General features: G+C 47.8%; 2 protein-coding genes across 6 annotated transcripts; both read right to left on the bottom strand.

The window, feature by feature from the left end:
* Nucleotides 1–2,662: 2,662 nt before the first annotated feature.
* On the bottom strand, nucleotides 2,663–17,011 carry LOC114686804 (pyridoxal phosphate binding protein). Its single transcript, XM_028861476.2, has 8 exons — nucleotides 16,861–17,011; nucleotides 14,890–14,997; nucleotides 14,760–14,795; nucleotides 14,143–14,218; nucleotides 7,326–7,460; nucleotides 5,627–5,769; nucleotides 4,695–4,793; nucleotides 2,663–4,029 (listed from the first exon to the last, which is right to left on the bottom strand). Exons 1-8 carry the CDS (start codon nucleotides 16,957–16,959, stop codon nucleotides 3,898–3,900), a joined length of 828 nt encoding a protein of 275 aa, XP_028717309.1. The 5' UTR covers nucleotides 16,960–17,011; the 3' UTR covers nucleotides 2,663–3,897.
* Nucleotides 17,012–22,815: 5,804 nt separating this feature from the next.
* Erlin2 (ER lipid raft associated 2) lies at nucleotides 22,816–60,287 on the bottom strand. Of its 5 annotated transcripts, none has more exons than XM_037211670.1 (12): nucleotides 60,173–60,287; nucleotides 41,055–41,176; nucleotides 37,714–37,795; nucleotides 36,619–36,665; nucleotides 36,201–36,262; nucleotides 35,940–36,065; nucleotides 31,427–31,500; nucleotides 31,243–31,301; nucleotides 30,612–30,703; nucleotides 29,374–29,463; nucleotides 26,377–26,456; nucleotides 22,816–25,844 (listed from the first exon to the last, which is right to left on the bottom strand). In XM_037211670.1, exons 2-12 carry the CDS (start codon nucleotides 41,159–41,161, stop codon nucleotides 25,644–25,646), a joined length of 1,020 nt encoding a protein of 339 aa, XP_037067565.1. In that variant the 5' UTR covers nucleotides 41,162–41,176; nucleotides 60,173–60,287; the 3' UTR covers nucleotides 22,816–25,643. The 5 variants fall into 5 exon arrangements, with proteins under 5 accessions (XP_037067565.1, XP_037067566.1, XP_028717305.1 ...); XM_037211671.1 differs by lacking the exon at nucleotides 60,173–60,287 and adding an exon at nucleotides 42,582–42,857; XM_028861472.2 differs by lacking the exon at nucleotides 60,173–60,287 and adding an exon at nucleotides 42,309–42,415.
* Nucleotides 60,288–70,602: the final 10,315 nt, after the last annotated feature.

Raw genomic sequence — 70,602 nt, 5'->3', positions numbered from 1 at the left:
CCACACATGTGCAGTGGCAAGGGCATGCCCCCACTCACTCACATGAATGTGTACGTACACACACACACAGAGACAGAGACAGAGACAGAGACAGAGAGACAGAGCAAAAAGAAGGAGAGCTGGTTTAGCAGTTAAGAACATTGGCTGTTCTTGCAGAGGACCTGGGTTTGGGTCTCAGCACCCACATGGTCGCTAACATAACTCCAGTTGCAGGGGATCTGACGCCCTCTCCTGGCCTATGTGGGAACTACAAATGCAGCACACAGACACACGTGCGGGCAAGACACCCATACTCATAAACTATTTTGAAAAGGGGAGCCGGGCGGTGGTGGCGCACGCCTTTAATCCAGCACTCGGGAGGCAGAGCAGCGGATCTCTGTGATTCGAGGCCAGCCTGGGCTACCAAGTGAGTTCAGAAAAGCACAAAGCTACACAGAGAAACCCTGTCTCGAAAAAAAAAAAAAAAAAAAAAAAAAAAAAAAAAAAAAAAAAAAAAAAAAGGGGTTGGGCTGGAGAGAAGAGATGTGTAGCAGTTAACAGCGTTTGTTGCTCTTCCAGAGGACCCGGGTTCACTTCCCAGCACCCACACGGTGGCTCCCAACCACCCATCGACCCGACACCCTCTTGTGATCTCCATGAACATCGGGCACACATAGAGCACATACACATATTCAAGCAAACCACCCATACCCATAAAACAACAACGAGCTGAAATGTTTTAGAGAGAAAGAACACAGGGAGAGGACTTACAGACCATGAAGGTTTAAAAAAAAAAAAGGAGTGGGGTGGGGTCCAGACTTTTCAATAATATATGTGGTAAGGGAACAAAAAGCCATGACTGCAGAAGGGACTGGTTAGGAAGCATAAGGGGACCAGCAGGAGTGGGAGGGAGCCCACGAGAGAGTGATGGCTGGTGAATATGATCAAAATACATTCTACACATACATGAGACTGTCAAAGTGAAGTCCGTGATTGTGTATAATTAGTGCATATGAACGTGACGGAACGCGGGGAAGGTCAGGGTGCAGCCTCATGGCGCTGCCCTTCTCTGCCTGGGCTCCATCACCAGTCCCATAGGTATGTGTCTGTGTGTATGGTCTCTTCCCAAGAGACCAAATCCTTGATAGGTTACCGGTGCCTCCTGAGCCTCTCTAACCTGATGCTGCCTTCCAGAGACAGGCGATGGCTAATCTGGGCGGTCAACGTGACAGCATTTGGAAGTGACTGGAACCCAAGCAGCTGGACACACTGGTGACGGATTTTTCTTGGTTGGCTATTTGAAGTGGGGAGAACCGCTTAAGTCCAGATCTTTTGAGGTCAGAAGACCCACCCTAAATCTGGGCCACACCTTTTGGTGGCCGCCCACATAAAAAAGACAATGCAGAAGGAAACTCGTGCTTTCTCTCTGCTTGCCCCTGCGCTCACTGGCAAGCTCTTCTGTCCTGAGCCATTCCTTCGCCATGTTCAAAACCTTCCTTCTGGGATTACAATGTGGACTGGAAACTGGCAGCTCCCTAGGACCGCCTTGGGACTCCAGTGCCTGGACTGGTGCGATAGTCAGTCTTGTGGACGGAGCAACTGCCGGATCCTTGGCCTTTCGAAGGAGGTGTGTGTGTGTGTGTGTGTGTGTGTGTGTGTTATCTATTCTGTTCCTTAGAGAATTCTAACACACACACACACACACACACACACACACACAATTATCTGTTCTGTTCTTTAGAGAACTCTAATACAGGGGAGGGAGAGATGGATAATACTGCATGGGTGGGTCGGACTCTAAACCTGCCATGATCCTGTCACAGCTGCTATAAAAACATGGGAGTAACCCGACCAGCTGCCTCCCATGAGACACAGCCATCCTGCTGTGGGTGCACTGGATAGTCTGGCTTCCTTCGTCTGGACTAAAGCCTCTCCTGATATTGCTTAACCACTCCACTTTTCCGAAGCTTCCAGAGTCACCTTCAGGTCCTTTAACCAAGTCAGCTTCGCAGTGAGATTTTCAAAAGCACCCCGAGTGTGTCACCTGGGAGAACATGCCCTCTCTGGCCTCCATTTCTTCTCATAAAGCAAGTAAAACTGAATCATCCCCGTAGATAAACCGCTCACGGAGCCACGTATGTGTGCTCTCCAGGCTAGCCGATGTCGGAGTTTGCATGCTCCCCCGGCCAGCCAATGTCGCCATCTAGAGGCAATCCAAAGAGCTTCATGCAGTTGGAGGCAGGCTCCTTTCTAATTCCCATGCCAACCAACGCTTCATTTTCTTTTTGAGACAGGGTCTCAATATACCGCCTAGGCGGCATGAAACTTACTATGAAGGCCTGGATGGTCTAGAACTTGCCACCATCGTGTGTTGTGTCTGCAGGCACGTCACTAGGCTCTATCATGTATTGTGTCTGCAGGCACGTCACTAGGCTCCATCGTGTGTTGTCTGCACGTCACTAGGCTCCATCGTGTGTTGTTTGCATGTCACTAAGCACTACATAGACATTTTTTTGCTCGTGAAGTCCAGAACTCTTCTTGTACATACGGCATGGCCTTGGTGGCATCTCTGACTCAAGGGCAGGCTTCTACAGAGCCAGGCTGGCATGATACCCGACAAGGACCACAGCCGCTTCCCATCAGCCCCAATGCCCCCTGTGTTACACTCACTCATTACAGCAGATCATAAAAATAAACCTTTAATTGCTCTGGAGTTGGCACAGATGGTATAATTCAAGCTCACATTTGTATTATCAGACTCTGAGATGCCGCGCTAGCTTTGCTTGAAACACAACAGTAACCACAGTGGTTTAAGTTTAGGAAATTACATTCAGCAGCAGCAGGTTCTGAAGTTATTGGGTAAACAAAGGACAAGGGCTGGAGTAGACAAGAGGAAAAGCTATCAGGAAGTCAACGGCCCACACCGAAGCTCTTCTGTGGTTACTGGAGAATTGTGCTTCCTAGTTTATTTGTTTGTTTGCTTGTTTAAGATAGGGTCTCATTTCACCTTGTCTGGCATCCAGCTCCTGTTCTTTCTGCCCATACCTCACCAAAAGCCGGAGTTACAGGCAGGTGTTCCTGTACTCTTGCTACATCATGAACCATCAAGAGCTGCAAAATTCTGGCTTGTAAATACGCTGTGTGTATTGGGGGTGGCTGTAAGTACACCTGGGAAATACTGCCCCAGAAAAGAGAAAGCAAGTGAGGCCTTGTTGAAACCCTGCACCTGAAATAGTTCTGAAGGGCTTCTGTCCCCAAGTGGGGGACAGTCTTTGCTAAAGCCAGGAAATGGTTGGGATCAAGAAGAAATCCTGACACCCACTTTCCATCACTATGGTCCCCAAGGAGAAATCTCCACACCCCACCTTTTCAGCAAGGTGTCAGAAAAGCCCAAGCACTGTTTACAAGTTTCCCTGGAATTTCAGTGCCACAGAGGAGCTGTGACTAGAGACATCTACGGGCCAGGGTAGAAACGGGGGCAAAAGTCACCCCGTTGCCGAGTAGTGAGTGTTCACGGGGACTTGTAGGAACAACTGTGGGGCGTTCTATTAGAGTAGGATGGCAAATGGGAATCCCTCTGATTTTCTCCATTATAGACACCAGCGACCCAGAAGATGCCAGGGGAAAGGCATTCATGGAGGGTTGGGTGCTCCTGGCCGGGTTCAGTTGATCTCAGTTCCTGGCTACTGATTGGGTGTCAGTTCTGGAGTCTCCGAACTCCTCCAATTCAAGTCTAAGCCACCGCTTGGATGGAGCGTCCTAGGCCGAGGTGAAGCACAGGTGGTCTCCATCAGCACAGGTACTCCTCGGCGCTCTGTACAGGCCATGGCAGAGTGTGCTTGGGAACATGCGGAACACCGAAATGAAAACCTGAAAACCTAGGCTGGTGCACAGTTGATCTCTGTAGCCGTCCTGGCCTCACTGTTCTTGCGCCAGTGGCACTGAGGCCTTCAGGTCTGCTGCAGTCTTGTCTAGGGTGGCTTTCTTGGAGTAATCTCGCTCTCCAAAAATGGTGCTTCCTACCCGGATGTTCGTAGATCCTACTTCAATCTGTGGGAAAGAGGAGGGCACGGAGGGGAGAGTTGCGCACACTTGAAACTTAACAGCAGTCCTCTTGACTCTGATTTCCAAGTGTCGGGACTCGGGGGAGTGTGCCACGGCACCCAGGTGTTATTTACTATCTTAGAAACTCATGTATGTGAGTTGCTAAGCCAGAACTTGGCTTCAGTTCATAATTACTGCCACACAGCAAAGGCCCTAGGACTTATGTATGAAATGCCTTTAAAGATCAGTTTTTAAATTCTTTTTTGGTTCTGGGAGAGCAAATGTTATAACATTTATAACACACCCATGTTATAACACACTCATTAAGCTCTAAATTACACCTCAGCCTTTTCCCAGATTACATGGAGTGGATTATGGAGTTTCAAGTATTCAGTTGTATTTTTTTTTTTTTTTTCAAGACAAGGTTTCTCTGTGTAGCTTAGTGCCTTTCCTGGAACTCACTCTGTACTCCAGGCCGGCCTTGAACTCAGAGATCTGCCTGCTTCTGCCTCCCGAGTGCTGGGATTAAAGGCATGCACTGCCGCCACCACCCGGCATAATTTTTAATCAATGTTAAAATAGTTGAATCACTGTGACTGCTCTGTTACTAGGATGAGGCATTTAAAAGACACCCCCGTCCCCCCACAACCTCTTCCAGCCCCGCCACTTACAGCATGCTGGAAGTCCCCGGACATGCCCATGCTCAGCTCCACCTGGTCCACAGGAATGCTCAGCTTTTCACACAGCTCCTGGCGCAGGGACAGTAACATCTGACCAAAACATAAGCGTTACCAGTTTATTCTGGTTGTTTCCTATGATGTCCAAAGATGACCAAATCTGCTGGGCATAGTGGTGCTTGCCTATAATTCTTGGGAATAGGCAGGAGAATCCTGAGTTCCAGACTAGCCTGGGCTACACAGGGTAGTGAATTTGTCTCGAAAACAAAGCAAGCCAAGCCAAACTAAACCAAAACAAAACAGAAGAAAAGTGAAACCCATCAAAATGAAAACAAAAGGAAAGTCATCAAACCAAATTATTTCTGATGATTCTATTCTTCATGATTTTGAGGTGTGTCATACTTATCGGAAGTTCCTATAAGTATGTTAGCCACAGTCCCTACTTTCAAGAAAACTACCAGGGCCAGGGGTGTGTCTCGGTGGTAGAATTGCTTTCATAGCATGTTCCAGACTCTCCAGGTTCTACCCCAAACAGTGGAGAAACAAAACAAACCAACAACAACAAAAAATGTAAACCACCAGTCCCTAGAAAGGAAGAAAAGCTTGCTCTAAAAATTGTTTTAGCCAAGTGAAAACTGAGTTAAGGAAGGTGTGTGTGTGTGTGTGTGTGTGTGTGTGTGTGTGTGTGTGTGTGTCTGGGAGCCCAAGCTTCCCTTCCCTTCTCCGAAGATTTCAGAAGAGGCAGGCTATGTTCTGAGAGGTCCCTGAAGTACCACGTGGCCAGCCCTGCAGCTGCTGGGATGCTCCTGCAGCCCACCGGTGCTGGGTCTAACACAGGTGCTGCACATACACTCTCCGGGTGGGCCACACACACAACCCCACGATGCTTCTTTGGCCCAAGAGCATCACCCCGACGACCCCAGTACCTGGAAGTCTGGGTTTGGTCCTTGACTAAGATCATGTCCAAAGCTTCCTATGGTCATGAGCCCCACGAACTCCAGGCTGGGACAACTGGCCTTTATGTGTTCCACCACGGCTATGGTCTCTGAAGGCGGGAGGCCATGTTTACCTTCACAAAAAGAAACAGAAGATGGGTATGCCCACATGTCTTAGCAGCCAGAAGAAGGCTACACTTCCATCCCTTCCTTACAATAGAGGTTTTAAAGAGTGACTGCGTATGCGAGGCCCTTCATGCCTGCCCCCTTTCCACTCAGGGTCTACATTTAGACCAGATTCTCTTTACTCCTTCCCCGGACTCCACTTTTTATTTTCCGTGGCAGAGACTTTGAAGCCACTGGTTTTTCACACACAGGCTCCTCCCACTAAGCCACACCCACAGGGTTTTAGCTGAGCCCGGCTGGGGAAACAGAACACAGGAAAAGTACGTGGGAGTTTGAACGCTTCGTCCCCAGTCACTGGCACTGCTTGGCTAGGTCTAGATGGGGCCCTGCGGGAAGGATGTGCTGGGTGTCAGCTGTGACGTTCCAAAGCCATGTGTCACATCCCCCTACTCCATGCTGAGGTTCAAGATGTGAACCCTCAGCTCCCTGTCCCAGCTGTCATGCTCCCCTGCCTCGGACCTTAAACCAAATAAACCCTGCCTTCTGCAAGTAGCCTTGGCCATGGTGCTTTATCACAGAAATAGAAACGGAACTAATAGATGTGTGTCTTTGTACAGTAGGGGGGTCACACTGAAAAGTCCTAGAAGAGTCTCAGGACTGTTTCCTAAACCTGGCATCTTTATGGTTTTAACAATTTGTTACTACACATGCAAAAAGTAAATTATATATACATAATAAATTTGAGGCTGTCTATTTGCCAAGTTTAACTTACTAGTTAAGAATGGTTGTGGGAACTGCCACAGACGGGTTATTTGTTATGTAGTTTAAGAACTATTAATAAGCTGGGCAGTGGTGGTGCACGCCTTTAATCCCAGCACTTGGGAGGCAGAGGCAGGCAGATTTCAGTGAGTTCAAGGCCAACCTGGTCTACCAAGTAAGTTCCAGGACAGCCAGGACTGTCACACAGAGAAACCGTGTCTCAAAAAACAAACAAAAACAAACAAACAAAGAACTATTAATATTGCTTTGCCTTTGCCCCCATTTATTAAATGGAGTCGGCAGGAATTTTCACTGTTATTACAACTGATTGTCAAGAAATGTAATAAAGACACTCTGGAGTCAATTTTGTATCTACTTATATGTAATGCAGCCAGCCAGGGAGCATTCATATAACATAATAATGGTAACCTCTAAAATCTATTAAACACTGTGCCAGCCCTAAGACTTTTCATTTCATACAGTAACTGTAAGTATTCCTACTAGTTATCAGTCTCCAGACGAGACTGAGGCAGGAAGGCTAAGTCCCTTTTAAGGTTACATGACTAGAACTGTGAACCTGAGGTCTGAACGCAGGCAGCCTGACTCTGGCACACATCTGGAAAACATGCCTTTGCTGAGCTCCTTCATGCCAAGATCTGCTACATGTGAGCACTTAGATGGCTGGAAGCAAATGTCTGGCATTCACTCTTAACAAAAAGCAAGCAAGCCAGATGTCCAGGGTTCTGCATCACTGCAATGAATCCTTACCACGCCCCTGACAGTGGGCTCAGGGCTGGTCACTTACTCTCCTCTCCGCTGGTGTTGATCTGGACCATAACCTTTAGTCGTTCAGGAGAACCTTTCTTCTGCCAGGAACTGTTCACCTTGTCTGCCAACTTCACAGAGTCTACCGTTTCCAGCATGAAGAGGTTGGGGACAGCTGTAATGGGAAAGAGGGAAAGTAGCAGACTCCATTCTCCCTGTTGCTGGAGGAAACACGTAATAAACTTTGATCTATAGAGGGAGAAGTACTCCAGGAAAAGAAAGGACTGTTAAATGTTATGATTGGCCAAGAAGACAGGCATGCGAGTTTATTAGATATGAAATTCAAAGGCAGACAAGCCTCATCTCACCGGCAAAGATGGATAAGGGAAACACTAACATGCCACAATCAGACTGCGGATGTGGTGGTGGTGGGGGGCATTGCAAGAAGCTGGTAACTGAGATTCTGAGTAGCAGGCCTGATCTAACTATGTCTCAGTTCAAACTGGGTGAAAGGGGCCAAATGCCAGAGAGAGGCTCCCCAAAGGCAAAATGCTACCTGGAAGGATAGCATCATGTTCTTAAACTTTCTGGGATGGCTCTTCTCATTTGACAAGGACACCAGAACAGCTCATGCTAGATGCTCAGTCAGACAGGGGGGCCATCAAAGCCATCTTCTATGAAGATGGACTAGGACTCTTGCCACAGATAAAGGACCGTGATGCAACCCACCAGCTTCCTTGTACTGAGCACAGAAATCTTCCTGGCATCAGCGGCTAACTACTTTCCCTGCCCTCTGTCCCTCCTTTCTTCCTCTTCCATGATGGATTCTATTTTCTATAACTACAAGCCAATATAAACTTTCTTCCTTAAATTGCTTTTGTTCTTTGCATTTTATCACAGAAACAGAAAAGTAATTAATACAGGGCCTCACTAGACTTTTTTTTGTACCAGTTTCCCCGAATAGCTGCAATTCTAACTCCAGGCATGGGCTACTATGCCTGAGCAACATAATTTTTTTTTTTAGACAGGGTTTCTCTGTATAGTGTTGGTGCTTGTCCTGGATCTCGCTCTGTAGACCAGGCTGGCCTCGAACTCTGAGATCTGCCTGGCTCTTCCTCCCGAGTGCTGGAAGTAAAGGCTGGAATTAAAGGCACACGCCACCACCGCCCAGCTAGGTCTTTGTAATTTTTAACCACAGTTGAAGAACACAATTATCTACAGAGAGGGAAAATTGAGTGCAGAACAACAAAAGGTTAACCAAGTTTACGAAATCAACAGTACTGAAGCTTGTGATGCGAACCAATACAAATGGACTTCATGTTCTCTTTATGAAATGAGCTGCTGGGGGGCTAACCTGGGCTTCTCACATGCTGGAGTGACACTCTGGCAGGACCCCACCACACAGGAATCCTTGTGAAAACCTGAGAGTGCTGATCTATTCATGGTCTGGAAACAGTGGATGTTAGCAATCTTCCATATTTTTTTCAAAAAACAAATCTGATTAGAAAGACGAATTTATTATTCTGTATATCTATGAGCATTATTCAGATTACGAACCTTTGTTTAGTTTCCTATTTGAAAATTCCTTGTTCTTAGTATTTGCCTTTTCTTACTAAAAAAGGGTGGAGGTGAGGGTGGGGCTGAGGATGTGGCCCAGTTGGTAAGAATGCCATCCCAGGCACCACATAACCCAGTGTGGTGGTGCTTCCAATTCCCAGCACTTAAGAAGCACAGGCAGGAGAATCAGAAAACCCAGGTCATCTTCAGTTATACAATGAGATTGGGGCCAAACAGGGCTAAACAAGACTCTCTACCAAAAACACATATTAGACTTCTCAGCCAGCCTTGGCAGTACAGGCTTGTAAAATTCCAGTTGCTTGTGAGGATGAAGGAAGAAGATCACAAGTTCAATGCCTACTTGGGCTACAAAATGAGTTCAAATCTAGCCTAAGTAACTTAGTGATACTTGGCCTAACTCAGAATTTAAAAAGGGACTGGGATATAGTTTAGTGGTGGAAAATTGACTAGCCTGAGAGAGGCCCTAAGTTCAGTCCCTAGCTCTGGGAGGAGAGAAAGTACAGGAATCAGATCCTATTTGTTACTGTCATTTTTGTATTATTATCCTATGCATATGATATATGTATGGCATGTGTGGAGGTCAGGAGACAGCTTGTGGGAGCTGGTTCTTCCCTGAGGAAACTGGAGGATCAAACGTAGGAATGTCAGGCTTGTTCAGAAGGTGCTTTCATTCGCTGAGCCATCTGGTCAACCTTCCTCTTCTTTAAAAATAGCCCAAGGCAGGAGGGGACTATACATCCCTCAAGCAACCATTTATAAGGATCAAATATCATGGAATAAAAGATCATGATCTCTGAGAGTGGGGAACAAATGATGTGAGCCCCACAACTGCCCCAGCTTCTACCTTGGAGATTTTCTCCAACAGGGCACTGGGAAGAGAGGTAGGATGTGGTGGACTTTGAGCTGTGAGGGTGGCAAGGACCCAAGAGTCCACTCTGCAGATGTGAGTGAGGACAGAGCTACACTCAGTGAACCGGTGATGTTAATGGGCCAGAGTGTTCTGCTGGGTACTGAAGCATGCACACATGTGAGGAAGTTACAGTTAGGAGAAACACGGCCTGAGGTTCACAAAGGACGTGGACTACAGGTTGGGATGGAGACACTAGCATGTAAATAAAGGACGGCTATGCCTTGGTAGTGCAAATATTTCTAAACTCAGCTTTGGCCTGGCTATAAACCAACTGATATTAAGAACAAGACCCAAAGCAAGGTATTGGTGGTACATAACTTTAATCCCAGTGCTGGGGGGGGGGCAGAGGCAGATCTTTGTGTTTGAGGCCAGCCTGGTCTACTGAGAGAGTTTCAGGACAGCCAGAGTTTCATAACAGAGTAACCCTGTCATGAAAAACCAACCAACCAAATAAAACCCCAAACCCTAAAAGGATCAAATTGTTCCAATAAAATGTAAACTATGCTCCAGAACAAAGCAGAATATTTATAGGAATACAAAAATAGCTAGAACTGAGCAAGATAAAATTCATGTCTGAAATCCAAACAAAATTGTCAGGCATCTTGCTGGGTGTGTTGGTGGCTCATGCCTGCAGTCCCAGCATTCAGGATGAGACAGGAGGATTACCACAGGGCCTACCTAGATCAAGCTGGGTTAGAATCAAACTCTGTCTCAAAACAAACAAAGACAACCAAACCAGCAATATGAAAAGCAATTTTTCTCAGGACAGGGTATAATGAGAAGTTACATTAGCTAAAACTGGTCCAAAACAGAAAATGAAAAAAAAAAAAGTAGGTCATTTCTCCCATGTATCTAAAATGACTCAAACTTGTAGCAAAACCAACACCCCTCCTCCAAACTACAGTGTATCAGATGCCAAACTGAGAGCTGACAAATTGGGCATGAGGTACAGCCAATGAAATTACTCAGCATGGCAAAGCCAGCTGTTGTTGCTGTTGGGTTTTCACACTAGCCTGTCCAACCACTCGGCACACAGAGCCAGCGGTCCATCTGGGAAAGCAACGAGAAACGTCAACTGAGAAAATGCCTCCATAAGACTGGCCTCTAGGCAAAAGTCCGTGGGTGTTTCTTGATGAATCACTGATGCAGGAAGGCACAGCTCACTGATGTGTGCCACCCCTGGGCAGGAGGTCCTGGGTTGTATAAGACAGTAGGCTTGAAAGACCCTAGCCCTTCAGGCTTATACCCCCAAGCCCCAGGAAAGGAGAAACTTCAAGCACCAGGAAATGAGAAACTAAAAAACTAGTTCCAAGGGCCACCTGACTCAGCCATTATTCAACCACCCCTACAATGTAACAATGTAAAAAGATTTCTGTTAAGAGATGTGTTCAACTGTGACTGGGATAGTTGTGGGTGTTCCTGGAAGGACCACTGTGACCTTTGTGTAAACTCCACTCCTGCCCTGATACCCCCCTTGAGGTTTCAGGAAGAATGTACCTGTTGACGTAACTGTACCCCCTCTGTGATCACTCTGTAATCAGACCATGATCTTGAGAAATGAAATTGTATGGGAATTGTAATCTTATGGCTTTTGTGGGTTTTTCCTTTAAAAGCCCTTATGGGGCTGCAGTAAGACTCGACTCTTGCTCTTAGGAGCAGAGTTTGCCCTTCTGTACAGATGCTTAATAAATCCTCCTGCTGTTGCATCAACTGGACTGCAGTCTGGGTTCTTGGGGCGCCCACTTGAGACCCTAAATTTTGGGGTCCAACAGGCTGAGGAAGCCATGGGGAGCAAGCCAGGATGCAACATTCCTCCATGGTATCTGCTTCGGTTCCTGCCTTGACTTCCCTCAGGGATGGACAGTGATGTGGAAGTGTAAGCCAAATAAACCCTTTCCTCCCCAAGTTGCTTTTGGTCATGGTCTTTATCACAGCAGCAAAAGCAAACAAGGACCCCAGTCCAAACATGCGCAGTGAGCTGGGGCCCTGATGGGTGTGGTGGGATTCTGGCTGCCAAAGCCTTACCACCTTTTAGTGCTTAATCTTGGGCAAGTTGTTTAACTTCTCTAGCCTTACTTTTCTTACTGTTTCTCTGCCTCTGGGACTAATTCTATTTTTTTTTTTTTTTTTTTTACTTTTTTTTTTTGTTTTTGTTTTTCGAGACAGGGTTTCTCTGTGTAGCTTTGTGCCTTTCCTGGATGGGACTAATTCTATAATGGCTCTCATTTTATGCTTTTATTAGCCATAACGCCTTGTTGTGTTACTTTTATGGTGGCCTTAGAATTTCTACTATAAAAACTGAAGATCCAAGATCTGAAACTTCTTGAGCATCAGGGTCAACACATATATTCCATGTTTAAACCTCAGACTACATGGTTATTATATTTAAACAATTAATTCAAGATTCTGGTGGCACATACCTAAAATCCCAGCATTTGGAAGGCATGGCAGGAAGGTGAGCTCAAGGACATCCTATCCCACACAGCCTGGTCTTGTCTCAACAAAATAAAACAATTCAAGGCCGGGTGGTGGTGGTGGTGGTGGTGGTGGTGGTGGTGGTGGCGCACACCTTTAATCCCAGCACTCGGGAGGCAGAGCCAGGAGGATCTCTGTGGTCTACAGAGCGAGATCCAGGACAGGCACCAAAAACTACACAGAGAAAGAGAAACCCTGTCTTGAAAAACCAAAACCAAAAAATCTCAAAATGAAACAATTTTTTTGTTTACTTAAATGTTTTAATTTAAAATTTTTTCTTTTATTTTAGGCACATGGATGTTTTGCCTACAGGAAGGTCTTTTCACCACATTTGGGCCTGGTGCCTGAGGAGGCCAGAAGAGGGTGTCGGATCCCCTGAAACTCGAGTTAGAGACTTTGTGAGCTGTTTGCCATGCGGATGCTGGGTAATCAAACCCAGGTCCTCTGGAAGAGCAGCAAGTGCTCTTAACCTTTGAGCCATCTCTCCATTCCCTTTAATTTATTTTATTGAGGCAGGCCAGCCTGAAACTCTCTATGTAGACCAGTGGCCTCTAACACAGATCTACCAGCCTCTGCAGGAGAAATGAAAACAGTGGACTCTGAAATAGTACAGTAAGTAACTGGAACGGATAAAGTGTGAAGAAACAATGGTTCCAAGTTTTCTTTCTTTCTTTCTTTTTTTTTGTTACATGTATTTATTAATCCTGAGTGCTGGGGATTCTGGCTTGTGCCATCACATCAGGCAGAGGAGCTTATTTGTAATACTTCAAAACTAGAAGTAAACTCAACATTCATCAATGTGAATGAATGGAGGAATTGTGATATGTTTATTGAGTAAGAAGAGGAAGGAGCCACATACACATGATACACAAGGTCAAATCCTTGATGAGGATTGATAGAAATCAGATACGTGTTTTTATAATTCCATTTACACAAAATCCTAAAATGTGGAATTGACAGGAGCAAAACAGACAAGGAACACTTGGGAAAGATGACAGGAAGGAGCCTCTGGGGGGAAGGATGCCCACTATTTTAATTCCTGTAATAGTTTCATGGTTGGTATCCTATGTCAAAATTTATCAAATCAGATACTTTTAATCTATGCAGTTTATTGTAGTTGGATATGCTTTTTTCAACTGTAGTCTGATAAAGCTGTTAAGAAAAACAAAAACAAAAAACCCCAAAAACAAACCAGAGGAGGCAACATGGTTTCGTGTAAAGGTGCCTGTCGCCAAGCCTGACAACCTGAGTTCAATCCCTGGGACCCACACAATGGAAAGAGAGAACCAATTCCTCCGTGATGTCCTCTGACCTCTATACACAATCAGCCTTGCCCTATCCCCCTCAAAAAAGGGGGGAAAATACAGATTTCTTAAGTTTTGACATCTTGAGAGAAGTAAGTTCTTTGAAATCTTTGCATGTCACATGGTTAAGTATTTCTGTAGTTAGTAATTATTTTTTATGGTGCTGAGGATTGACTTAGGGCCTTGTAAATGTTAGGAGCACTCTCTTGCTTAGCCACACCCACTAATCCTCTCCCCCCCACCTTCATTCTTATTCCCCCACCCCCATAGACGGGTTTCTCTGTGTAGCTTTGGAGCCTATCCTGAAACTCCTGTAGACCAGGATGGCCTTGAACTCAGAGATCCACCTGCCTCTGCCTCCGGAGTGCTGGGATTAAAGGTGTGCGCCATCACCGCCCGACTCATTCTTATTTTTAATTTACTATTTTTTTTTTTCAAAGAAATCCTTTTATTTTATTTTATTTTATTTGAAGAAATCCCACAACACAAATGGTGAGCTGGGGATGTTCTCAAAGCTGCTTACTCTGAAAGGGGTAGAAGCCATACAGTCACAGAGAAGGAGAAGGCATTACTTAAGAGTTTTGCCTTACCTATCAATTTGTTGACATTTTGTTTCTGTAAATGGCCAATGAAGTGCCATTTGATCTCAGGACATGAAGACAGAATCTGAAAAGAAAAAGGGAAACATCTGATACGGATGTCATGGAGGCCCTGCCAGCATTCTTTACTCCTCTGCTCTCCCCCGACAGAGGAAACACCATCACTTCTTCAGCCAGTCTCCCGATGAGACACAAGGAAACTCAGGGCATCATCTAAGCCTAACGCCGTTTCCCTTCCTCATTCCCATCAACTCACTGTATTTTTCAGCTATTACCCATTAGAGACAGAAATGGTTTGTTCTCATGGCAAGTACTCTACCACTGGACTGCAGCCTATATTATACCCTTTGATTTATGCTTTCAAATCTCCAAAGATTCAGCTAGCTCCAAACATCACTATTCACAAACAGCCACAAAAGAGAATATTAAAGTCTGAACAAAGACAGAAAAGGTAGTTGAGAATTATTTGGGGCTCAAGTGAAATGTGGGCAGTTCCCACCCCTAGCCCAGCTTTCCCGTTCTAAAAGTCCATCACCAGCGTGGGTCTAACTTTCAGCTAAGAGCTAAGACTTCTATGCAGGGAACCAACACTTCCCGTGTCTACGCACCTTAGGGTTTGATGCCTTTTCTAGTAGTTCCTGAACCTAAGGAGTTAAGAACAGAGTGCGTCAGAAGCCTGGTAGTCATAAATTCTCCCAAAGAGAATTTGTAAGAGGTTCTTTGTAAGAGGTAGCTTACATAGTTCTCTCCAAAAGTGCGCTGGCCATGACCATAGGCTTCAATCACCATGTCTGCGGGCTTAGTCTTGCTGACCGCTACTAGCCGGGGTTGGATGGCTGGGAGATCCTGCCAAGAAAGAAAGAAAGCCACATGAGTGAATGGGCGAAAATATTGCTCCAGTAAGATATATACCTTGTAGTACCGGGTGGTGGTGGAGGTGCACTCCTTTAATTCCAGGACTCAGGAGGCAGAGGCAGGAGGATCTCTGTGAGTTCGAGGCCAGTCTGGGATACAAAGCGAGTTCCAGGACAGCCAAGACTGTTACACAGAGAAACCCTGTCTGGAAAAAACAAACAAAAACAAAACGAAACACAAAGGTACACTTGGTAAGATCCATCCTCCCCATTCTTTTGTGTTATGATATTGGATATAGAACCCGGGATTCTGGGAACACCAAGCAAGTGTTTCACCACAGAGCTACAACCCCGCCTGCTGACTGCCTTAGGAACAAGTGTTCCAGAGGATTCTCACTGTGGCCGGAGGTTTAAGGATCTGAGGCAGAAAAGGTGGCTCAGTGGGTAACATGCTGGCCACAGGAGCATGAGTGCCTGAGTTTAGACCCCAACCTCCATCTAAAGGGTAGCTGTGGAGCTGAGTTGTATCTCCAGCCCCCAAAACATACAAACAAGAGAAAAAAACCAAACCCATCAGAATCAGTTCGTTTTTTTGTTTGTTTCGTTTCTCCGTGTAGTTTTGGTGCCTGTCCTGGATCTCACTCTGTAGATCAGGCTGGCCTCGATCGAACTCACAGAGATCCGCCTGGCTCTGCCTCCCAGTGCTGGGATTAAAGGCGTGCGCCTCCACCGCCCGGCCAGAATCAGTTCATTAAGGGAAGGCAGCATCCTATTGAGCAGGGAGGTCACTTCTGGGTTCTCACACCACAGGCAAACAGTTTAGAAACTCATTTCGGGCCTGATGTAATTATTAATAACGCTCCCATTCACTCTGAAAGGAGCTCGATTGGGATAAAGACAATGTATTGTTCAGTCTATGACTCAACCAACCAATGGCGGCGCTGACAACTGGCACACCGACAATTCTGTACTCAGCATTCGAGTCATCCACACTCTCCCCACATCTGTCACATAACATGCAGGGATTCCCTGCTTCCAGCTGCAGCCGGATCCTCCCGGAGCTGTCTGCGTGTACCCCACCATTCCTGGGGCTTTCACAGAACCACCACGTCAATTACCACACAGTGGCCTGTTGCTTCCTTCTGAGGGACTGCGTGATGAGTGTCTCACGGACTGTGTTTCCTAGCCTCACGTTGATGAACCGAGGGCCAGAGAAGTTAATGGGACTTGTTCAAGGTACCGTCTAGACATCAGTTTAAAAAAAGACTGTGTCTTCGGGCATCATTTTGAAATCTGAGACCATAAACACTAGACCAGAGAGGGCTTTTATTTTCTCTCCTGTCTCGCCACGCAGCATAGCTTAATTTGCATGGAGCAAAGCAGACACGGACCCTGGTCTAGTAAGTCCAAAATGGGATAAAACAACCAATACCAAAATCAAAAATGCTTGTGACTGGGCACCTGACAGCGCCCCGCTACTCTGTGGAGGTCAGAGCAAAACCTTGTCAGTCCTCTCGCATCTTGACCAAGGGCCGCCGCCGCCCCCACGCAATCGTGGGTGAATGTGGCCCTCTCTGGGGCTCTAGTACCGTGGCGACGGGAAACGGCACAAGGAAGAGACACCCGGACACGAGTCACTTTCCCTAAAGTGAGCACTTTCTTCTTTCCCTCCAACCCAGCCAACCTCCAGGAAGCCCGGAGCCCCAAGGCCAGGCCGCTGGGGAAACCTCGCCAGCCCCGCCGGCCCCAGCTCCTCCCGCAGGGAGCCCCCTTCTGCGTCACGGTGACACCTGATCCCACGCGGGTGTCTCCCCGTCTCTCCGCCCGCCCCAGCCCCCCGGCGTCCCGTCCTCACCCGCGGCCGCCGTGCCACGCTCTGCTGGACGCGCTCCTTCACGGCCCGCAGCGCCAACCCGACTCCCAGCTCCGTCGACATGCTGCCGGCTCTCCACATTCCCCGGAGGATGCCGCCGGGGAGAACCCGCGACCCGCGGAGAGCAACTTCCGGTCCCGCCCCCTCCCCGCCAGGCCCAATCACTGCTCAGCAGCCAGCCACCGCCCCCCTCCCAATGGAGGCTGGCGGCAGAGGCTGGAGCCATCTTGGGGAGGTCGGAGGCTATCCCGGCTGAGAGCCCGAGCGCCGAGCTAGTCCCGAGCCGTGTCCGGGATTATAAACAAACTTTTTTTTTTCCCAAATAGTCTTAATTTTTATTTTATGCGTATTGACTGTTTTGCCTTCATACGTATGTCCATCATACGAGAATATTGGAGTATCTCCTGGGCTTGGAGTTAAAGCTGTGAGCCATCATGAGTGTGGCTGGGAACTGAAGGCGGGTCCTTTGCAACAGGTGCTCTTAACCACTGATCCATCTCTCTAGCCCCCACTTTTTTTTTTTTTTTTTTTTGTTTTTTGAGACAGGGTTTCTCTGTGTAGCTTTCGCTTTCTGGAACTACTTGGTAGCCAGGCTGCCTCGAACTCACAGAGATCCACCTGCCTCTGCCTCCCGGATGCTGGGATTAAAGGCGTGCGCCACCACAGCCCGCACTTTTTTTTTGTTGTTGTTGTGTTTTGTTTTTTGAGACAGGGTTTCTCTGTGTAGCTTCGGAACCTGTCCTGGATCTCGCTCTGTAGCCCAGGCTGGCCTTGAATTCACAGAGATCCGCCTGGCTCTGCCTCCTGAGTGCTGGGATTAAAGGCATGCACCACCACGCGCAGCCAGCCTCCACTTTTTAATTTAAACATTTAAATATTTTTATGTTTGTGGGTGTTTTCCCTGCATGTAAGATAAAATTGATACTAATGCTGAAGCGTGATAGGAAAATGTTGTCTTTGTTTTCTGTAATAAAGCAATTATTTTTGTTTGTTTGTTTTGGGTTTTGGTTTTTCGAGACAGAGTAGCTTTGCTCCTTTCCTGGATCTCGCTCCATAGACCAAATTTCGCTTGCCTCTGCCTCCCTAGTGCTGGGATTAAAGGCGTGCACCACCACTGCCCGGCAGCAATTATGTTTTTTTTTTTTTTTTTTTTTTTTTTTTTTTTTTTTTTTTTTTTGTTTTTGTTTTTGGAGAAAGTTTCTCTGTGTAGCTTTGCTCCTTTCCTGGATCTCGCTCTGTAGACCAGGCTGGCCTCGAACTCTCGAGTGCTGGAATTAAAGGCGTGTACCACCACCGCCCCGCAGCAATTACGTTTTTAAGGGGAGAAAGTTCTGTATGTACAGTGAGAACACTGTAATTCATAACACACAACAGTCTTGAACCTGAGCAGACGTGGTTCAGGCAGCATTCACAGTGTATGGTGTGACTGCTATGTAGTACAAAGTGCATATTGTGCGTTCACAACCAGTGCTGCAGTGACGTTTCGAAGCACATGAACAAGCACCAATTAATCACAAATCTGACTTTGCATTAATTTTTGGTTATGTGTTTAGAGGCCTTACTGGCACCAGGGTGGTATGGCCATAGAACCTCACAAATGAGCCCTTGGGATTCTGGTGTCTCTACCTTTTTAGCAATGGGATTACAAGTGCACACTATCATGTCTTGTAGTTTTATATGGGTTCCGAGGCTTGAACTCAGGTCCTTGTCTTTGTGAGGCAAGTACTTTACTGAGCTCTCTCTAGCTTCAAAATAAGTTTCTTTTGAAGTTATAAATGCTAGGCACTGTGCTAAAAATAGTTCCTATGTATCTTACTTGGGGTTTCTATTGCTGTGAAGAGACACTATGCCCATGGCAACTCTTATAAAGGAAAACATTTGATTGGGTTTAGCTCACAGTTCAAAGGTTTAAGTCCATTGTCAATCATGTCAGGAAGCATGGCAGCATGCAGGCAGACATGGTGCTGGAGAGGAGCTGAAAGTCCTACATCTGGATCTGCAGGCAGCAGGGAGAAAGAATGACACTGGGCCTGGCTTGAGCTTCCAAAACTTCAAAGTCAGCCCCTGTTGGAGACATACTTCCTCCCACAAGGCCACTGAACCATTTTCATTCAAACCACCACACCATGCATCTCATATAGTTTACTCAATCCATTTTATACACAGATGCTGAGGCTTAGTGAGGTTAAAACACTAATTCAAGTTGAGCACAGTTGTGTGTACTGCGTGCATATTCTCCCCAGTACTTGGGAGAGGCAGAAAGTCTGTAGTTGAACTTTCTTTGGACTGCCAGCTCCCAAATAATGACATGGAGACTTTTTCTGTTTGTTTGTTTTTCGAGGCAGGGTTTCTGTGTGTAGCTTTGCGCCTTTCCTGGAACTCACTCTGTAGAGCAGGCTGGCCTTGAACTCAGAGAGATCTGCCTGGCTCTGCCTCCCAAGTGCTGGGATTAAAGGCGTGCCAGCACCCAGTGCAGAGACTTCTTATTATGAAAGCTTGGCCTATAACTTAGGCTTGTTCCCAACTAGCTCTTAAAACTTAACCTGTTTACATTAATCTGCATCTGCCACATGGCTCGTTACCTCTCCTCCATATTGTACATCCCACTTCCTGTGTCTGGCTGGTGAATTCCCTGTGCCTCAGATTCTCCCCAGCGTTCCTCTCTCTCCCCAGAAGTCCCACCAACCCACTTCTGCCTAGCTATTGGCCATTCAACTCTTTATTAAACCAATCAGAAAGTACCTTGGTAGAGCCACACCTTCTTTTTTTTTCTTTTCTTTTCCTTTTTTTAAGATTTATTTATTTATTATGTATAAGCATGTAGACTAAAAGGCCAGTTTGTCAGGGTTGCTAGCACCAGTGGAAGCAGTTGAAGAACATCAGCAATCTGAATCTACCAGATGAGAATTTAGTACAGCCTACAGAACCATGAATTTTTTTTTTGTTTCGAGACAGGGCTCTGAGTATTGTGCTTTCCTGAGCTCATTTTAGCCACTTCAAACTCACAGAGGCCTGGCTTGAGTGCTGGATTAAGCTCGCAACTGCCGGCTGAGACACATAAATTTTTTTAAAAATCTTAAATGGCTGAGCGCACTTGCCTAGCACGCACAAAGCTTTGGATAGAATCAGAAAGTAAGTTCAAAACCACATATCTACAGGTGATGAGGGCATGGATCTTGGCAATCCAATTCCAGTTAACTATATTCTTAAGTTGTAAATTCATATTACTTGTGTATCATGTTCTCAAATCAACACCAAGATTAGGGAACACCATTAAAAACCCCCCAAGAAAGCAGGGCTTTGGTGGCTCATGCTGTAATCCTACCACATGGGAAGGTGAGGCAGGATCACTCTGAGTTTGAGGTCAGTCTGGCCTAGAGTGAGACCCTGTCCCCAAACACTAAAAAACAAGACACAAATCCCTGAGCAAGCCTAACTGGTGTTGTCAAATGTAACAGAGACACTAAGCATGGGTGGATAATGCCGTTTAGGTTATTAAAAGAAAATCCCTGAGTGTGGGATAGCTCTTTAAAAGTTGTTGGTCAGGGAGACCAACAATCCAGGCTATTGCTGCTGTTCTTGGTTGCCAAACTCGATAAAGAGGCCCTGCTGCTTAAGACACCACACTCTTTGGTTACAGGACATAGAGAAATCAGGCTAGAACTGAGCTGGAAGCTTCCTCCTTGATGGTTAATTTTGGTAATGCCAGAAGGTGTTATGCAGGCTACTGAGGGAGAAAACTCGCCAGTAGCACTTAGCATTGAACCTCATGAGCTACAATATCAACCTGCTGGGCAAGATGTACAATAGTGCTATGACTATTATGGGAGCAACCAACTGCTCTTTGACTGGATTTGAGGCCCACTCTATAGGAGGGATTCATGCCTACTACTGTAAACGTGACCAAAAGCTCATGATGCCGAGGTCATAGGCCCTAATGAATAAGCTACTATTGTTTTGCTAGTGGACATGGTATCAAACTGCCTTCTAAGTAGTTATAGCCATAGATTAGTGCTGACTTCAGCCTTGGTCAGAGAAGCTGTTTTTCTTAGAATGAATAATGATTAACACTGTCACAACTTTGATCGGTTGCAACTGGTCAAAGTGCTCAAAATCAGTGACCATTGAACCCTAACAGAGCATCTAGCACATCCACCAAGGCTCAAAGAACATCTTGGAAGAGAGGGGTGGGAAAAGATGTAAGAGCCAGAGGCTAGGGAGGAGAGCTGTGAAATGCTCTCCTTCTGGGGATGTCATGGCTCTTGCATCCCTTAACAACAGCAATAGTGGTCACCTGGACAAGACTGGGTCCATCAACATTCCATTGTGGCCAAGGAAGGAGGCTGTGAGGCCCCACTGGTCTCTGGGGAGTTTAGGCAGTTGTGTTGCTGGGGGAGAGGGAGGGGTCATATTTCTCAGTGGTGTTGCCCTTGCTCAAGTAACTCCTCACTCAGGCTCATACAAGCAACCCAAAGTAGGAAGGGGACTTGGGGAGAAAAGGTTTGGGGGGCAGGAGAGACTAAGAGGATGATGTGGGGCGATATGATCAAAGTACAAATTGTGAATCTTTTTTTTTTTTTGTGTGTGTGTGTGTTGTTCTTTTGAGACAGGGTTTCTTTGTGTAGTCCTGCCTGTCCTGGAACTCACTCTGCAGACCAGGCTGGCCTTGAACTCAAAGAGATCTGCCTGCCTCTGCCTCCTGAGTGCAGGGATTAAAGTCATATGCCACCACTACCAGCAGAAACAATCATTTTCAAAAAGAAATAAGACTACTCCCAGAGGGCTGGAGAGATGGCTCAGAGGTTAAGAGCACTGGCTGCTCTTGAGGAGGACCCTGTTTGATTCCCAGGACCCACATGCAGCTCACAACTGCTTGAACTCTGGTCCAGGGACTCCACACCCTCTTCTGGCCTCCATAGGGGCCAGGTATGCATGGGTACACAGATATACATGCAGGCAAAACACCTTGCACTATACACATAAAAAAACTGAAACTTTGGGCGGTGGTGGTGCATGCCTTTAATCCCAGCACTTGGGAGACAGAGCCAGGAGGATTTTTCTGAGTTCGAGGCCAGCCTGGTTTACAGAGTGAATCCCAGGACAGGCTCCAAAGCTACCCAGAGAAACCCTGTCTTGAAAAACCAATTAATCCCAGCACTCGGGAAGCAAAGCCAGGCGGATCTCTGTGAGTTCGAGGCCAGCCTGGGCTACCAAGTGAGTTCCAGGAAAGGCGCAAAGCTACACAGAGAAACCCTGTCTCAAAAGACCAAAAAAAAAAAAAAAAAAAACCAAATAAAAAACTGAAACTTATTTAAAATGCCCAGTTAAATGTGAATTTCAGATAAAGAACAAATATCCTATAAAAGTAGATTTTGTGCACTATTTGGGATGAGACAAGAGTTGTAAAACTAACTGACATTCACATTTATCTGGCGACACTAGGCCAGGCAGTTTGCCAGAGCCCAGTCTGGGAGTTACTTACCTAACCTGCTAGCCTGTGGGTTTGGGTCGACTGGAAAGCCTTTATCTTTCAGAGGAGTGCTGAAATATGTTCATTCTGCTTGTTTTCGACAGGGTCTCACTGTGCAGACCAGGCTGGCCCCCAACAGGTCCTCCTGCTTCTGCTTCACTGCTGGGGCTAAAGGTGTGCACTGCACCAGCACGCTGGGAAGAGCTATCTCAGGGAAAGCCTAGCCAGGAAGTTATATCTCTATCACCTAGCCTAGTGTTGGGTAATTTTTTTTGGGGGGGGGGGTTTGAGACAGGGTTTTTCTGCGTAGCTTTGCGCCTTTCCTGGAACTCACTCTGTAGACCAGGCTGGCCTCGAACTCACAGAGATCCGCCTGCCTCTGCCTCCCGAGTGCTGGAATTAAAAGGCATGCGCCGCCGCCGCCGCCACCACCACCCAGCTGGTAAATTTTATTTTAATAAAAAAAGTAAAGACAAAGACATTTTATTTAGCAAGACTGAAATTAAATCCAAGATGTAAGTACATTCACACGAGACCTTTTGTGTTTCTAAACAATTCCTGGAGCTGTTAACCCAAGGTAATTAATCTAGCATCTTTTATGGAATGATTAACGTAACAAGAATCATTTTTCAGTTACAAAGGCTCACTAATGCCCTTGGGGCACACTGAAACAACTGCTCACCAGTTTACAAAGAAGCAGAGATAGAAAGGGATGGAAAGTACAGACACGTGATTGCCCATTACAGCTTTTATAAGGAAACGAAGAGGCTAGAATCCCAACTGTAGACAACAAAATCGGTGAAGTTTACAGACAGAGGAGCTACTTGTCAACATACAGTTTATCAAATTCCAACTTACGATAGTCCAGGTCAGTAAATATGGCTCTCTTACAAGACACATACAGACCCACAAATCATTTATGAAACATCTCCCTTTTTTATATCACTGTATTACTCAGCCTCATTCAGTGGTTCCCTCCTCCTCAACTCAGCAACCACACTGACTCCTTTACATCTATTTTTAGTTATAAAAAAGTTATCAAACTTAGGTTTCCTTACAAACATTCTGACCATATATTGAAAAGTGATTTAAAAACTGTTCTGAATATGAATTGCTTCTGCAAGTTTAGTGAGTGAGAAACATTCTACCAAGGTAGTTGCGCCTTGGGAAAATCCTACAAAACTGAATTTTACAAACAGTTACTTATTTTGATATAAGTTCTCTATATAAATAGCAGCCATGACTTCACTGCCTACAAAACTGCAGGCTTATCACATTTTATGTTTCGAATTTAAGTGCTTTACAATCGGATTTTCTAGTATTACAAAAAACAAAGTCATACCGACAGATGGACTAGGATCCCATGCTAAAAAGACAGCTGAATTCCATGATTTTACTGCAGGGACAGATACCAACAACTACTGAGTTTCTGTTAGCGACATGGGAACATTAACGTGTTTTGTCAGTGACATTCAAGGGGTGGGAAGCAACACTTGCAGCAGGACTTTATTGAGGCTCTTTGTGATGGAGGGACGAGCAACCTGAATGGAGCAGCAGACAGATTGACTCCCATGAAATAGTGTTTCTGAGCCTGAGGAGGAAGAGGGGATGCTGGGTACAGCATGTTGCTCTCAACGAGGGATCAACAGCAGCAAGTGGGAAGATGAGTTAGTCTTGGGGGAAAAAGAACCCACTTTTGCAAGAACTTTTGAGCATATTAACATCTACTTTTGCAAGAACTTTTGAGCACATTAACATCTATCCTTTCCAGGAACATTCTGTAGTCTGTACAAAGTGTGGCCAGGACCAGTGGCTTGAGAACTCTCAGTATGAGGAGTTAGAACAGAGAAGGGCAACATCTGAAGTAAGCAGAACTAACACAGTGCTTCCTTCTAGGCAGGCCAAATGATACCCACATACCTGACAAGCCTGGTGCCACTTAGGAGCAAAACTGGCCTGACTTATAAAACCAAAAATGAGGATGGATGCCAGCAAATATCATTTACAGTATTCACCTAAAAGATAATGGTAGGTGCTTTGTGTGTGGGGGAATATGGGGTGAGGGGTGCAGCTAATAACTAGGCCAAGCACGGTTACACAGGGTACCACCATGGCGGCAAATGAACTCTGCAGTTGCCTGCCACAGTGTGCAGCACTCACAGGCCATCCAAGTTGCAGCCCTGCCCCCGCCTGGGCCAACTGCAGGATCTAAGAAATACCGTTCTTTCCTATTTGTTCTTCCCATCCTAAGTCCCCCAGGGTGACTCACTGTTTTCCTAACTGGCAGTGAAAAACAAGGCGTGGGGATTCAGTGCAGCCCATGGGGCTTGGGCATCAACTCTGACTTCCATTTGTGTAGCTGCTCGGGAGTCGACTCCCAAGCAGCCGCCTGTTCTCTGGATTTAAAAGATGCCTTTATCAGTGTGTCGGATAAATGCCCAGCACAGGCCATAGGCCTACTACCTGGATGTTGACTGGCTGGCCCTTCTCCTCCAGTGTCAAGAGCTCTTCAATGAAGAATCTCCACAATGATAAAAGTATACATGTAAGGAGCCAAATAGCACCACGGTGCCTAATGGGTATGAGGGGCCTCCTTCATCAGCTAGTATGACATTTGTTTGTTCCCATCTTGATGCTGAGTGGAACCAATGGATAGATTATTGAAGATATCAAATCACAGATCAGGTGAAAATTCTGAAAAAGGAGCGTGTGGGGTGACTGAGCCCTGCTGCGGTGAGACAGTCAGAAAACAGGAGGGCAAGAGTACAGTGTATAGAAAATCTTGCAAAAACCTAGCACCAGGTTCTTCCTAAGGAGGCCCCAACCCAGCTTAACTCCAGGATAACCCACCCCCACTGTTAAAAAGCAGCAGGCCACTGCTCTCTGCAGCCGATGTTCCAGATGCCTGGGCTGGGGAGACAACTGTGGAACACATTTTCCCAGGAAGGAAATCAAACCACGAGGAAGCAGCAGCCACATCTAACTTCTTCCCAATAGTATCATCCCCAGTTAAGCCAGCTTCAAAGGGACAAAGTTGGTGCCTGCAGGTCAAGGGTCAAATCTATGGTGTACACACCTTACCAGAAGTCATATAACCTACTTACCTGAATTAAAAATAAAATCAAAAAAACAATTCTCCATCTGCTCTCCCTTCCCAGAAGGGGGTAGGTTCTTCTTCCTTACCACAGTAACTTGAAGAGTCAAAGGTAGCGTGGAAAGGAGGAGCGCTCTGTTTCATCATAAAAAATAAAGCTCTCTCTAAGCGTCACATCAGAGGGTGTATACATTTTTTTTTTCAATCATCCTTTGTGGTGGCCTCGAGGGGCTCATCTTCTAAGCTGAGGCCCAGCCTGTCAGTCAGCCCCTCAAACTGCTTGCCCAGACCACCTGCGGAGTCCATAAACATGTTGGGGATGTCTTTGCCAAAGTAAATCTTGCTGTTGGAAGCAATGGCCTTGTACTTCATCAGCTGCAGATATTCTGGGGTCAGCTTGAGCTGGAACACAGAAGTGAAGGAAACTGAGGAGCGAGAACATTAGAGAAGAATTTGGTGGTGCCCTTTCAACTTTCATCTGGAGAGGGTCTCTGTCAAGCAGACATGCTCCATCTACTCTTCATGGTCTTCCTGTTACCCAGAAACCATTTTTCTATGAGAAAGGAATCCAAGGTCCTATGACAGATTAGCAACAGTTTCAAGAGTTTCTGTGTTTAACACAAAAATGAAACTTCCGCTGAGGCTTCCCACCTGAGAAGTGCCTGTCTCGCCCAGCACAGGCTCCTCGGCACTCTGGGTAGAGCAGCAGACCCCGCCCACCCTCAGCACCGCTGAGGACTCTGGGTAGAGCAGCAGACCCCGCACACCCTCAGCACCGCTGAGGACTCTGGGTAGAGCAGCAGACCCCGCCCACCCTCAGCACCGCTGAGGACTCTGGGTAGGGCAGCAGACCCCGCCCACCCTCAGCACCGCTGAGGACTCTGGGTAGGGCAGCAGACCCCGCACACCCTCAGTCCGGTGGGTCGCCCTTTACCTTATTGGCTTCTGCTATCTTCAGAGCGGTGTAGCACTCAGCGTCGGCCTTCGCCTTCTCCCGGGCCAGAAAGGCGGCATCTAAGAGGGAAGGGCGCAGGGACTGCATCAAGGGGAAAACACCAAGGGAAGGGCAGAAGCCTGTGCTCTGGGGGCTGGCAATTACAGCTCGGAGGGAGAGCACTTGCCCAGCACACACAAAGCCCCAGGTTCCATTCCGGGCACTGCAGAAAACAAAACCCAACAAAGACATTTCCTGGTCTCTATGACCTTGGCGGGACTGCTTCGTGTGCTTTGTTTCTGAAATGGTTTCACCTTATAGCTCAGGCTAGTGCTGGACTACACAGTCTTCCTGTTAGCACAGGGAGAGCATTTCTCTAAAGGAAAGTAACTTAACATCTTTAAGACAGTGTAGCAAGAGTTTCAGCTTTAATGCAAAAAAGAAAACCTCTACTATGGCATCCTCCTGCCTCAGCCTCCTCAGTGCTGGGATCACAGACATGCACTGCTATGCCTGTCATGGGTCTCCCCTAAGACTGAATAGCACAAATGAAAAATAGATCAGTTCCCTTTCCAACTTCATTTCCCCAAAGTTTCTAACAGTGACGAAGCTGGCTAATTGCAGAATTACGTATGGTGGTTCAGAGGAGCACAGTTTAGATTCAGACCTGCTCCATCTCATCGTGCAGCAGGGCACCTCCCTGCCTTGGGAACGCCGCGCCAGCCTCATTCCAGTCACATTTGTATCAAAATATTCAGAGACAAAGGTCACCCTCTGAGGATGCTGTTTGGTGGCTGCTGCTGTTCCCTTTCACCCCTTTAACAAATTCAAACCTCTCTATTGTTACACTTATTATTTATATAATATCTATTTATTGGGAGCGGGGGTGGGGCATGCACACCATGGCGCATGTGTGAAGATCAGAGGACAACTTGGGGAAATTAGTTCTTCTGGCCACACTCAGACCAGACTCAGGCTGTCAGGCTTGGCAGTGAGCGCTTTTACCAGCCAAGCCATCTGGCTGGCCTGCTGCTGCTGCTGTTCTGGAGACAGGTTTTTTTGTTTTAACGTGACCCCAGGTGCCCTGGGATGCTAAATCCTCATGTTCCACCTCCGGAGTCATAGGATTTCAGGTGTGCCCATAATAGGCAAATTTAAGTCCTTACTTTTTTCTGTGCTCTCTGTTGAACCCAGGACTTTGAACATACTAGGCAAGTATGTTAGACTCTGAGCTACACTTTGGGGTATCTTACTGCACCCCAGAATGGCATATTTTACTAAAGATTTATTTATTATTTTTAATTATGTGTATCTGTGTAGGATTATGTGCATGTAAGTGCAGATGCAGCCGGGCGGTGGTGGCGCACGCCTTTAATTCCAGTACTTGGGAGGCAGAGCCAGGCAGATCTCTGTGAGTTCAAGGCCAGCCTGGTCTACAGCCAGGACAGCCAGGGCTATGCGGAGAACCCTGTCTCGAAAAAGGAAAAAATAAGTGCAGGTGCCTGTGGCTCCCAGAGGTGTCAAACTCTTGTGGAGTGGGATTTAGAGGTGGTCGTGATCTGCACAATGTGGGGCATTGGCAACTCAACTCAGTTTCTCTGCAAGAGCAGTAAACTCTTGTAGCTGCTGCGCCTCTCTCAGCCCCATGACAAGTATTTAAAGGAAACGAAAGCACTGTTGGACTAAGAGCTCCCTGGTGAGAGCCCACAGATCTGTGGCATCCGAATCAGCTCTTCAGTGGGTCCCTGTAAATCCTGCAGGCTCCACAATGACTGTATAATGACACAGAACACCGTGGCCTGCAGCTTCCAGAAGGATCGACTTTGGTCCTGGAAGTCGCCTGACAGAAGCCCTACCTGAAGCAGAGGGAGGGTGGGTGGTGGGGAAGTGAGGGCCCAGAGGGGGAACTGAAGGTGAGCAGTGGTCAGAAGGCCAGCAAAGAACACTTCTTCTCAGCTCCAGAGCTGCTGGAGCTGAAACGTGTCTTCAAGGCTAGTGCAAAACCTGAGATACAAATAAATAATGCAACTGACTGACTGCCTCCTCCCCTAACAGGCTTGTGTGAGAGCAGAGGTGTGCATCAACACCCTGGTTCTCCGGACTTTAGAAGAGGAGGTAGCAAAGACAGGGAAAGCTGCAGTTCGAGCCCAGTGTCAGAGTTAATTCCTAATGCTCAGAGATATCTGCTAGACTGAGCTCCAGGACGGCAGGGACGGTTACGTCTCTTTTCTCTCTCTCTCTCTCTCCCCCTCTGGTCTTATTCTGTAGCTCAGGATGTCCTCTGACTCACTACATTCTACTTTTACCCCAAGTGCTCAGACTATAGGAATATGTTACCTTGCCTGTACTGACTCTCTCCCTCCTTCCCTCCCTCCCTCCTTCCCTCCCCCTCTGCCTCCCTTTTCTGTTTCCTATCTGCTGTCCGCTGTGCCTGGCTTCCCCCCTCCGCCAGGCCTGGCTTCTCTGTCCTATCCCCTCTTCTTTCTAATGAAGGCCATTCTCACTCTGGTAACCATGGCCCGTGACTCTTCCGCCGATCAACCAGCGCCGCCCATCCTTTCACTGACAGCCTTGCTCTCAGCCCTATTTAATTAATGACTTATTTATAGACATTTATGTGTGTGTGCACGCATGCGCGTATGTGCACATGCCATGGTGAGTGTGTAGAGGTCAAAGGACAACTTTCAGGGCTGGTTCTCCCCGTGAGGCTCTGGGTAGGGAATGCAGGTCCTCAGGTTGGCAGCAGCTTTTGCCCACTGAGCCACATCACTTTGGTTTCTCTTTCTCATTCCTAGTGAAATGCTCGGTGAACAATCAACACAGCCCACACCTGCGGAGTGTTGCTCTGTGAAAATCTGCTTGCTATGCAGGGCCAGTTCAAAGTTCTAAACCCGGGTCTAAGCAGAGGAGAGCTGCTGTTTCAGAGACACCACGGCCCCCAGAACAGAGCAGAGACTGGATCTCAGTCGCTGTACTCCATCAGGCACGTCTGCTTACCTTCAATTTCTGAAATCTTCTTCTCTGTCTCCTTTTCCATCACCTTCTGCCCGTAGGTGATTTCTGCAACCTGGGCCACTTTTTCTGCCTCTGAGTAAATGAAATTGAGGAACGATTTAGTGCTGACATGTCAGGAGCTTGGCCAGGGCAGTGAGATGGCTGGCTCAGGGGGTAAGGGTGCCTGCTGCCAAGCCTGACGATGCAAGTTCAATCCCAGGGCCCACGGGGTGGGAGGAGAGCTGGTTCCCACAGGCTGTCTGCTAGCCTCCACATAAGCAATCACGGCATGCATGTGCCCGTACACTCACACGCGGACGGTAACCTTGACTGACCGTGCCTTCCCCTGACCTGAGTGCCCTAATACCTGAATGGGGATGCTCACAGAGCCAAGTCCACAGAGGGCAGCTGCAATAGGCACACCTGAGAGATGAATGGCCCAGTGAGCAAGAAGCACGGCATCAGCACCAAACAGTAACCGGAGACGCTGACCCGGGAGAAAAGCATGCTTCTGGGAAGTCAGGGGCACAACCTAACTTCTCTCCCAAGCCAACCCTTTCCAGAGTAAGTTTCGCCTGACACTCACTTGAGGAAGTATCTCGGTCAATTGCTGTGACCGGAGATCTGGAGCAGAGCCCCAGTGCTTCCTCTGATTTACCACATGACCTGGGACATGTTTACAAATCTCTGAGTTCAGCAAAACAAAGCAAGCACCTCAAGATGGCTGAGTGGGTAAAAGTGCTTGCCAGACAAGCCTGGCAGCCTGAGTACACAGTTCAAGGAGGGAAGCATTCCCCAGAAGTGTGCTCTGACCTCCACAACTGTGCCATGGCATATGAGCTCCTACTTGCTGGCACATCTCTCTCTCACACACACACGTGCACGCACACACGCACACTAAAATTTAGGAAACCAACCAAACAAAAAAGTCCAAGCAAATGACTTTCCTCTGGTGGTGATATGACAATTGAGTTACTTCACATATGAAGTTCTTAGTAAATGAGGTGGTTATTCCTATTAAGAATTAAGAAATCCTTCCATTTCAGAGATACAGAAAAACTCAAGACTCACTACCTGTATCCACAGTCCGACAATTCCCACTTGGCTCCTGGGGATAAGAATGCCACCCCAGCACACCGGACGCATTTTGGAGGATTTAACCATGCCCTGGACTTCCTTCCTTCCATCATCTGCCATCCCCAACCCTTCTTCCCTAAAGGATTAGAGAACCATGTGCAGACCAATGAGGGCCTTCTTCCTCTCTGTTTCTGCCTCCTTTTCCACCACCTTCTGCTTCTGGGCTGCAATGAGAAGCTTCGTCTTCTCGCTTTCCCTGGAAGGAAAAGCACAGAGCTGTGAGGCAGTTTCTGGAGAACAGCAGTGCTCCAGCAGAATCCTGAGGAGAGGCACACCAGGGCGCCTTTGCTCTCCTGTGCAGGGCTGTTCAGTGGCCCAGCCTCCACTATCTGATAGAAGGCTTCCTTTGTGAGAAAGACAACCCAATGCCTGGGTGCATGCTTGTGGTCCCCGCTACTCAGGAAGCTGAGGCACAGGAGCTTGAGGCTAGCCTGGACACTAAACAAGGTCCTCTCGTAGGAAAACAAAACAGAAACATTGTCTGCTTGACTCAACTAGACTGCCAGCAAACATACTTGTCTGGCCCTGTTATCTCCACCTCTGCTATGAGTCTCTCACCTTTTAAAAACATCGCTACTCGCCAGGGCTCCTCTGTGGCCCCGAGTGCTGGCATGTCCGCCCAACCTTACAGCACAACAGACTAACAGATGTTCAAGGAAGGGAAAAATCAGAGCTTGCCACTCGGATGGGTTGCAGGGAGCTCATGGCGGGCAGCTTAGGCTCAGGGATACTCACATCAGCTCATAGTTCCTGCGGATGGCCTCAGGAATATTGGGCTTTGTCACGCGTACAGCCTGGAGAAGGGCACAAACAATGAAAATGACATCCGCTAGGACAGGCTCTGTGTCCCTGTGCTCAAGGAGCTTCCCTCAGGAGAGAGCATGCAGTGTCAAGTACTCCCCACTGAGGCGATGCTCACCTGGATAACAAGCCCCGGGGCCATGGAGGTCAGGTCCTGTTGCAAGGCCAACTTGAGGTTTTCATCAATTTGATCTGGAACCAAGAGACACAACTGGAGCTGTTAGACTGTCTAGGTGAGGAGAGAAGAACATGGAGAAAGTACAAGCAAAAACATTAGCCCACTGACTTGTCTTTCCAAAACAGTGTACGCAACAAGCCAGACCCCTAAGGGGAGACCCTGGAGCAGCCCTGCATGGAAGTGAGAGCTAAGTGTAACCTCTCACTTTGGCCTCAAAATAAAGCCCCCTTCATTGTTTAAAACATCAGCCATACCTTCCAGGGGGCCTGAGCTTAAGAAACGAAAAAAACAATTTTAAAACATTCCTTGAGCAGCCTTTCCCAACTGGCATCAAGAGAAGGCTGAACCACGGTTCCTTGGAGGAGAGCAGAACGGCTATGTCAGGTTTTCAGAAAAGAGTTGAGCTGGGCATGGAAGCACACGCCTGCAACCAGCACTGGGAGACTGAAGGAGAACCACAGGGCTGCTCTCGGAGGTCTTGTCACCAACAGGTAGTTCTTAAACCTAGTCATTTTATTAGTTAAAAAACAAAACAAGGGGCTGAGAGAGAAAGCTCAGTGGTTAAGAGCACTTGCTGCAGTAGTAGAGGTATTATCAAATCAAGGATTTTGTGGAGGTGTGGAGGGGCTCCTGTGTGACTCTAGCATTAAGGAAGCTGAGGCACGAGTGTCATAAATGAGACCAGTCTGGGTTACACAGTGAGTTCCGAGCCAGCCTGAGCTATAGCATAAGACCCCATGGCAAAAACAAACACCACTTGCTGTTCTTCCAGATGACCCAAGTTCAGTTACCAGCCCCATACACCACGCAGAACCAGCTGTAATTCCAGCTGCAAAGGACCTGACGTCCTCTCTGGCCTCTGGAGACACTTCCCCGCCCAACACACATACATGGCACCCACTCATTCACAGAGATGCGCGCGCGCGCACACACACACACACACACACACACACACACACACACACACACACACCAAAAGACAGAGCAAAACCCCTGGCCTGGTGTTCAGGAGGGCTTCATATTGCTTTCATTGTGAAGTCTATCAACACAAGGGGAAAATGCAATTTCACATTCTGAAAATCAGCTTGTCTTTTTTCTAATGTTTGTTGTGCGTTCACATGGTTTGAGTATGTGTGCACAGGGGTCAGGGGACCATGGATGTCATCCTCAGGAACACTATCTACTTCCTTTGAGACAGGATCTCTCACTGGTCTTGAGCTCAGCAATTAGTCAACTGGTGGCTGACCAGTGAGGCCCGGGGAGTCTCCCGTCGGTCTCCCCATGCTAACACTCCAAAGCTTTGGGTTCTGGGGCTCAGTTTCAGATCTGCATACTTCTGAGGCGAGCACTTTACTAGCCATTTCCCCAGTCCAGCCATGTCTTTTCATACATTTGCTTTGGTTCCAGTTCCTAGACTGGAATTCTAATGTGAGTTGTTTCAGAGGCAAGTGTGGGAAAGGCTATCACCGACCCACTCTATGAACAGAAACACTAAAGCTGCCTCTCTGGCCGGCACCTTCTTTTCCACAGACCTCACTGAGATCCTGGGAAGAGAGTCAATAGAACCAGGCTGGGATATCGGAGCACGATCACTGCTGTTACTGTCAGCTGCCATCTGTGTTAGTCAGCTGTGCCCAAGGGATAGCCTCTGAGGAACAGCGGCTCTCCTCTCTTTTATAGATGCTCAAACTGAAGCCTATGGAAGCTAGCTGGCAACCAAGATGTGAGCCTTTTGGTTTGGGGGTGGGGTGGGGAGGGGTGGGGAACAGTGGCAGATCACTTGCTGGGCATGCATAGGGCGGGCCACTGATTCCATCTAGACAGACAGACACACACACACACACACACACACACACACACACACACACACGGGAGGGAGAGAATCACCTGATTAATTATCTCCTTTGATTGTTATGTGAAACTGCATTCTCAGCTGTCCTATGAGTAGGCAAGGACTTGTGATGTTTCTATATTTGAATACGTTCTCACATGCCTCTCAGTATTGAGGGAGAGAAGGCATAAAGTCAGTACCTCCCATCTGATACAGGCTTCCATGCTGCTTTCTTTTGGTCAATATGACACAGACTAGGAAGAAGAACTGCTTCCATCAGACTAACTGACGGGCCTGTTACAGGGCATGTTCTTGAGTAATGACTGATGTGGGAGGGTCCAGATCACTGTGTGCCACGGCATCCTGGGCTGTATAAAAAGGCAAGCTAAGGGAAGCATGGAAGCAAGCCAGTGAGCAGCCCTCCTCCAAGTCTCTACTCCAGTGTCTGCCTGCGAGTTCCTGCCCGGCTTCCCGCAGCAATGGGCCTCCATGTGCAAGTGTACGGCACTTAGACCCGTGCCTCCCCAAGCTGCTTTTGGTCCTGGTGCTTTATCGTAGCAACAGAAAGCCAACCAGGATACCAGCCCATAAAAGAAGAGTTTCAAGGCAAAGAAAGACTTTTTCCCAGCTCCACTGTACGAACGCAACAGTAAATAAGTAGTTAAGGGTATCTGTTTGGACATCAAGAGCTTTCAAATACAAAACCATCTATTTTAATTTCCTTCCAGGGACATTAGAGATCCTTTGTCTTTTGATGTTTCATATGTCTTGAAACGGTACAAGCCCTAAAACAATGGCTAGAGAATTAATATTTCATTAAACTCTATTGGCGTGACATAAAAAGATACAGCACATTTTCCTTTCTTTTTTGGTTTTTCAAGACAGGGTTTCTCTGTGTAGCTTTGTCCCTTTCCTGGAGCTCACTTGGTAGTCCAGGCTGGCCTCGAACTCAGAGAGATCCGCCTGGCTCTGCCTCCCGAGTGCTGGGATTAAAGACGTGCGCCACCACCGCCCGGCTCAACAGTACATTTTTCTTCCTTCCTTCCTTCCTTTCTTTTTTTTTTTTTTTTTAATATAATGAATCAAAAACCAACAAAAGAGTACAAACTCGTAAAGTGAATTTAGGTTCATTTCTACTACAGAAAAACTGAAAGTGATTTGAATGATTTCCTCAATCTCAGTGTAAAAGTATAATAAAACAACTAGCCATTTGAGTTATTATTTTTATTGTTATTATTATTTTGAGCCACTATGTAGTCTTGGTTGTCCTGGAACTCACTATGTAGACCAGGCTGGTCTCACAGTCACTGAGATCTCCTAGAGTAAAGGTTTGTGTCACCACACCTGGCCACTTGGTTAATTATGATCACAGCCAACTCTGACGTGTTTCCTTTTTCTTCTAGAAAGTACTCATGGGCTGAGATGCAGCTGAATGGTGAACCACTTGCCTAGCATGCTGCGGGGACATGGCTTCCACCCCGGCACTGACAAAAAACCCGTTTTCCAAGTGCTCCTGGAGAAAGTCATCACTCAGTCCTAGTGTCAAGAAGAGGCCATCTGCGTTTAGCATGGCTACTAGGAAGCTTCTAGAAGTGAATTCAAACAGAATAATACCCAAGGGACCATGACACTAACTGGGATGCTTCTGCTGCAGAATCAAGGCTGCATTTCCTTTGACCAGGTGAAAAAGACAAGCTCCACTTACACCTGTGGATCCGTTTAACTCAGTGCTTCCTAATCACCTCTCTGGGGGAGGGAGGATGCCCCAAAGGTTCTAGAAAGTGTAAACAGCCACCCTTCTCTCATTACTTGTAGAATGAAGCCTGGACCACCGCCCTCGCCACCATCCCTGGCGCCTGCACTCCGTGGGAAAGGCTTCAGTGAGAGCAGAGGAGGTCTGGGTGCAGCCCTGCTCCCCGCCAGCAACAGCCTCCTCACCTTCCTGCTCTTGGCCCAGTGTACTTATTGAAAATGAGTGTGGTAGGCTACCTGGCCTGCCAGATTCTTCTAGAAACCACTGCATTCTCATTCCAGAACAGTATTCCGGGGGCAGGGAGAACATTTCTGTCCCGGTTCCCTCTGCAGGCCAGCAGGGACTCCTTTCTTACACTCTTACTCCAGTGCTATGTCTGACTACTCCAAGGATCTGCCCATCTTACCTTGTCTTTTGGAGGAGTTATCTATTTAGGAAAAGTCTTAGTTTGTAACCCAGCCTGGCCTTGAACTTGCTTTCCTCCTGCCTCAGCCTCCTGAGTGCTAGGATTACAGGTATGGACCACCATGCTTGGCTGTTCTCGGTATTATCTGGAACTCTCTTGGTGACTGGATCCCGTGTATTTCTCTTTTTTTTTCCTTTTTTTGGTTTTTTCGAGACAGGGTTTCTCTGCATAGCTTTGCGCCTTTCCTGGAGCTCACTTGGTAGCCCAGGCTGGCCTCGAACTCACAGAGATCCGCCTGGCTCTGCCTCCTGAGTGCTGGGATTAAAGGCATGCGCCACCACCGCCCGGCGTATTTCTCATTCTATGGTGTGGTAGCTCAGAAACAGACGGATATAGGACTGCTGAAGCCTGACGTGCCTCAGGGAGGGGGAGGGGGTGGCATCGACGATGACCAGGTTCTTACCAAACAGCTCGATGTAGACTTCCTGGAGCGTATGCACGCTGCAGAACTGGTTGAGCTCATGATGGATCTTGTTGAAGATGAGGGCCTTGTCATAGTCTGCAGTATAGTTCTTCACTATATCATACACTGTGGGGAAGGAGAGGGCGGGCTTAGCATAAGACAACTCCAAGACTTCAACCCTCTCCAAACTTCCTCATTTCTCAATCCCTGTGGTGCCCACAGATGCTGTGTGCACGTGTGTGGACGAGCTGGAACACATACCTGCATTTGGGACCAGGAAGTTCACCACCTCAATTCTGTCAAAGTAGATCATCACACCACCACTATTGGAGGGAGAAGTGACAAGTTAGCAGGGAGCTCTGGAATCTGGTGACATCTCCTAAGGGCTGGGAGGACAGGAGTTCAGTGTTCATGGGACGCGAGGCAGCTCACACCTCCACGCAGGAGGAGAAGCGCGGAGCTTACAAGCTGCACAAGGAGACAGCAGGGCCTTGCAGCGTCAGGAAGGAAAGGGCACTTCCTGTCCTTCGGTCACTAGTGTCTTTTGACTAGCAATTGACTACATGGAAAGGATAGAGGATTAAGAGGCTCCAGAGCACACTGGGTGCCCCGAATTCATCCTCATCCTGGCTTCACCATCACTTCAGCTGGGCACTGCCTGTTACTCTTGGTACCTTACCTGGTCCCACAGGGTACGTTCTTCACTTCATCTGTTTGGAGAGTGGTCTGGAGACAGAGGAAACATCAGATGATGTAAAACGGGCAGTGACAGACACCAACCTACTATTTGGAAGCCCCAAAGCCTTTGTAACTGACTGCTTGTTTGGACTGAGCTTCACCCTGGCTAAACATGACCATCCCACGTAACCCCCCTTTACAGGCTGAGATTTGAAATCAGACAAAAGTACCTACTCTGGTGTTGCTGTATGAGAAACACACATGAATGGGCAGGGTCCTAAAGAACGTGACACCGAGTTTGGAGCCTGAAGAGTGTATTTTACGAGTGCTGAAGAAGCAGCAGCCTCCCTTCCTGACTGGTTTCAGAACACAGTACCTGCTCGGCATTACTGTGAGACCCAGATAAAAGCACCCAAAGCACCGTGAGTCCACAGAGCAAGGCAAAGGCAAGACAAGGGAAGATGGACGTTCTGCGGGGCTAATTTCACTTTCTCCTTCCTCTCCTCCTTCGTTCTGGGCACTGAGCGCAGAGCCTGTATGCTAGCTCCTGGCTCTGTGTGACATCCCCAGCCCTTGCTGGGCTGGCTGAGTTTTCTTAGTTGGACAGACTTTAGAGAGACAGTCTCCCTCAGCCAGGAGGAGGCCGGCCACAACTAACCTTACTCCCATTTGACATGGCATTGGCCCTTACCCAACCAACTCTCCTCCCCATGCAATTAGGTTCAAACAAGTACAACCAAACCCCATGTTTTATTTCCATCTGTCATGGTAACCTGTGGTTTAACATACACACATACTCGACTTTTCGTCTTCAGTCCCACTTCAGAAGTGAGGAAATGATTTCCACTTGGGGCTGATAGGCCAAGGCAAAGCAATGGCTCCCTTCAGCTATTTATTTCAATGATCAAGTAATATTATAAAAGCCCCTGCCTCTGTCTGTCTCTCTCTGGGTAAGTGTGTGAGAGAGAGATCCTTAAGTAAGTCTCTGAAAAGGCATTTTATTCACCTAACAGCTAACTAATACCAAATTGTGTATTAGTCAACAACCCAACTTCGCAGTGATCCAACCACACCACACAAGCCGCGTATCATATACCTGTACAGACTTATAGGATGTGATGAATGGGAGCATGAGATGGAAACCGGGGCCACTGGTGGAGGTCAGCAGGGCACCACCTCTGTAGAGGAGGGAGAAAGGGAGGTTCAATATCCCAAGATCCCTTAAAGCAGTGGTTCTCAACCTGTGCACATGACCCCTGGGGGAGGTTGAACAACTGTTTCATAGGGGTCACCTAAGACCATTGAAAAAGATGTTTAAATTACGATTCATAATGGTAGCAAAATTACAGTTATGAAATAGCAATGAATATAAGTTTATGGTTGGAGGTCATCTAACATAAGGAAACTGTATTAAAGGGTCACAGCACTGGGAAAGGTTGAGAACCACTGTCTCAGATCAAGACTTAAGGGCCAACCATCTCTCTACTCCTAGACACTTAATGTAGAGTGACACATGCCAGTGACATGCCCATCCCTCCTCCCTTTCTTCCTTCTGTCTCAACTCCGACATTCTAGGAAGGCTGATGGGAAAACACAAGACATCAGAGAAGTAAGTATGTAGACTAAGAACCAAAGACAGCAGAAACCCTGGCCACACCCAGGACAGAGGGAGCCTGTCCAGCTGCTGAGCCTGGGGCAGTCTCCAGAATGTTAAACCCGGTACTAGTTATCAACGAGCAGCCTCGCGGCTGGGAGTCCAGTGGCACAGGCCATCAAAAGAACCCTGGCTTTGGCAGTGCCAGGGCTGAACCCAGGGCATCACACAGTTGAGTAAAGTACTCTAGGGTTGAACCCAGGGCATCACACAGTTGAGTAAAGTACTCTAGGGTTGAACCTAGGACATCACACAGTCTAGTCAAGTACTCTAGGGTTGAACCCAGGGCATCACACACTCTAGTAAAGTACTCTAGGGTTGAACCCAGGGCATCACACACTCTAGTAAGTACTCTAGGGTTGAACCCAGGGCATCACACACTCTAGTAAAGTACTCTAGGGCTGAACCCAGGGCATCACACACTCTAGTAAAGTACTCTAGGGTTGAACCCAGGGCATCACACACTCTAGTAAAGTACTCTAGGGTTGAATCCAGGGCATCACACACTCTAGTAAAGTACTCTAGGGTTGAACCCAGGGCATCACACACTCTAGTAAAGTACTCTAGGGTTGAACCCAGGGCATCACACACTCTAGTAAAGTACTCTATTGTTAAGAGCTACACCCTGCTCCTTAAATACACTTCAATAGGAAGTGGCACACTCCACGACAGAGGAGGCAAGTGAGACAATTAACAGAGGAAGGGAGAGGATCTTTTTTTTTTTTTTTTTTTTTTAAGATTTATTTATTTATTATGTATACAGTGTTCTGCCTGCAGGCCAGAAGAGGGTGCCAGATCTCATTACAGATGGTTGTGAGCCAACATGTGGTTGCTGGGAATTGAACTCAGGACCTCTGGTAGAACATCCAGTGCTCTTAACCACTGAACTATCTCTCCAGCCCCAGGGGGAGGATCTTAACCAAAGTTTTAGTCCAACTTAGAGCACAAGGGTAATTCGCTTGCCTTTACCTGACCATGTTCCAGAAGCATCTGTGGACTAACATACGATAGAGCACCATTTTTGAGACGGAGCTTGCTACACAGTCCTGATTTCATAGTACCTGCTATATAGCCCAGGATGGCCTAAAACTCATAGTAGACCTCTTGCCTCTGCCCTCGCCCAAGTGATGGAATTGCAGGTGTACTTAGTTCAAGAATCATTTTAAAGTCACTTCAACACATATATTTTGATATACATATTTCTGTCAAGTTGTATATGAGTGACAAAATTAAAAGCTTTGGGGGACCATGAAAGCAGACAGCAGAGATAAATTACTAAAGAGGATATGTGTGGGAATTCAACAAAAGCTTAAACCTTTTTATTATTATTATTATTTTTTAACTAAGGGTCTTGAGTATGTTAGTCAGAAGCACTTCCACTGAGCTATAACTCTAATTTAACAAGCATTTTTGAGCTTGCTATTCCATAAATAAGCACTAAATAAGACCCATATAAGGGGCTGGAGAGATGGCTCAGAGGTTAAGAGCACTGACTGTTCTTCCAGAGGTCCTGAGTTCAATTCCCAGCAACCACATGGTGGCTCACAGCCATCTGTAATGAGATCTGGCACCCTCTTCTGTACACATAATAAATAAATAAATCTTTAAAAAAAAAAAAAAGACCCATATAAAAGAAGGGGTCACACTGAACATGTTGATGCATGCATTTAATCCTGGTACTCGGGAAGCAGGGGCAGGTGGATCTCTGTGAGTTCAAGTCAACCTGGTCCACATAGAGTGCTCAGGACTAGCCAGAGCTACACAGTGGACCCTGCCTCAAAAAGGGGGCGCTGTCAGAAAGGCTCACAGCATGGCTGGGGCTGTAGTTCAGGGAGAGCAAGAGCTCCAGATGCCTGAGTTTGATCCTCAACACCACACACCAAGCAGATTCCCCGCTTCTACAACCTCAAATGAAAACCTTGGCCAAAGAGGCCCGTGGAAAGAAAGTGACTCAAGATTATGTAAAGAGTCACTCCCAAAGCTGCCTTGACTGATAAAAATCAGGCACATACACTTCCTTGAAATACTCACTTTAAAACAGAATCTCAAGCCAGGCCTGGTGCACATGCCTTTAATCCCAGTACTTGGGTGGCAGAGGAAAGTGGATCTCTGAGTTCGAGGCCAGCCTGGTCTACAGAGTGAGTTCTAGGACAGCAGGGCTACAAAGAAAAAACAAAAACAAAACAACCCAAACCCAATAAACAGACCCAACAACACAAACTCTCAAGTTAGCAGAGTATACTTTTCAAGTTGCCATCAAGAATTGGGACTCAGCCAGGCGGTGGTGGCGTATGCCTTTAATCCCAGCACTCGGAAGGCAGAGCCAGGTGGATCTCTGTGAGTTTGAGGCCAGCCTGGGCTAGAGTGAGTTCCAGGAAAGTCGCAAAGCAACACTGAGAAACCCTGTCTCGAAAAACAACAACAACAACAACAACAAAAAAAAAGAATTGGGATTCTGTCAGCTTTTAGAGAGGTAACCTGCCAGTGTGGAGACAAGATTCTTGAAGGGATGCAAGAGAAAACAGTATCTCAGAGATGATCTTAAAAGAGCAGTGATTCCTTGAGATTTCTACCTTTAATCCTATAAATACACGTATTGCAGCACACACTAAAGACAATTTTAAATTTAAATAAATACGCACACTCACACGCACCCTTACCCATGGCCCCTGACTTACAAACTCCACCTGAAAAAGGGCTCCCCTACTTAATAAAATATACGGACGTTAGCAAGATCTGCTAGCCAGGGACAAGGGAAAGGAGCTACCTGTCTCTCGCCTTACCTGTAATACACTCCAATATGTCCCTCTTCTATCTTGTGTACAGCCGAGAAGAGAGACGCGCAGAAGAAACTGGAAGCCACGGCCACAACTGCTCCCAACTGAGCCATCAGTGAACCTGTCTCCTAGAGATAAGATAAGGGACAATGCGTGGCCTGACATCCGGGAGAGAGGCCGCCCCACGGAGCGTAGCTCACCACGCTGCAGCTCATGGAAAGCGATCCACAGGCAGCCTGTGGTAGGGGAAGCACAGTGCCAGCCAGATCTACAGCTCATTGCATCCTTGTTCTCGGTCAACATCCCGTTCGTTAATTGTGGGAGTATAATGCCCACTGCAGCGGAGTGGCACTAAGTGCTCCAGATAACGCCGTACGGAAGGGAAACCTGGTGCCAACTGGGCAGGGTTTAAAACACAGCCTTCTCTTCACTTCTCATTAATGTGTTGTCGCTGAGGCCACTTAGGAGTAAGGGAAGAGAGGCAGCTGCAGTGTGTTGGCCCAAATTACAGAGGATGTACGAATGACAGGCAGCTGTGGCTATGTATTTCTGGCCAGAGCCTCCCACTTCTAATTGCCTGCCATTTCGAAGGAAACCGTCAGTCACTCCCTTGGGACTCTGGGGGAGAGAGACAGCAGGCAGGCAGTTGAGTTCCCGAGGTAGGGTTCTCTGGCCTGTCACCCACCTCTCCAGTTATTCCTTTGGACTGAAACGGGACAGCTCTCTTAACAAAACCGAAACCCACACTCTCCCATAGCCTTTGCCCGCTAAGCCAAGCCAAGCCCCGTGGTTATCGGAAACCGGGAGTGCCTCAAGGCTGGGATACTCTGGACTCCTGGAGGGTCCCAAGCGGTGCAGGCACCGAGATCCCCCCGAGCGTCGGGAAAAGCTACGGTGACGGCCCGGCCCATTGGCCCAGGGCGCGGATTCCAACTCTCAGGTCTAAATGATTGGTACCGTGGCGGCCTCCAGCTACCCAGCAGCGGCAGCGTCCTCTCTGCAAATGCCCTCACCGCCACCCTCTCCCCGCCCTCCTCCTCCGCCGCGAGGCGGGCACGTGCGAGAGCATCGGCTCGGACCCGCTGAAGGACCCGTGGGCCGGAGCCCGGACAGACAGGGGGGTTCGCTCTGCTCCCGGGTGGGCGGACGGAGGGTGAGCGGCGGCGGCGGGGGACCAGGGCTCGGGAGCTCCGCCAGGGCCAGCTCCATCCCCGGAGCCGCGCGAGGCCGATCGCGCCCTGAGGGGCGGGGGCTGCGTACCAGGCTGTCCCTCCAGGCGCTCCGTACCCGTCCGAACCCCCCGTGCAACCGCAGAAACCGCCACACCCCTCGGCAAGCGACTTCCTTCCGGGCCGGTCGCTTCGATGACGCCATCAGTCCGCGCAAAAAAAAAAAAAAGACCCCGCCCCTACTCCGTCCCCGCTCGTGGGCCCGCCCCCGCCCCGCCCCGCCCCGCCCCTCGAGGCAGTGTTCGGTGGTGCCGCCAGGGGGCGCCCGCGAGCCGACCCGGCGGCTGCAGACGAACGGACGGACCTGGGGATGGCAGGTCGGAGGATGCCCACCGCGCAAGTGCCCAGAGTGGGCTCCCGACACCACGGCTCTGGTATCGCCTTCCGAGGTTCTGACTTTCGCGATGGGTAGAGATTCTCCTTCGATTCGAGTCGAGCTGGATTGCTTTTCCTTTTCTTCTTCCGGAGCAGGGAGTAGTAGCGCGATGGAGCGTTCTCGTCCTCTGGCTCGCTGCTTTCCTGCCGCACCGGCCAAATGAAAAAAAAACTTCCAGACGTGCAGATTATGACGCCCCTAGTCAACAGTCCTAATCTGAATCGCTCTTTATACTTTCCTGAGAGCTTTGTTTAGCCTTGAGGTCCCCACAGCAACATAAAGTAATTAACAAGGAATTATTGTACTGACTTTTTTTTTTTTTTTTTGAGACAGGGTTTCTCTGTGTAGCTTTGGAGCCTTTCCTGGAACTCACTCTGTAGACCAGGCTGGCCTCGAACTCAGAGATCCACCTGTCTCTGCCTTCCGAGTGCTGGGATCAAAGGCGTGCGCCACCACCACCCGGCTTACTGTCCTGATTTTAATGAACAAAACACGAGTTCTGTGAAGGGCGAGGCCAACCGCGGTGATTGAAAACTTCCTTTGCATTTCCTTAATAGTTGGAGCTTCCGCTTCCCCTCTTGGTTAACACGTGCCACAGTGAGCTTGTGTCCGCCATCCACACCCAGGGACATAGTGGACCAGGAAGAGAATCAGACTTCACGTCTAAGGTCTCCACCTGTTCTCACCCTGCAGCAGCGTGGGATTGGGACATTCTTTTTCATCCTTTTCTTCGGGTTTTACCTGGAGATGGAACCAAGGGCTTTGTGGCCCCCCCCCCCTCTAGCCCCAAGCTGCTTTTTTAGGGGGTGGGGAAATTTCTGAACCAGCCACTGAAGTCATTTTGTTTGCAGACCAGGAAGTGCCCACTTTAATACTAACTTTTGGTAAATGAGAAAACTTTTCCATACCGTAGATGTCACTTGTCAACGTTAGACGATTTTAGGACTCGGAAAGAGGAAAGTGAAGGGATCTCTTTATCCTCTCCCGCAAGCCAAGGCACTGAAACCGGAATTCAAAGTTCTGGGAAGCCAGATGTTTGAGGACAGCAGAAGACAAGCAGCTGCCCCCAACCCCAGATACTCAGTGGCTGCAAAAGCGAACAACAGACCCTGTCGTTTCAAAAACAGCTTGTCTAAGGGAACTGGCTGACTTGGAATTCTGCCCCTAATGAGCCCGGCTCCCCTACTCTTAGCCATAATCCCCCTGTTTGAGGCATGTAATCTGCATTCTTCCGAACTCTGGTCACTGAGTGACTGGGTCCTGTGCCCTGATCAGGGTGTGGTCACAGTTTGGGAAGGCATCTCTCTGACGGTTAAAAAAAAAAAAAAAGCCTGCTTCAGCTGTCTGAGGTTGTCTAAATCCTCAGCTTTTGTTTCTCCTTACAAGCAATTACTAGATATTCTTACATAGTGGGACCAGAATCCAGGAAGGGCTTCCAGGGTGTTACAGCCCTGCAGGACCCGTTCTTCGACTCTAACCTATCCCCGATCTTCAGTCTCAACTTCTTCTTCCAAGAACCCACTTAGCACCCACTAAGGCTGAACAGCGTGTCCTCACTGGAGTCTTAGCCCATCTGGGGCCATCGATTCCTAGCAGCCTCATAGCTATGTGAGTGGAACAGGGGCTTTAGTCTGAAGTCCGTGTTGGCAGAATTGGTAAGCTTTCTTGTTCTTACCCTCCGAGGAGACCTCTAGTACCCCAGAGGTCCCCCTTTGCTATTTCTAGACCCACACCCACATATCAGCCATTCTCCCTTTTAGCACGCATGTGTGGGTAACGATCCGTGTTTGACTCCGTTTCAGGAGCTGTGCGTTCTTGTCGCTGGAGACTCTTGGGAATTTCATTCCAGGGAAACTTCTGTCCCTGGAGGACATTCCAGACCAGGCAACTGGCCTTGACCCATTTTTAGACCTACAAACATGGGCAATAGTCCCTCTGTTCCCAAAGACACTCCTTTGGCGTGCTTGAAAAAAGTTTTCAAACAAATGGGGCCTCCAGTTAGATGTTGATCTGCTCCTGATATCCCCCTTGACAACCAAAGCTGCTGGCCTAAATTTGTCAGGTTCCAATCGACCGTCTTGCAGGCCCTCAACAAAAATGTCTGCAACGAACTGGCAAAGAGTCAGCGTTTCCCGTCCCCTCTCCTTCCACTGTGGGGTTAGGGGATCAAACTCAGGGTGTCAGGCCTGTCTAGTAAGCCTGCCACCCCACCCTCCCAGCCCCTGAGCCATCTCTCTGGTCCTTTAAGTAAAGGTCTCTGAAGAAGATGTTATGTGAACCGTGTTTTTTTTAATTTTTTTTTTTTAATTTTTCGAGACAGGGTTTCTCTGTGTAGTTTTGGTTCCTGTCCTGGATCTCACTCTGTAGCCCAGGCTGGCCTCGAACTCACAGAGATCCGCCTGCCTCTGCCTCCCGAGGGCTGGGATTAAAGGCATGTGCCACTACTGCCACCTGGTTTAAGATGTGATTTCTGAAGAAAGGTGGTTTGCCTGACTTAAAAACATCAAATAGGAGGGATGGAGCGATGGCTTAGCAGTGAGGAGCACTGGCTGCTCTTGCAGAGGACCCTGGTTTGATTCCTGGAACCCACAGGGCAGCTCACTGACATATTCTTTTTCCTCCAGACAGAGTTTCTCTGTGTGTAGCTCTGGCTGTCCTGGAACTCACTCTGTAGATCAGGCTGACCTAGAACTCAGAGATCCACCTGCCTCTGCCTCTGTCTCTCAAGTGCTGGGATTAAAGGCATTCACACACTGACATCTCCAATTCCAGTTTTAGGAGCTTTGATGTCCTCTTCTGGCCACCACAAGCACTGCACACACATGATGCACAGACATAGGTGGATTTGCTTTGTGCTCCGGTTGTTTCCATAGCCTGGCTAGCTCCTTCTTCTTCTGCTCTTCATCCTGCTGCCTGTCTTTCCACACATGCTGCATTTCCCCAGCTTCCATTTCAGTCAGTTTCTTTTGGGACTTCTGCGGCTCCTTGGCAGCTTCTCATTGGATGGCTGAAAAGGTCCTGATTGGCCACTGATTATTCCCTCCTCTTTCTAGGGAGCAAAGGGCTCCTGGAAGAACATGATGAGTGATGAGCCTTGAAGCAAGCCACTGCTTTCTGCTGTTTCCACTAGCCAGCATGTCACCATTTTCTCTGGTGAACATGCTGTCCTTTGGTGCAAAAGCTGGTGACTTGTCCACAGCAAATTGATATACCTTCTTTTTATGCAACACCTACAACACATCCTAAGATCTTAGTAGGGCAATATAGGCAGAGTTTTCCTGTCCTGAAGACATTCTCAAATAAACACACTGAGGCTTGTATTAATTACAAAGGCTCAGCCAATAGCTCAGGCTTATTACTAACTCACTCTTACATTTTAAGTTAACCCATATTCCACGTGGCAGTACTTTTACTAACATGGCACATTCATCTCCTGTTCCCTCTGCGTCTGGCTGGCAACTCCAGACTCTGCCCTTCTTCCTCCCAGCATTCTCCTCGTCTGGCTCTCCTGCCTAACTTTATCCTGTTCAGCTATTGGCCAGTCAGCTTCTTTGTTAAACCAATCACTGCAACATATATTCACACAGTGTTAAGGACTATTCCACAGCAGGGCAAGATCTGGAATGAAATTCCAAGTGTTCATCCTCTGATTTCTTCTTCGAGGCTGACTCCTCCATTCATTTATCCGTTTGCAAATCAAAACCTGACGAGGTGGTTTCTTGGGCGAGAAGGGCTCAGCTTCGAGAATTCTGGGACCAAGGCCTGGTGCTTTGAACTTGTTGTTCATCTGCCTCTGCTTTGCTGTCCCGTTGCCCATCACAGCCCTTGCTTGCTGTTCAGTGTACAGTATGGGAGTCTGGGGGAATCTCATCCCTAAAACAGATACTTATTCCTCTGTTGTCCCCGCTGACTTCATGAAATGTTCATATGTGAGCGCTGAGGAAGACACTGAAAATATAGACTTGTGCTTAATTAAGCCAACGGCACATGTACCGTGCCTGGTGTACTGCCCGCGAGGCAACAGATTTTAAAAAGTCCTTGGGAGCAAGAATTGGCGAAGAGAATGAAATGAGAACGCATCAGGGGATAGTGGAGGTTGGGTAAAGGATGGGCAGCTCAAGAAGCTTTCTCTAGAAGCCGTAGGCAAGCTGTGAAGAAATCAGTGGGCCACACCGCCAAGGCAGTTGTCTTTCGCTCCCATACGGATGAGTGACTTGAACCACATCCTAAGAACCAGGAGGAGTATAAGGAAGTGGTCATCACGTCCAAACTGTGAAAGCATCCTCCATCTCCTGAGCAACCAAGGCATGTACCATAATTAACCCTTTCAACCTGCCCAAAGGAAAGGACGTTGGTGAAGCAACTTCTCCATGCACGCCCCTTGCCCAGCAGGTCCAAGCCTTTCACCAAGGAACCCCTAATGGACATCATCTGAGGAGTAGGAAGGAAGAGATGGCCCTGCAGTTATCAAGATCTCCTGTGACCAAGATCTCCACCAGACCCAAGTAATAAGATTCATTTGGACAGCTCCATGGGGAGTAAAAGAAGGATGGATGCTTCTGGTCCATCTGCTTGTCACTGGACTCCAGACTGAGTACCCTGTCCAGTATGAACTACTGGGTTCAGTTTTATTAAACAATGCCTTGTTGACTTAGACGATGCCAATAAGTTGTCATAGGCTGTAAAAGCTGGTTCTGGAGATGGGCTCTGACGCACCCACATCAGACAAAAACATGTCTACCTCAAAGTGGTGGACAAATTTTCCTCAAAGTTTCCTCACAGATAAATTAATTTTATTATATTTCCCTATATAATTTAGATTCAACTTTCTGGACTTTTGTTTGTTTGCTTTTGAGACAAGGTTTCTTTGTGTAACAGTCCTGGCTGTCCTGGAACTCACTTTGTAGACCAGGCTGGCCTTGAACTCACAAAGATCTGCCTGGCTCTGCCTCCCAAGTGCTGGGATTAAAGGCGTGCGCCACCATCACCAGGCTTCAACTTTCTCTTGTTATACAATATCTTTTCTGTTTCACAACTGCCATCTACATACCTCCAGCTGTGCCTGCCTTAAATGATTTATTATATATTTGGATTTGTTATATATTGTTAACCCTTCATTGAAGAAAGAAATGGACAAGGCCATTCTAGCCAATTGTATACAATTAGGGCCTCAAGGTTTGGGGGGAAAACAATACACACACACACACACACACACACACACACACACACACACAACTTAAAAGGGGCCCCCACTTATGCAGGTAAGGAAAAACTATCATACATAAATACATACTGTCTAATTTTCCTCCAGGGAAAATTTCTCACAACAGATAGTAATTTTGTTAATCATGTCTCACAATATTAAGAAAGGTTAAAATGTCTGAATGTTTCCAAAACTGGAAAGAAAAAAAAAAAACAAGTAAGAGGTCCTCAATGACTTAGAATGAGGGTTAAAAACCATAAACAGCATGGCTTGTCATGTAAGGCTACAATTACAGGTCAGCATTAAAGATCTTTAGTTCAGACGACTTTTGCCATTCGAGTTCTTGTTTACAAAGAATGTTCCCTCATCCAAAACCATTGATATGTCTAAAGCTCTTGTTAAGATGTAAACTCCTTCACTCAGGATCTGTGAGACCAAACAAAACCATAAAAATTTAAAACCAAGTCACAAAAAGTCCAAATAAGTTCCACAAGGTTTGCAGAGGATGTCTTGAGGCAAGTTTGTTAATTCTTAAAGTGATGGTACTCTGTCCATGTTGACAAAAACTGACTTTAAAATGTATGTCTAATCACTTATGTCTTTATTAATGTCGTTAAGCTTTAACCCTTTGGAGAAACTGAGTCACAACAGTAGCTATGGTAATGATTATCTGTACATATTTTTATTTTAAAATATTTTTATTTTATGTGTATGGGCATATCGTCACCATGAATGTCTGTCTACACACTATATGCATGTAGTGCCCACGGAGGCCAGAGGAGGAAACCAGATCCTTTGGAGCTGGAGCTACAGTCAGCTTTGAGCCGCTGTGTGGGTGCTGGGAATTGAACCTGGGTCCTCTGAAGAGCAGCTGGTGCTCTTTACTGCTGAGCCATCCCCCCCACTCCATCTTTATCCTTACGAAAACCATCTTGACTGTTCTCTCCTATGATTATATTCTTTATGATAAAAATGAGCTTGCTTAAACTGGGCAGTGGTGGTACACGCCTTTAACCCCAGCATTCAAGAGCCAGAGGCAGGAGGACCTCCGGGTTCGAGGCCAGCCTGGTCTACAGAGCAAGTTCCAGGACAGTTGGGGGCTACCTTCAGTTTTGTGAATCCAATCCTAGGGAGCTGTGGTGGCTAGCCCTCTGGAAAGCACTAGAGTCGACAGTAGCATGAGCCCGAAGTGAAGAAGGAGCACTATTAGCCCTGTCCCCAAATGTCCCTTGAGTCCCCTGGAAGGGGCACTCAAAGGGGCTGGTGAAGTTTTCCAGTCCACATACCTTCTTCCTCAGGCAGGGTTGTTCTCATTACCCCGTGTGTGTGGTGGATCCATGGGATGACACTGTGACTTAGAGTTTGAATGAGTGTCCATGGTTCAGCCTGCTGTGCCGACTCGCCCTTTGGTAGAGCGAAATATTTACATGGAGCTCCCCTGGGGATTCGTAGAGAATCAGGTATTGAGCTCTTGGCCCTGAGATTAGCTTTGCTAGGAGGAGGAAACATGAAGACCGTGATAAAGGCGTGGCCAGTTTGAGCTAGCATGCAGGTCCCATGCCAGTCAGTAGGCTTAGGTACAAGATGCCTCTGTTTACGGCACCATCTTACGTCAGTTTGGGAGACACTGAGTGCAGAGTAATTGCTATTTGCCTCTCCATTGCTCGAGTTATTTAGAATGTGGATACAGACTCCAAGATCCCCCATTGGGAAAGAGAATCCATCCCTCTGTCATGTGAGAGACAAGGAGTGATCCATCTTCCCTGTAGATAAGGAGGAGGTTTCACTGGTCCAGCCTGAACAGCTGGGAACAGGAGTGACAGACTCTGGCATTTCCCCACACATCCTTCTCCTGCGTTGAGGCCAGCATGCAACTTACTCCTGATGGGGTTTGTGTCCCATCCACCACCCAGCTATTTGATTTGTTTAAAAAAAATAATTTATGTCTGGCCACACATTCCAATAACAGCCTGTCCGTGTAGATGAGAGGTTCTCAACCTTCCTAATGCTGTGACCCTTAAAAACAGTTCCTCATGTTGTGGTGACCTCCAACCATAAAATTATTTTGTTGCCATTTCATATCTGTAATTTTGCTACTATTATGAATTGTAATGTAAATATCTGATATGCAGGATAGCTGATATTCCACCTCTGTGGATGGGTCTTTTGACACTCCCTCAAAGGGGTCGAAACCCACGGGTTGAGAACCACTGTTGCGGAGGGGCCATTTCTCCCGATCATTCCAGGTTTGTCCTTGGGTCCTTAAAGTCTAAGCTGCTTAACTCGGCTGTCAGATGACCGCCATTCAAAATCAATTTGCCTCTGGCTGCTGCGCTGAGGGCTGGACCTCAGTAATGCAGCCCACAGAGGGGTTCACACTGTCCTGTAGGAACAACGCCCCTGCTTTTACATCAGCAAATCAAAGCTTGCTAGGGATGGGGGCCCAAAGGCTCAGGGACCAGGTACTAAAACTCCAACTGTGATTCTTGTCCTCTGGTTGGCTCCTGAGTCCACCCATCCTGGCTCCTCCCACACTCACCTCTTCCTCTGGATCCCTCTTCATGCTCACAATTTTTTTTTTTTTTTTTTTTTTTGGTTTTTCGAGACAGGGTTTCTCTGCGTAGCTTTGCACCTCTCCTGGAGCTCACTTGGTAGCCCAGGCTGGCCTCGAACTCACAGAGATCTGCCTGGCTCTGCCTCCTGAGGGCTGGGATTGAAGGCATGCGCCACAGCCGCCCTCATGCTCACACTTTTGCCTTGTCTTTTAAACCTTTCACAGAAGCTCCTCTTGGGTCACCTCACTGCTGTCACTTGGTCTATCCCACAAGACCAAACCAAAGCAATACTTCTTTTAGAGTAGAGTCACTCCAGACTTGGAGCCCCTAGAATCACTGCACCCCCAACCAGGAGGAAGTAGCTAGAGAGAAAAGTGACATCTCTATCATTTGTATAGAAAGGGTCTGGAGGGCTGGAGAGATGGCTCAGAGGTTAAGAGCACTAGCTCCTCTTCCAAAGGTCCTGAGTTCAATTCCCAGCAACCACATGGTGGCTCACAACCATCTATAATGAGATCTGGTGCCCTCTTCTGGTGTGCAGACAAACACGTAGTCAGGATACTGTATACATAATAAATAAAGAAATCTTAAAAAAAAGAAAAGGATCTATAATAAAGGACACCCCCCCCCAACACACACACACCCTCATCCTATACCAAAGTCAAGACCCTGAAACCTAGCTCAGAGTTCCAGGAAGCCAGATGTTTAGGGACTGTGGAAGAAAAGCAGCTGCCCCCTACCCCAGACACCTGGTGTTTGCAAAAGGAGACAACAGATCCTGTAGTTTCCAAAACAGCTTGTTTAAGGGAACTAGCTACCTCCCCATTCTGTCCCAAATGAATTCCCACCTCCTTCTGCCCCTAAGCTACAAAATCCCCAGCTTGAAGCATGTTATCTGCAGTCTCCTGAACTCTGCTCACTGAGTGACTGGGTCCTGTGCCCTGTCCAGGGGTGTGGTCAGAACTTGAGAAGGCGCCTCTCTGGCATTAAATAAAGCCAGCTTCAGCTGTTTGAGGTCATCTGAATTCTCATTTTTGTTTCTCCCCACAAACTTAATTCTTACATATTCTCATAGAAAGTGTAGATTTTTCAGTCATCTTTGGGATGGGCCAACCTCTTTTCCCTGGGTGAATTTATGTTGGGATATGCCAGCATTATATTGTCAAACTCATGAATGGGTTGCATGGTGTTGTCCAGGGACCTGTGCCCCTCTGCCCCAGCACACAGACAGACACATGTGGCCAATTTCTTGGTTGATCCTAGCAGCAGGTTATCTCATTCTCACATACTACGTGTGCTTAGTCATAATAGTTGAATGAGTCTGTCACGATGACACACATCTGTAATCCCAGCATTTGGTACGATGAGACAGGGGGATTGATAGCACAGGCAAACCTGGGCTACACAGGGGACCTTAATCTTAAAAATACAGTTGAGTGAATATATGAAAAATGAAAATACTGAGGCTTATCAACCTGATGAACAGGCCCAGTCTACAGCATAAAATCTTAATTTTGTTTTTTGTTATTTGAGACAGGGTTTCTCTGTGTAGCTTTGCGTCTTTCCTGGAACTCACTTGGTAGTCCAGGCTGTCCTTGAACTCACAGAGATTGCCTGCTCTGCCTCCCGAGTGCTGGGATTAAAGGCATTCGCCATCACTGCCCGGCAAAAATCTTAATTGTGATTTAGGAATTTCTTGTTAAACACTGGGATGAACTGTGAGTGGGATTAGTGATCCTGTCTAAAGGTGGGGGTGGAGGGGTGCAGTAGATGACTGAGTAGCTCCAAAAAGCCCCCACCCTTTTTAAAGTTTTTTTTTCTTTCTATTAAGAGATTTTCTATTCATTTTTACATATCAACCACGGATTCCCCTGTCCTGCTTCCTCCCACCACCACTCCCGCCCTTTCTTTCTTTAAAATTTTTTTCTTTTATTCTTCTTTCATACATTACATCCCAACTGCAGTTTTCCTTCCTCCATTCCTTCCAGTCTCCTCCCCACACTTCCCCTCTCTCCCAGATCCATTCCACCTCCGTTTCCCTTCAAAACAAACAAAAAGAACAAGCCTTCCAGGGATATCAACTGAACATGGCATAACGAGTTACAGTAAGACTAGGCACAAACCCTCATATCAAGGCTGGATGAGGCAACCCAATAGGAGGAAAAGGGTCCCAAGAGCAGGCAAAAGAGTCAGAGATTACCCCCCCCCCACACACACACTCCAACTGTTAGGAATCCCACAAGAACATCCAGCTACACAATCTATTCAGAAGACCTAGCTCAAATGCTTGGCCTATAGGGAGTGGCACTATTAGGAGGTGTGGCCTTGTTGGAGGAAGTGTGTCACTACAGGGGCAGGCTTTGAGGTCTCATATGCTCAAGCCACACCCAGTGTGGGACACAGTTCACTTCCTGTTGCCTGTTGATCAAGATGTAGAACTCTCAGCTATCTTTCCAGCACCATGTCTGCCTGCATGCTGCCATGTCCTACCATGAGGATAATGGACTAGCTATCTGAAACTGTAAGGGAGCCCCAATAATGTTTCCCTTTATAACAGCTGCTGTGGTCATGGTGTCTCTTCACAGCAACAGCAACCCTAACTAATACAGTCTGTGGTTATCAGAAAAGCCCTTTAATCAAAGACTCAGTATCCAAAGTTCCTAAGCAGGTAAGTTTGACGATTTCTTCAACAAAATGCTTAAAAGGCAGTCTCTTGAAGCTCTCAGCACTGAGTAGTAGTTAAGCTCAGGTACCCAGCACCCCTTAGCATCTGACTTTTAACCATGGCTTCCATTTTTATTAGCCATGTCAACCTTGGGAAAATGACTTACCCTATCTGTGTCTCATTTTCTTTGTCCATAAAATGGAGGTAATAACATCACAGGCCGTCTAATATCATTTCAAGGATTAAGGAAAAACCCAACACGTGGTGCTTTGTAGAAGGATTCATAAAGTACTAATTTTTAAGTGGCAGGTATCTTATGTCCTTGCATGTTTGTGGGTTCAGATTGTCTACCTGACAGAAGATGAGATAAGACAGGGATAAGCTTAGAGTTATGTGGTATTGAGTAATAACCAAATCAAGTCTCTGGACCTGGAGAGACGGCTCAGCAGGGAAGGGTGCTTGCTGCCAAGCCTGCCTACCTGAGTTCAGTTCCTGAAACACACTGGCGAAAGGAGAGAGCTGACCTCTGCAAGCTGTCCTCTTGCTTCTGATGTGTGTTGTGACATATTGCACGCCCACATATACACACCAAATAAATTAATGCAAAAGCATTTTTAAAAAATGGAATGTTTTATCAGAAGAAGGGATAAAGGACGTGGCAATTATACTGTGATAAGTATTTACCAAACAGATTTCATGAAGCATTTTTGAGTATTGTCTCTATATAAGGCCTGAAGACTTAGGCTTTCTTATTTTGCATAGTCTTAAAGTTAATCCTAAAACTCCATGTTAGAGGGAGCCGAACTTGAAGAAGTTAAGGGACTGACTAAGATTCCTGTCCTGGTCAGGGTTTCTATTGCTGTGATGAAACACCATGATTAAAGTAACATGAGGAAGAAAGGGTTATTTGGCTTACACTTCCACATCATGGTTATCATTGAAGGAAGTCAGGACAGGCTCTCAAACAGGGCAGGAACCTGGAGGCAGGAGCTGATACAGAGGCCATGGAGGGGTGCTGCTTACTGGCTTGCTCCTCATGGCTTGCTCAGCCTGCTTTCTTCCTTCCTTTTTTCCTTCCTTCCTTCCTTCCTTCCTTCCTTCCTTCCTTCCTTCCTTCCTTCCTTCCTTCCTTCCTTCCTTCCTTTCTCTCTCTCTCTCTCTCTCTCTCTCTCTCTCTCTCTCTCTCCCTCCCTCCCTCCCCCTCCTCCCTCCTCCTCCTCTGCTTTTTTTTGAGACAGGGTTTCTGTGTATAACCACTCTGGCTGTCCTGGAACTCAGCCCGCTTTCTTATAGAATGCAGGCCCTCTACCCAGTGGTGGCACCATGAAAAATGGGCAGGGCCCTCCCCCATCAATCACTAATTAAGAAAATGCGCTGCCGGCTTGTCTACAGCCCAATCTTATGGAGGTATTTTCTTACGCAAGGTTCCCTCCTCTCAGATACCTTTAGCTTGTGTCCAGTTCATAGAAAACTAGCCAGCACAATCCCAAAGCTTGTGAATTGCAGCAGCAGAATGCAAATGGCTTCTGGTTCATTTTTCAAATTTTATTTAAAAAAAATTGTTGCTGTTATTATTTGCATGTGCATGATGCATGTGTGTGTGTGTGTGTGTGTGTGTGTGTGTGTGTGTGTGTGTGTGTAGCTGCAGATTGTGGCAGTATGTTTGTCCTCCATCACCATGACAAATACCTGAGATCATTAACCTAAGGGGTTTACTCTGGCTTCTAGTTTCATTTCATGGTCACTTGGCTTTGTGGCTTTGGGACTGTTGTAGCCCTGTATAGCATGGGGAAAGTGAGGTCGAAGAGGCATGAAGGTACTGACCTATCTCTTTCAAGGGCAGGTCTCCAGTCACCTAACTTCCTTTTACTAGGCTTTACCTACTGAAGTTTCCACCACTGCCTGATAAATACCACAGGTTAGACCATGCCAAGCACACCAGTCTTTGGATGACACTCAAGATCAAAACAGTGAGAAACAGGAAAAGGACATAATGCTGTTCCCAGAAATCCCCCTCTCTGATCTCTGGGGTGCTACCTGGTTGATCCCCTTACCAAAGCGAGCGTGCCTCTCCTAAGAGAGAGCCAACCTCTTTCCCAACTAGAGCTCGTTTTAAAAGTCACCGCCAGCCGAACTACAAAGGGCCAGGGACCCTCACAGTCTTTGCTTTAGTTCTTTTACATTACAAAAGTAGAAATTGCTAGAAAAGGGTTTTGTCCAATTTAGGTATTTCTTTCTGTAGGCTCTGAAAGAGAGAGTAGAAGTCACCTTTCAGAATGTTTGGTCCTGAAGTCAAGGTTTGGGTGAATATTGCTGAAAATCTAGATGTTACGGGTTGGGTGTCAGTATGCTTAGTGTGCATGAGACCCTGGGCTGTATCCCAGCACTGCAAACTACTTTTCTTTTATTATTATTATTATTATTATTATTATTATTATTATTATTATTATTATTTGTTTTTTAGAGACAGGGCTTTCTCTGTGTAGCCCTGGTTGTCCTGGAACTTGCTCTGTAGACCAGGCTGGCCTCAAACTCACAGAGATCTGCCTGCTTCTGCCTCCCACGTGCTGGGATCAAAAGCATGCACCACCACCACCTGGTGTGACTCTGTGTGTGTGTGTGTGTGTGTGTGTGTGTGTGTGTGTGTATTGGTTTTTCAAGACAGGGTTTCTCTGTGTAGTTTCAGTGCCTGTCCAGATCTTGCTTTGTAGACCAGGCTGGCCTTGAACTCACAGATATCTGCCTGGCTCTGCCTCCTGAGTGCTGGGATTAAAGGTGTGCGCCACCATTGCCTGGCTGTGACTGTATTTTTATACTTAAATATGCAATAATAGGTTCTCCACAGAAAAATCTTTAAATCTTTTATCTCATCCTACAGACTTTTTAGTGTGATCCCCTCCCTACACCTCCAGCTTTTTTGATATCTCTCTGTGTGTGTGTGTGTGTGTGTGTGTTCGTGTGTTGCTACACCAACTCTTATTTGTCTTTGAAGCTCTTCCTAACATTCTTCCGTGCCCAAAGCATCTTAGGCATACTTCTGGGTCTTGGGCAGAATCTTTCAATTCCAAATCCAATACTTTCTCCTGCACACTTGTAACTTGGAAGCGTGTCGCGGTATCAGGATAGAAATCTGGTTTAATTCAACAAATGTTCATTGAAACAAGGACCAGCTATAAGCTGCAGTTTGACTGTGACGCTAGACTGAGCCTTGAGACCACTGATGGCCTGGTGTTGTGTCAGCTGCAGGGCTAACTCGAATAAGTTAAAACCAGATGCTAATAGCCAAGTGCTCCCACCAACGACCAGCAAGCTATCACACATTCTAGCTGCCCGGGTGAATCCAGAATGCTCTCGTCTGATTTGGGTGCCATCGTGATTTTGCAAACTGTAGTTTTGCTACCGTGTAGCAGGTTTGACCATGCCCATGCCCAGAACTGGAGAAGAAAAGAAGTAGTTCCCTGACCCCTGGAAATCCCCTTTGTTCTCCATGACAATCTCTGAGAACAATGTGGGTACCAACCCCTCACAACCTACTCTTAGTAAAAATCCAGTCCTGGACCTTGGAGGGGATGCATTTATATCCTGGGCTCTTCTCCATCCATTGACCATTGAGTAAAATGTCCAGCCTGCTCTAGAACTGTTTGGTTATTTGTTGTTGGTGTTGTGTAGGAAAACAGCTGGTTCTAAAAGAAGCAATGGAAACACATTAGGAACAAAGAGCCCCTGATATCTGTCACTGGGTTTTGACTCCTTTGTATCCTCCCAAGTTTCCATGTTTAGAGGTTGATGTGGGATGTTCTGTATGCTGTGAATCTACATTGCTCTAATTGGTTGATAAATAAAATGCTGATTGGCCAGTAGCCAGGCAGGAAGTATAGGCGGGATAAGCAGACAAGGAGAATTCTGGGAAGAGGAAGGCTGAGTCAGGAGATATCAGCCCACCGCCCAGGGAGCGGCATGCAATGGCACACAGGTCAAACCACAGAACACGTGGTGACATATAGATGAACAGAAATGGGCCGAGTTTAAGTGTAAGAGCTAGTCAGTGGCAGGCCTGAGCTAATGGCTGAGCAGTTTTAATTAATATAAGCCTCTGTGTGTTTACTTGGGTCTGAGCGGCTGCAGACTGGGCGGGACACAGGAAAACTTTCAGCTACAAGAGGTGGGGGCCTTTGGGAGGTGAATGGACTGTGTAGGCTCTGATATAATCAATGGCTCAGCACGCTGACAGGTTCACAGATGAATGGGTTTTGGAGGAGGGGTTTTGTACTCACTGCTCCTGACCTCCGTGATGAGCCGGGCAGCTTTGCCCCACTGTGTACCTGCTGCCTGCCGTGATAATCCATGGAGCTAGTGACCCTGGACAGAGAACTCTCCCTTCCCCTCCTCCTGACAATTATAGAGCAGGGAACTCTCCTGTGCAGTGTCAGATGATGAGAGGGAGCTCTGGTGTCTATCTCTAGGGGCCAGGAGCATTCTGCCTCGCCCAGTTGTGACAGAAATTGTGTTCCAGGTGTTGCCAACTGTTCGTCTCCACCTCTGTGTATGGTCACAGACGTGTCCCAGCTGAGAAGCACCAGTGTGAGGTTTTAAAAGTGAGGGATTGCTGGGATTAAAGGGGAGACCTTGCCTTGGAGGAGGTGGGAATAGAGGGAGGATTGGGGGGGAAGGCTGGGGTGTGGGAGGAGGGAGGACAGGGGAATCTGTGGCTGATATGTAAAATTAAATTAATTATAAAATAAATAAATAAATAAATGTGAGGGATTAAGAACAAGAAGGCATCCTCTTGCAGGCTTCCCAAGTATGATATGTTTGTACTGCTGTGGCTTTTCGTGGACTGTATCGCAAGAGTTGAGAATGGTGGAGACGTGGGCCCGGGTTCGTGGAAGGAACATGTTCGCTTTCCACTACGGTGATAAAAAATACCTAAGGTAAAGAACTCAAAGGAGCGAAGGTTTATTTTGGTTTGTGGCGTCAGAGGTTTCATCTGTGACTGCTGGGTCACATTGCTTTTGGTCTGGTAGGTACAATATGTCATGGCAGGGATGTGTGGTGGGAGGCGATTAATGTGCCCCATGCTGACTGGGAAGGAGCCAGAGAGGAGAGAGGAGAGCAAGGGACCAGGGCTCTATTAACCCTCCTGAGAGCACTTCTCTAGTGACCTAACTTCCATGAGGTCCAGTGCCCCGATGGTTTCCCCACGCCCCAACCTGGTGACTGCCTTTGGGGGCGTATGGAAGATCCAAATCCACAGAGCCCCTGAGGAATTCCAGAGGAAGATGGCTGATGGGAAGGGTGAGTTCCTATAGAACTCAAGAGAACAGAACCCACTGTCTAGGGTGGCAGTTTTCAGTCTGTGAGTTGTGACCCCTTTGGCAAACCTCCATCTCCAAAAATATTTATATTATGATTCATAACAATAGCAAAGTTACAGTTACAAAGTAACAACAAAATGAATTTTATAGTTGGGGGTTACCACAACATGAGGAACTGTATTAAAGGATCACAGCATTCGGAAGGTTGAGAAGCCCTGGTTGCTGATTGGTGATGGGGTGAGATGGAACATTTGTGTGACGTAGGAAATACATATGTCTAGCCCATCCTCCTGAACCAAATTCCAAAGAGACGAATCACGTGCTCCTTGGGAAGATCAAGCTTGGGGAGAGGTTGGGCTGTAAATCCTGGGAGGGAAGACTTTAATGCACTTGGAAATCAGGCCTGAAATACTCATAACGTTTGTCAGTCCACATTTCAGTGTTCTTAAGTAAGTGTGCAGGGCGTGGGGAATGAAATATGGCAGGTATTTGATTTAAAAAGCCTGCCCAGATTTAATGTCCTGATAAAATGTATTAAATCTTTTAAGGTTTTAATGAATCTAGTATGTGTTTCATAAATCAAGAACTCTGCTAAGCCGTCTCCTGGTTTAATAAGAGCAAACTAGGAAATTGCTGTAAGCAGAAGCAAAATGCATTTATATCACACTGAAAAGTAATAGATTTTTAAGCTGAGGGGGTCTTTCTGGCCCTCTTAAGCTGTTTGCTTATTACATTGCTCCAACTCCTTCAAATATTAAACCACAGGCAAGCATGTGCTTAACCGTATCAAGATGTGGACCAGCACAAAGGTAAATATTATTTGTAAGAGCGAAGAAAACAAAACCAGTGTTTCCTTAACGCCTTAACCCTCAGATGAGGGCCATCTTGATTTCTGAACTTAAGCTTGGCTTTGTGGATCTACATTAAGGGGAGGGTTAAAATAGTTTTTGATTCCCCCCCTCCCCCCATCAGTTCTTGGGGTGGTACCCAAGGACCTGTTCATGTTACTAAGCCAGTGCCCAATGTCCTAGCTGAAGCAGGCCCCTTACTTCAGAAATCTTTATGAATGGTTTTAAGCGTTCTTTCTCGGATTGCTTCTCCATTCTCACCCCCCACCCCCACCCCCCACCCCCCACCCCGTAACACATCGCAGACTGACATGGTAAGTATGTAAAAATCAGTCTTGAGATTTACAGCTGCCCGGAGTGGTTGTCAAGGGTGATGGACCCGGATGCAGCTGTCCAGAGCGAGCCTTCAGACAATCGTTTGCCTTGTTTCCGCCGCCTAGGCTATGGTGCTTGTCTCCATTCCCCTTCCTCCTTCTAGCCCGACTGCCCGGGTGGGGAGAGGCCTTGGGGATTGGGGCGTCACAGATGGGTATCTCCAGCAGGCCAAGCCAGCGCTCCACCACCCAGCTTCCTTGGTAGATGGGTGAGGTTCCGGGTGAGATGGTGGTTGGGGAGTTGGGGGAGGTGGTGTTGGAGGAATGAAGTGTGTGTGTTGTGGGGGGGGGTGTAGGGCTTGAACATTCCAGCGCACAAAAGCTGGCAAGGCTCGTGAGCTCTGCAGGGGACGGAGCGGGCTCCATAAAGCTCAGTGTGGAGAAGCCTGTCCAACCTCATTAGCTGTCACGGGCAACAATACTGATCTGGCAATAAAGGCGATTCCAAACCTGTTGGTCATTAATCACCCGCCTGACAGTTGCGAATGGAAGTGGAAAAACTTCACCCCCTCTCCCTTACCGACCCCCCTTCCTCTGGCCCACTGGAGTTTAGAGTTACCTCCGGGTAGATGTGTGTTCCCTGTTACGCCCTAGTCTCTTCTCCCGTGGCTTTTCCAGGGTCCCTTTCAGCGTAGAGAGGCCACAGGATGGTCAGCGTCTGGAAGCCCGACAGTGACTCTGCACACAAGGATCAGAGAGGAATGAGGAAGTTGAAAGGGGGTGGCCTCCAGAGCCTGCCTTGTGTCCTTGGCAACCATGAGATCTGGAGGATTGTCATCAGTTCCCTAGGCCACCTTTCCATACCCCCCTGGTCCTCTGGCACACCTCCTCCTGGTCTTCGGCCACCGAATGCCAGCATACTTTCTTTGACGTTCCTTTCCTGGCCCCGCCACCCCCAACTAAGCAGAATCTGTTCTCAGAACTCCTTCATCTCCATGTTTTCCATCCCAGAGGCCCCTGTTGTTCCCAGCTTCATTCCGGGTAGGGGCATACGGTGAAAAGTGATGTCTGGTGTGTGAGAGGTAAAGTGTGTGTGTGTGTGTGTGTGTGTGTGTGTGTGTGTGTGTGTGTGTGTGTGTAGCGGGGAGATGGAGGTGTGTAGGAGCCCCTGAAGTCTCACAAGGAAAGCAGCTTGGCTACATGCTCTGTCCCCTCTGGGTTACACAAACAGAGAAAGGGACCAGAGAAGGAAAGCGGAGTGCCGAGACTCCTTGCGGGTCGTCGTCTAGGAGACTGCCGGGTTTTTAAGGTTGCTGGCGGGAGCTTCCGGGCACTTGGACCAAGTTGCCACTCGGAAGGAGGACATTGGATTTCTGCTCAGTTTCACAGCAGGTAGAGGGGAGAGGGGTGCGAGGGTTGGTCAAGCTGTTCTGAAACAGTGGCCCCATGGAGCTCCCACGCTTGGGCTCTGCTGGCAGGTCCTGGAGCGTAAGCTGATAGGTAACGCCGCCGCGATTGCGACACAGTTTCCAGCGGCTGGAAATAGCCCTCCTCCACTTGCCCACACCTTCCCGTGGCCTGGAGTTCCTCACTTCCCCGGGGCCTTGGCTGCATTAGTTGGTCTGCTCTGTTCTGAACAGACTTCTTGCTACTCCTCAGACCATGAGCAAGAGGAGGGTGGCTTCTGTCCAGCGCTGCCCCGCAGAGCTTCCTCTGCCAAGAATAAAATGGAGAGGAAGGTGAGGCGGACTATAGTACTTCAGGCCCATTTCCCAATTCCTTGCCCGCTCTTATTTCTCTTGCCCCTTACGTTTTCATCTTTCCTCTAATCCTTTGGTTGTTCTTAAGCCCAGCGACGCATCAAAGCCACTTTGGGGAAGTTGGGAAATATACTGATGTCCGGGTCTTGTTTCCATTCCCTGATACATACACAACACACACACACACACACACACACACACACACACACATACATACATGCTTTAATTCTCTCTCTCTTCCCTTCCCTGCTTCCCTCTGTCCCCTCATGCTAGGGATCACCTCACCTGGGATAGCTCCTCTTTTTCTTTGCCTGGTAACTCATTAAAGCCACTGCCCGCAGCATGCTTGGGTCTATTTACAGAAATGCAACAAAAAGTGTAGTTCCCAGCTGGGTAAATAATGCACAGACACACCTTAAAGAGATTTATTTTATTATTTTAAATAATGTGTATGTATGTGGGCTTGAGTGTGGGATGGCGTCCATGAGGATCAATGGCTGCAGGTGTCAAATCCTTTTGGAGCAAGAGTGACAGGCAGTAGTGAGTCACCCCATGTGCATGCTGGGATTAGAACTCAGGTCCTCTGAAAGAGTAGTATGTGCTCTTAATTTCTGAGTCGTCTTCTAGCACGCATATACTCCTTTTTTTTCCATTTTTTTTTTTTTTTTTTTTTTTTTTTTTTTTTTACTTTAAGGCTTGGTTTGAAACTGTGTAGTTGTTACAGAACTGGGAGAGAAAGAAATAATGAGTGAACCAGGAATATCAGCCGGAGGGAGGCAGTTGGGGCTGAGCACTGGTGGGTGAGAAGGGTCAGGGTAAGGGGGGCAAAAGCAGGCAAGGGTGCCACAGCCCACGGAATGGCAATGGCGAGTGAGCAGGAGCTGGAATGTTCGGGCATGGCTGGGAACCGGAGTACGACTGATGAGGTAGAGGATAGCTTGAGTCTTCTGTCCTCCTTCATCCTGAACTGATTCTTCCTAGGTACCCACAGAGGCACCGTGAATCTCCCTAGGCAAGTGCTGTAGGCTGTCCAGGAGCCCCTTCAGGGCTTGAAACTAATGGGTGTCTCTAGGTCTCTTAATCAACTGTGTAAAAAGGGAAAATCAGGGGCCATCCACTGTGTTACACAATTCAATACATGCAAATCATCTGATGTAATCCAATCCAGTCCACTTTGGCATATACTTATTAAGTGCCCATTATGTGCCAGTTCCAGGCTTTTGTGAGTCTACTAAATGGACAAAGATATTGGCCCTTCCGAGCATAAAGTCTTTTTTAAAAAATATTCTGTCATATATTACATCCCAACTGCGGTTTCTCTTCTCTCCATGTTCGTTATTCCTCATCTCCTTTCTCCCCCCAGATCCAAGCCTTCTCCATCTTCCCTCAGAAAAGGGTGGGCCTCCCAGGGACACCAAACGCAGCATACTATGCTACGATAAGACCAGTTGCACACCCTCACGTCAAGGCTGGACGAGGCAGCTCAGTGGGAAGGAAAGGGCCTCATAAATAGGCAAAAGAATCAGTGACTGTCTGTGCTCTCTCTGTTAGGAATCTTACAAGCACACCAAGCTATGCAGTCATAACATACATGCAGAGGACCTGCGTCAGACCCTACAGGCTCCCTGATCTCTTCAGGCCCCCATGAGTCCCGGTCAATTGATTCCATGGGCCATGTTCTGACCCCTCTGGTTCCCCTCTGGTTCCTCCGATCCTTCCGATTCTTCCTCCCCCTCCTCTGCAGGCCTCCCTGAGCTGAGCATAGATTCTTATAGGGAGGGAGACATGGGCAACAGTAACAAGATGGCTAACACAGAGACAAATTATATAGTACAATGTGAGCATATAGGTGAGGGTGTGCGTGCTTGCGTGCACGCGTGCGTGGTGGCACAGTAATTAATGGAATGTACGAAGTAGAAGCAATCGTTCCTCAAGGCAGTAAATAGGAGGTCAGCCTAAGTCTCACTGAGGAGAAAGACTTGAAGGACATAAAGCAGTTGTCAGGTGGATACTCAGAAGAGAAGAGAAGGCCCCGAGCCTGAGCGTGCCTAGCATGTTTGAGGAACGGCAAGGAGACCATGTGGCTGGCAGCCAAGCCCACGGAGGAGACCATGGTGAGAGAAATTAGAGAAGGGACAGGGTGTTGAATCATGGGTGGCCTCAGAAGCCACTCTGGGGACCTTGGCCTTTACTCTGAGGTTTCCAACCAGTGAGTGGCATGATCTAACTTGTGGTATTCAAAGCTCACTTTGGCTATTAAATTGAGGATAGACGAAAAGGGGTTTGGAGGTATAGAATAAGACCAAGACAGAGGCTGATTGTGTGCCTGCAGTGTGTGTGTGTGTGTGTGTGTGTGTGTGTGTGTGTGTCTGTGTGTGTATGTGTGTGTGTGTGTGTACATCTCCGTGAGTGTATCTGTCCCTTGTATATTCAGGTACCCAGTGGGGCTCAGAAGAGGGTGTTGGGTCCCCTGGACCTGGAGTTACAGGCAGCTGTGAGCTGCTTGACAGGGTTCTCTCCACCACTGAGCCATCTCTCTGACCCTTTGTTTAGACATTGGGCCTGACTAGGAAAATCTCAACATCCAGGGTTGGTTTCAACAGATATTCCCATTTGCTATCGTTTGGACCTGACATGCTCCCTCAAAGCCCACGTCTCGAGGCCTTGGTCTTCAGCCTGCGGGGCTACTGGGAGGTGGCTGAAACGCTGAGGTGTGGGACCTAGTGGGAAGAACTTAGGTCACTGAGGGTGTGCCCTTCCTTTGAGGGGATGCTGAGGAACTAACCCCCTTCTCTCTGTTTCACAGCTGCCACGGAGTAACCAGGCTGTCTCTGTCATACATTCCTGCCATGATATACTATGCGCCACAGGCCCCAGCGACAGGGCCCAGTGACCATGGACTAGCGCTTCTGAAACTAGGAACCAAATCCTTCTTCTTCATAAGCTAATTTACGTCAGGTATTTTATCACAGTGATTGAAAACTGACTAACCCCCACCCTCTCCCAACCTACATCAGCACACAAAGATTTGTCACTGTCAACAGCACAGAAATCCACAAGCTTTTAAAGACGGATCTGAGCAAGGCAACATAGTGCAATAAACACCCAGCCTTCAAAGTGGCCGTTTGGAACGGGCCTTATTTATTTCGCGATCTAAGTCCTGCTGTGCACACCTGTAACGGCAGCCTTTGGGAGGTGGGGGGAGGAAGAGGGTGGAGAGAGTTCAAGGCCAACCTCAGCTATACAGTATATCGGAGGCCAGGCTGGACTTCAGAGCGAGACCTTGTCGCAAACGAACTGTCCCATGACATTGTCGCCTCTGTGTTCCCCTCACTGCTGAGCCAGAGCTTGGCACCTAGCACACTCAATGAGAACCTGGGGAGTGGAATTAAACCGTGGGCACGTTAGTGTGGTGTTAATTTGCAAGGCAGTATTAGAAATTCCATTTGGATGTCTAAATAAAGCTTTAAAATGGTTTCTGCTTGCCAAAAGACTTTTAATATCTTTTATTTATTATTTCACAATCTCATGCACGCACAAAATGCATTTTGATCATATTCGCGCCCCTCCCCCCAGCTCTTCCCTCCCAGCTCCCCTTCAGGAACCTCCCAACACACCCCTCACCCAATTTCAGGTGTCCTCCTTTTCATGTTGTAACTCTCTTGGGTCCAGTTGGTTCTGTGTGCGGGGATATGTTCACTGATCTCGCTGGCTTGACCTCGGGCCAGTAACTGTAGTGCAGCGGGTCCATGACAGCATCGGCCACGCCATGTCTAGAAGACAGCATTCCATGGCACACTTCCATTCTGCTACGATCGATGTTCCCTGAGCCTTTCCGGGGTTGATATACATGTCCTCTTTAGAGCTGAGCGCTCAATGCCGTTATTCTCAGCAACTTCGGAAAGACGCCCTCTCTGGCCAAGGGTGAGTATTGCCAGTCTATGGGTTTGAAAGGTAATTTTAAAAACATTTATTTTAGCGTATTACTAGTGTATGTGTGTGCGTGTTGTGTAGGTCAGAGGCCAGCTTTGTGGAGGTGGTCCTCTCCTTCCCCCTTTCTAAGTGGGAATCAAACTTAGCTTGCCAGTTTACGGCAGGCAAACACCTTTAGCCCCCGCACCATCACACGGCCCCTTTTAAAGACAGGACCTCACTCTGTACTCCTGCGGGCTTCGAGCTTGTGCTTCTCCAGCACCAGCTCCAAGTAGTGTGAGTGCCAGTGTGCACACACACCAGCCTGGCTCAACTCCAGCCAATGTTGAGGGCTAAGCTAATTTTGTCTTCTTCCACAGATGACACACACACACACACACACACACACACACACACACACACACACAGGAGAGTGGTTTCACATTGTAACCACTTTTCTGTTAAGCCTCTAACAACTCCATTGAAAGGAATAAATGGCTGGAGGGTGGCTCCTGGGAGTGTTAGGACAGAAAGACATGGAAACTTCCATCTTCCCTCTCACGTCCCTTCCCTTCTGGGGAGGAAAATAGGACCACACAAACAACAGGACACTTCCAGCCACGTGCTGGCAGGGACTCCAGCGAGCAGCATCTCCTTAGGTCCAGGTGCTAAAAGTCTTTAAAAGTGCTTTAGTGGGGGGGAGGCTGGAGAGATGGCTCAGCAGTTAAGAGCACCCGGAGGACCTGGGTTCAGGTCCCAGCACCCACATAGCTGCTCACAGTTGTTATAACTCCAGTTCTAGGGGATCCAATAGACACACAGGCAGGCAAAACACCACTCCTTATAAAATGAAAAGAAATCATGAAAAAGAGAAGACGCTTTAGTGAATTTTGCCATCTCTCATTTCAGTAGTCCCGAAAACCGTTCTCTAATAAAATCAGTGTCACTGTTGAAAGGATGTTGAAAATCAACCGTCACATGCAATCCTTTGTTCTACGTATAAGGATTAGTCACTTTTGGATAGCTGTGACCCAAACACCTGATGGGAACCACCCGAGGGAAGAGAGACTTATTTCGGCTAAGGATTTGGCAGGGAAAGCGTTGCAGCCGGAGTGTGTGGCCAAACTGTTCACATACTAGCTGATCAAGAAACTGGGACTGGCCAGAAGTAGGCGCCCGGGCTGTATCTCTCAGGGGCCTCTTCCGTGTGACCTCCTAGGGTTCACTTCCTAAAGGGGCCAGGCAGCCTCCCCAAATCCTGCCAATAGAACCGTGAATCTATGGGGGACATTTCAATCATATCACAACAGGAAGAGGGAGGCCAGGAATGGGCCTGCTCACCTGGAACACAGTTAGAACCAGAACCCGGGGCTCTCGATTTCACGCTGTAGGACGGAAGTTATAGGAACATCCTGGATCGCAGGGAGACAAGCAGGTGCCACGTGGGTAGAGGCCCTAACAGTGCGTGTGCGTGCGGTTATTTCCGAGAGCAGAGGCTGAGGTGAGAAGGCATGGCGGGGCCGAGCCCCCTCCCCGCGGGGGCACCCCTAGGCAAGTCGCAGTTGGAGAAATGCTAACTGTTAATTCTTGTGTTCTGAGGCGCACAGCCCTCCCACAGTTGGAAGGGCAGGAGCAGGGCAATCAGGAAGGCCAGGAATGCCTAACGGGCTGAACATTAGCTGGCAGTAATTACACCAGGCCTCAGTAATGAGCTGAATTCCTCAGCGTGGGGTCCTTAGGTCCCAACCACTGGACGGGAACAAAGACCAGAGCCGGGACACCCACCGGAGAAGGTCATCTGCCCCTGCTCCTGACCCGAGCCCTGCGGTGTGCAGGGTGGACCGTGCCTTACAAAGTTTCTCAGTATATTCTCATGGCAGCCAGAAGACAGGGACCAAGTTCTCTCTCCTCCTCTCCAACTCCTTTCTCCCACCCTCCCTCTGTTCAATTCACTTCCCTTCTTCTTCCTCCTTTCCTTTCCTTTCCTTTCCCATGTAGCTCAGGCTATCCCATAACTGGCATTCCTCTAGCCTCAGCCCCACCAAGGCTGGGATTATAGGCAAGCACCACCACATCTGGTCCACAGAGGTGGTGTTTGTTTTTTGTTTTTTCAATGTAGAAGAACAGTGAGTTCTCTCTCAGGGGATTGCCAGGCATCCTGTCCTTGCACCGAGGCTAGCTCTTCAATGCATCTTCTTGGCCAGAACTCTGAGACCTCCTCTCATCTGCAATGTGCTCACGGTTACTTAGGGGCTCAAGTGTAATTACGGCTGTAGCTCTAGAGTAGTGTCCTGGAGTCCACGTTACAACAAGCTCCCAGGCCGTGTGGATGCCGCAGATTTTCTAAAATTGGGGGATGGGGGTGGGGAGGGACACGAGCCTTGAAGGTAGTGAATGGGGATGAATGAATAGGGATTAGTGCTCCCCAAGTCACCCCCTGGAAGACGGCCTTCTCAATGCTCTCCTGATGCTCCAACCTTGCAGATCCCTTTACACACACTCTGCTTTTCTGGATTTTTTCCAGCCCCTACCTGCTGGCCTCTGTGAACACCCCTGTGGCTCTTACCATCTTTGTGCTCCTTAGTGTCCCTTGTCTAGACTGTTCCACATGTCTGTTTGTTATCCCTCCCCCCAAAGATGGCTAGCTCCTCGTGGGCCTCGCACTTCCATCTGTCCTTGTAAGACAGAGGGACGAGATGGGAGGGAGAGCCAGCACTCTGTAGGCGTTGGTTCCCAGAATTGATCTGCCCTTCGGAGCCAACGTCTTCTCTCCTAAGCCTCCATGTCACCTTGCTCAATTGGCCCCAAGAATCTGTGCCAGGCTCGTCTCCCCCCGCTCCTCCCGGCCCCTTGCCTGGATGTTGTTTCTAGAACAATAAGATGGATTCAGCTCATCTCCCAAGAGAGCCCTGAGTTCCGGAATGGGGGTGACACAGTTTTTCTTCTGGCAAAGGAGGAACAGCCCAGTGAGGGAGGCCAAGGCACCATTGATCTGAGGCCAGTGACAAGTGGTTCCTCAGGAGCCCTGGATCCTGGCCTGCTTCTGGACGACTCCTTTCAATTTCCTTTCATGTGTTAGACTTCACAAACACACCAGCTTCCAGCTGCCCCTGTCATCGGAGACTGCGGAGACTGAGGCAGGGAGAGCGGTGTGGTGGGGAGCTGTTCACACAGCAGGGGTTCATCCCATCTGGGGTCAGAGGTTAAAGTGTATAGGTAAGGCCAATCCGACACCAACCCTTACTGGTGACGACCCAGTCCTGCACCGTAGCACAGAGAAACACACACACTGCCCACAGGAGGCAAATTCACACTCCGACAGCTTGCCCCCGCCACGCACATACGCTCGAGACACACACACACACACACACCACACACACACACACACACACACACACACACAAATACTTAACCAATTAAGTCCGCCGAGCACTATTTGCAGAGGATGGCGTGGAATTGTGCTGGAGTTGTGTCCGGCCTCATTAAATGTCAGACTTAACAATAGGGCACTTGGCAATCAAGGCTGCTCTGTGGCTGTTAGTCATTAATCACCCATCTGACAGTCCTGAATTGGGAACGAGGAGCTGCTCACATGTGCCCCATGTACCTCGTTCCCTTCTTGGTAATCAGCTTCAGTGAAGTTGTTTTTTTTTTTTTTTTTTGACTCCATGCCTGTGAGGACTCTGGTCTGGCAAGGGCCAGAGGGTCCCTAGGCTGGTCCTGTTCCTCCCCCTCCCCCCAACACCACTGGGAGGAAAGCTGAGGTACAGGAGAGGTGAGCATATTGTTTTTGGCGCACTCTGCCCCTCACAGGCATGTTTTATATAGCCTTGTTTTTCTGTTCTGGCCTCATGGGCAGGAAAATTATTATTATTTTTTTCCCTGAAGAGATCCCAAAAGACGGGAGGGAGCTTGATTCCCGTCTAGAGACCATTGGGGTACATTTGTGAAGTGTATCTTTTCCAAGCTGCAGAGATAGACCCGATTTGCTGGAAGATGCGCTCTGCTCATTCCAAGTATCGCTTCCAGTGGGTCAGGGCGCATTTCAGCTTGCCCTCCAGGTCCCTCCGCAGAATTCAAAGGGCAAGGGCTAGTTTTCCTCTTGAGGTCTATTTTTAGCACATTTTCACATTCTTATTCATTCATTTATGGATTTTTAAAATGCATCTTTTAGTCAAGAAATAACTATGGGCCACTGAGATGGCTCAGCGGTTAAAAGGAGCTTGCCACCAAGCCTGATGACCTGAGTTTAGTACCCTGGACTCACATGGAGAAGAGAACCAAATCCCACAAATTGTCCTCTGACCTTCTCACATGCACACACACACACACACACACACACACCTACACACATATAAACACACAATAAATCAATTAAAAAAATTCGACGGCCGGGCGGTGGCGCATGCCTTTAATCCCAGCACTCGGGAGGCAGAGGCAGGCGGATCTCTGTGAGTTCGAGGCCAGCCTGGGCTACCAAGTGAGTTCCAGGAAAGGCGCAAAGCTACACAGAGAAACCCTGTCCCGAAAAACAAAACAAAACAAAACAAAAATTCAAAAAGGAGGGTATCGATCCCAGAACTGCTTTTCTTGGGAACGTGTTTCTGACCTGGCACCCTTTAATGGTCTCGTGTACCTTTGCTTTCAGACCCTGATTCTGTTTACCTAGGTGGGATTTTTATCCTCTTTAGTGGGCACGGGTGCCTCAGCAGGACTTTCTTCTCCCCCTCCATGCTTACAGACACATTTCTATTTATCTGACCGAGTCTCACTGTGTAAGGTGGTCACTGAACTTGCTGTGTATCCCAGGCTGGCCCGGAAGCTCTGGCCATCCTCCCTCAGCCTGCTGAGGGCTGGGATTACAGACATGTACCATCCTGTCTGGCATCTGTGGTGCTGCTTTATGACTCAATTCCTTCTCCCAGTAACGACTTGAGGGGAACATTTTAGCCCTTATCGAATGTTGGCAGACCAAGGTGGTCTTTGCGATCCTGTGTAATTTGCCTCTCCTGCATGGTTCCAAAGAATGCCCCTGAAGCGAGAACTCTCAGAGTGACCACCTGCCTGGTCTGGACATGGGAGACTGATTAGAGAAAGGAATCCTTCTGGAATAACCGATCACTGGGCCCTGGTGCCTGCCACACATTCTTTCTCTCCTGTTTCATCATAGCGCCTCTTGTCTCTCCTTTGAGTTTCATCCCTGGGGCTCCTCCCCTGTCCACCTAATGACGTCAGTTCAGAGACATTGACAAATGTTTGCCCCTTGCAGTGATTCCAACTAAGGCACACAATAAACGCTTATTGACTACCTACCAGGCACTGCGCACTGTCGCAGGCGGAGGGGACATGAAGATGAATAGAATATCCTTCTTACCTT

This window comes from Peromyscus leucopus, chromosome 17 (assembly GCF_004664715.2).
Source record: "Peromyscus leucopus breed LL Stock chromosome 17, UCI_PerLeu_2.1, whole genome shotgun sequence".
NCBI classification, from domain to species: Eukaryota; Metazoa; Chordata; class Mammalia; order Rodentia; family Cricetidae; genus Peromyscus; species Peromyscus leucopus.
Note: the sequence above shows the minus strand (reverse complement) of the source record. Positions and strands in the feature narration are given on the sequence as shown.

Bases quoted from the DNA above. Each gene is read 5' to 3' on its own strand.
- LOC114686804 (XM_028861476.2), bottom strand. From the start codon at position 16,959: ATGTGGAGAGCCGGCAGCATGTCGACGGAGCTGGGAGTCGGGTTGGCG. The intron at 14,219-14,759 runs GTGCGTAGACAC...TTTTCTTTTCAG, and splicing joins AAAAGGCATCAAACCCTAAG to ATTCTGTCTTCATGTCCTGA. The intron at 4,794-5,626 runs GTACTGGGGTCG...TGTTTTGGTCAG, and splicing joins GACCAAACCCAGACTTCCAG to ATGTTACTGTCCCTGCGCCA.
- Erlin2 (XM_037211670.1), bottom strand. From the start codon at position 41,161: ATGGCTCAGTTGGGAGCAGTTGTGGCCGTGGCTTCCAGTTTCTTCTGC. The intron at 36,666-37,713 runs GTATATGATACG...CTCTGTCTCCAG, and splicing joins CATCCTATAAGTCTGTACAG to ACCACTCTCCAAACAGATGA. The intron at 31,302-31,426 runs GTGAGCATCGCC...GCCCTTCTCCAG, and splicing joins CCCCGGGGCTTGTTATCCAG to GCTGTACGCGTGACAAAGCC.